We start from the raw sequence: 71,887 nt of genomic DNA on the forward strand, positions 1-71,887 counted from the left end.
TAGGAACTGATCCACCAGTGAATGCAATAGACACACAACTATTTCGTGCAAGCACTGTGGTAATCCTGGGCGATGGACAGAAGGCCAATTTCTGGCAATCCTCTTAGTTGCAAGGGTAGGCGCCAATGGATACTTTTCTTGATTTGTTCAAGTTGGCATGGAGGAAAAACAAAACAGTTAAAGAAGAACTGCACAATCAGAACTGGATCAGAGGTTTGTGGAGAATGCAAACGGTCACAGAAATGGCAAACTTTGGACAACTCTGGGATCTGGTGCAGGACAACCAGTTGATTGCTGAACCGGACATAATAACATGGAGGTGGATTCCTAATGGAAAATATACAACGATGTTGTCAGCCTACACTGCACAATTCTTGGGGTCTTACCGTCGGTTCAATGGCAAACACATTTGGCAAGCACAATATGACGGAAAAGCCAAGTTCTTTGCCTAGCTCCTGGTACAATCCAATATATTAACGTTGGATAATTTGATGGCAAGACAGTGGCGTGCAACCCAATTTGCTGCCTATGCAATTTGAAACGGGAGAAGGATGCACGTTTAGTACTGCACTGCAACTTTGCTAAGCTCGTGCATGAAAAAAAATGGAGGATTGGACCCAACAATTAGTTCATTGATTGAAAAATGGCTTGGAAATTGTTGATTGGTGGCAAAAGGAGCTTCTGCAATTGCCAAAGAAGACAAGAAAGTTAAAAGTCAGGATAATGATTTATTGTGCCCTGAACCTATGGAAGGAAAGGAACAGAAGACTGTTTGAGTAGAAGCAGAAGACTTCAGTTGAGGTGTTGCAAGAAATAAAATTAGAAGCTAGCGTTAGAAATTTGGTTTATGGAGGATTAGAGTTTTCTTAATCTCTTATTTATCATGCATTGTTTACTTTTATCATGATCAAGAGACTTTGTTATTTATGTAATATCAGATTTGTAAGACTTCGAACTTTTGCTTCCTCTTTCTTAAATGACAATCTTGCTAAAAAACAAACGGCCGCAGCGAGTTCTGGAACTGGAATCAGACCAAAACCGTTTGGGCTGTAGTAGCGGTCACAGCACCGCCTCAGAATCGTGTCGTTCAGCCATCAAACCTGGCGCCGTTCGGATGAGCTTAAATTGGCTGGACTGGCTGGGCTGATTCCCAGCTGGTACTGTTCCAGCTCAGCAGCAGCTGGGAACCACTGTAGCAGCTGAAAACAGCTAGTGGCCAAGGGCGACAATGGGGGTGCGGGAATGAGAGCCAGAGCAGGGTTTACAAATCCGACCGGTCCGGTCAAACCGCCGCCCTCCGGTAGCGGTTTACCGGACCCGTTTGACCGAAAACCGGTGAAAACCGGTTGAATTCAAATCCAAATTTAAAATCGCATGTGCAACCGGTTCCGACCGGTATACCGATTGGTTTGACCAGTTTACCGGCTGGTATGACCGGTTTGGGAATTTTTTATATTTTTGAATTTAAATTTTGAATTGGGGCCGGTAGACCGATTTGACTAGTTTACCGGCCGCTTTGACCAGTTTACCGGTCGGTATGACTGGTTTGGGAATTTTTAGTTTTTTGAATTCAAATTTGAATTGGGGCCGGTTTGATACCGGCCCAAATTTTTAGTTCCCACCGGTTTCGTTAACCCTGAGCCAGAGTGCAGAGAGGGGGGCGAAGGATGCCGGCGCTGCTAGTTGGACTGGAGCTGTCGAACGGCTAGGCTCCCATCCCATCCAGACCAGCCCAGCCAGGCGGGTTTTTTATTTTTTATTTTTTATTTTTTACAAAAATATATTTTCGTTTTCGAAATTTACAAGAATATACCCCGGCCGCCCAGCTGGCGGGCGGCCGACACCTGGTCGCCCCGCTGCCGGGCGACCGGTCCTTCAGGGACCGGAATGCAATTTTTTTACGAAAATTTTTACAGATAAGAGCTTTTGCCAGTGCGTGAGTGTGCATGCATGAGAGAGAAGAGAGAGAGAACTGTTGCTGCTAATTGATTGCTCTGCTGTGCTTGGCGTGGAAAAAGGAGAGCATGTGCTGATTTGCTCGGTGGAGAGAGAGCAGTGAGCCTGTCACAATCAGAGCAGCATGCAGATGAAACACAAGCTCTTCCCATCCTCTGAAAATATTGAAGAACCAGCTAGCCTGGACCGGCCACCCAGCTGCCGGGCGGCCTGGGGGGCCGGCCGCCCAGCTGCCTGGCGACCGGTCTTTCAGGGACCGGAACACAATCTTTTTACGAAAATTTTTACAGATAAGTCCCTGCCGCCCGGCAGCTGGGTGGCCGGGTATATTTCTGTAAATTTCGAAAATAAAAATATATTTTTGTAAAAAACGAAAATGAAAAATAAAAAAAATAAAAAACCGCGCCAGCCAGCGATCCGAACGGGCCCCTGCAACCGCCGGCCCGAGCGCGAATTTCGTGAAATAAAAAATACCAAAACTCAGTCCCTCCAAAGTCCCAAAACCCGCAATAAAAAAAAGTCCCAAAACCCCCGTTCCCACCCGCGAAACCCTAGGCGGTCCCGCAATGGCGATGGCGACCGGCGGGGACAAGCCCCCGTCCCTCGACGCCGACGTTGACATGGCTGACCTCACCTCCCTCGACGCCACGGCCGCCTCATCCGCCGCTGCGGCCGGCGCCCCCTCCACCCGCTTCCGCCCCAGGGCCAAGGGCAAGCCCAAGCCGAAGCCCGAGGCTCCCAAGCCCGAACCGCTGGCCGTGCCCAAATCAGAGCCGGAGCCGGATCCGGAACCAGAGCCGGTGTCGGTGCCAGAGCTGGTGTCGGTGCCGGAACCCGTGTCCGCCCCCGCGCCGCTGCCGGAGGATGATCGCGTGGACGCTATGGAGGTGGACGGGGAAGGGGACGCTGCTGGTCCTGGAGAGGGGGGGAGGAGGAGGCGAACGAGGAGGACTTCGTTGTGCGCGAGATCGATGTGTACTTCACCCCAAGCCCTTCGACGACGACACCAAGGTAATGTCCAGTCCAGCGGAACCCTGTACATGTCACTTGTTTCATTTTGTTATTGATGACCGCTAGGAGAATGTGATTGCTTCGACTATAATGACCTGTGTAACTGCAACATTCAGTCTTGTCTCTTAATCACAGGTTGTGCTTCTTCCTAAATTTGCTAAGCACTGGATTGGTTCCTGAGATTCTCTAAAACAAATTGTTACCTGTTCTCAAACTGCAATTTAGATTGGAGTTTGTTGAAATGATTGGCAGATTGAATTGGATCATGTTAGCAGCTCAATTTTTACTCTCATTGAGCTGAGAGGATGACACTCAAGTTGGGGAAGTTTTCTGGGTTTTTCTTCATTCACACTCACAATGCCATGCCTTCCAACGGGAGGGGTGGTCACATATATACAGCAGGCTGCTGGGCAGCAAACGAAGCCAATAATGCTAGTCTAACTGCTGTCCTAGAGAGGACACTAACTGCTGTCCTGCAGTCCAAGATGCTGCAGGGGTACAAGAGATGCCTGCAGTCCAAGATGCTAAGGACTACAAGATGCTGCAGGGGTACAAGGGACCACAAAGATCAACAGCAAAGACTTATCCATCATTCTCCCCCTAAGTCTTGTGCGTCGTCTTGTGGGAAGATTGGTCCATCCCAGTCCTGGAGAAAAGCTCAAGGAACTTGATCCTCCCAAGGGGCTTGGTGAGCAGATCCTCAAGCTGATCCTTGGTGTTGATGTAGCTCGCCTTGATGCTTCCTTCCTCCAAGCAGCCTCGGATGAAGTGATACCTCACCCGGATGTGCTTGCTCCGTTCGTGGAAAACGGGGTTCTTCGCCAAGGCCAGAGCGGACTTGCTGTCCACCCTGAGCTCCACTGCTCCAGTGTCTCTGCCGAGTAGATCACCAAGCAGTCGAGCGAGCCAGAGCGCCTGAGTCGACGCGGTGGAGGCCGCTATGTACTCGGCCTCGCAGCTGGACAAGGCCACCACCTGCTGCTTGACCGACTGCCAGTTAATGAGGCACTTGCCGAGGAAGAAGAGGATCCCACTCGTGCTCTTGCTGGTGTCGATGTCGCCGGCGTGGTCGCTGTCGCTGTACCCGACGAAGTGTGCCGCTCCAGGGCACCTCGGGTAGTGGAGACCGTGGTCGAGAGTCCCCGCAACATAGTGGATGATCCTCTTCACGACCTGCTGGTGCTCCGTCGTCGGTCGCTGCATGAACCGACTAACGTAGCCGACGGAGAACGCCAAGTCCGGCCGTGTGTGGGAGAGGTAGCGGAGGCTCCCCACAAGGCACCGGCACTGAGTAGCGTCCACCTCCTCTGCCGTGCTGTCACGGCTCAGCTTCAGCCTCTCCTCCATCGGAGTGAGAGCTGGGTTGCAGTCGGTGAGCCCAGCGAGCTCGACGATGCGCTTGGCGTAGGCGGTCTGTCGAAGTGTGATCCCGGAGTCGTCCTGGTGCACCTCGATCCCCAGGTAGAAGGAGAGAGGCCCCAGGTTGCTCATCTGGAAGGTGGCCTTCATCTCCTCCTTGAACGCCACCACCTCCGCATCCTTGGTGCCGATGATCACCAAGTCATTGACGTAGACACCCACCAGCAGGGCATTTCCGCCATTGCCCCGCCGGTAGATGGCCTCCTCGTGCGGGCTTTGCTCGAAGCCCATCCCCTTGAGCGTAGAGTCCAACTTGGCATTCCACGCCCTCGGGGCCTGCCGCAAGCCATAGAGGGCCTTGCGCAGGCGTAGCACCTTGCCCTCCTTGCCGGGGATCGCAAACCCCGGCGGCTGGTGCACGTCAACCTCCTCCCTCAAGTTGCCGTTGAGAAACGCCGAATTGATGTCCATGTGATGGATGCGCCAGCCCTCCTGGGCAGCCAGCGCAAGGAGAAGTCGCACGGACTCCATCCGTGCCACGGGAGCGAAGGCATCGTCGAAGTCGACCCCCTCCTGCTACACGAAACCTCGTGCCACCAGGCTAGCCTTGTGCTTGACGACGGTGCCGGCTTCATCCCTCTTCAGCTTGAACACCCACTTAAGGGTGATCGCGCGGTGACCACGAGGGAGGTCAGCAAGCTCCCAAGTGCGGTTCTTCTCAACCGCGTCCATCTCCGACTGCATCGCGGCACGCCATGCCGCGTGTCCCTCGGCCTCTGCGAAAGACCGAGGCTCGCCGTCGTCGCACGCGAGGTGCAACTGCGCCTCTAGGTCGTGAGGCACCAGTCTCGGCACCGGCTGATCCGAGAAGGTCCTCCATCGTACGGTACCGCAACGGCTCGCCGTCGTGATACACGTCGACGCGCTCCTCATCGTGAGAGAGCGGAGTAGCGAACTCCACCAGACTGTGCTCAGCACGAGCAGGTGTCAAAGTAGACGTGCCCGGAGGAGTGGCTATCGGTACTGGAGTGCGCGGCTTCGCCGGCTGTGGTGGTGCAGCCGAGGAACTCGGTGCAGCCGGAGTCGTAGCTGAAGGGCGTGGTGCCGCCGGTGTGGCGGGCGCCGGGGTTGGTGGAGGCTCGGGGACCGGGGTAGGCACGCTCGGCGAAGAAGAGCTGCCTACTCCCTCAGCTCCCTCGAAGTGGACGTACTCGACGGTGAAGTCGTCGTACGTCGGAGCCGAGCCATCGTCCACCGCCTTGTCCCACGCCCATCCTCGCCCTTCGTCGAACACAACGTCGCGCGCCGTGCACACACGCTGTGTCTCCGGGTCGAGAATGCGGTAGGCCTTCGAACCCTCCGCGTAGCCGATGAACACTCCCGGAGTGCTCCTGTCATCGAGCTTGCCGATGTGGCCAAGCTCCTTGGCGAACACAAGGCAGCCGAAGACCCACAGGTGGGAGACCGCCGGCTTACGCCCATGCGAAGTCTCATACGGCGTCATGCCGTCGAGTGCCTTGGTGGGCGAGCGGTTGAGGATGTAGACGGCCGTTACCACCGCCTCTCCCCAGAAAACAGCCGGCACCCCCCTCTGCTCAAGGAGGGCCCGGGCCATACCCACAACCATTTGGTTGCGCCACTCGATGACGCCGTTCTGCTGCGGGTTGTACGGCGCGGAGTAGTGGCGCTGGATGCCCTCATCCACGCATTACGCCGTGAACTCGGCCGCCGTGAACTCGGCCGCCGTGAACTCGCCGCCGTTGTCGGTGCGCAGCACGTGCAACTTGCGGCCGCTCTCCGCCTCCGCAGCAGCCTGAGCACGCCTGATGGCGTCCGCAGCCTCTCCCTTGCTGCCGAGGATCATCACTCACATGAAGCGGGAGAGGTCGTCGACGAGCAGCAGGAAGTAGCGCCGTCCTCCTGGTGTGACCGGTGTCACCGGGCCACACAAGCCCCCGTGTACGAGCTCGAGCCGCTCCTTGGCTCGGAAGCTCACCTACTGGGGGAAGGAGTGCCGCTTCTGCTTCGTCAGCACGCAGACGTCGCAGAGCTGCTCCACGTGGTCGAGGCATGGGAGGCATCGCACCATCTCCTTGGCGCCGAGCCGCTTCAGGGCCTCAAAGTGGAGGTGCCCAAAGCGCTCGTGCCACTGCCATGCCTCGTCGTCCTTGCGAGCTGAAAAACAAAGAGGCTGGGCCACCCCGACGTGGAGGATGTAGAGGCGGTTCTTCCTTCGAACCACCCTGGCGAGAAGCTGGCGACGGTAGTCCCAGATGCGGAGGACCCCGCTGTCGATCACCACGCGGGAGCCGCTCTCATCGAGCTGCCCAAGGCTGATGATGGAGTTCCGCAGCGCCGGGATGTCGGTGAGCATCCGGTGCTCTCCGGACTTGGCGGTGAAGATCACGGAGCCCACGCCCTTGATCTCCACAGCGGAGGAGTCCCCGAACCTGATGGAGCCACCTTCGTCGACGTCCAGGTCGGAGAAGAACTCCCGCCGCCCGGTCATGTTGTGCGTGGCGCCGGAGTCGAGGTACCAGCCATCGACCCTGTCGTCGTCGGAGCCGTTGCCGAGGAGGACTCGGGCACGCGGCTCGTCGAGGTGGAGTAGAGCGGTGGCAGGAGGTGCCGCCGAATGCGGCTCCATGTCCCCGTGGAGTAGGAACAGAGCCGGCTCATCATCCGGCAGGGCCTCCGTGACGTGGGCTTGGCCCCCACACCTCCGCTGCGGGCAGTCCCTGGCCCAGTGGCCGGGCTTGCTACAGTTGTGGCAGGCGTCGTCTCGTGCTGCCTTGGGCCTATCGGCGGCGCCGCCCTGAGCATCTCCGCGGGCGCCACCCTCGGCGCTCCCTCGTGCCCCAGCTTGGGCACCTCCGCGCCCCTTTCGCGGCTTGCCGCGCTTGCGGCCACCAGTCGAGGAAGAGGGCTCCCCCCTCCTCTTGTCACCGCACCGGGCCTCCCACTGCTCCTGAGTACGGTGGAGCTTCCCACCGATGGAGATGCCTCCCGAGGGAGGCTGTGGCTCGTCGCTGTCGACAACCTTGAGGCGACCTATCGCCTCCTCGATCGTCATGGTGGAGAGGTCCAGCAGAGACTCGATCGAGCGAGCGGTCTGCCTGTACCTCTCGGGGACGCAGCGGAAGAGCTTCTCGACGGTTCTCTCCTCGTAGGTGTCGTCGCCGAATTGCACCACCTTCTGCAGCAGAGTGTTGAGACGGAGGGCGAAGTCATCAACATCCTCACCTGGCTTGAAGGCCAGGTTCTCCCACTCCTTGCGAAGTGCCTGGAGAGTGGTCTTAAAGGCGCGGTCGCTGCCGATACGTGCCGCAGCGATGGAGTCCCAGGCCTACTTGGCAGTTCGCTTCTTGGAAAGCGTTCTGCATCTCGGGTGGGGCTGCTGCGATGAGAGCATCCAGCACCCATCGATCCTCATCGTAGTCGATGTCGCCGTACCGGACTGCCTCCCACATATGCCGCACCTGGAGCTTCACCTCCATGACTGCGGCCCACTCGACGTAGTTGGTCTTGGTGAGGGTGGGCCACCCACCGCCGGGACCGACGTCCCTGACCACCGCCTGGAGGCCGTGGTAGCCGGGGGCGCCGCCGCGCGCACCCCAGCCAGGAGCGGCGCCAACGCCCTGCGCGGCCGCCGCCAGGGGCGCCGCCTCCGCCCTGCGCGCCGCCGCCAGGTGCGCGGCCTCCGCCGCCGGGTGCGCGGCCCCCTGGTCCGTCACCGGGCGCGCCGCCCTCCAGGCCGCCGCCGCCAGGGTGGGCTGCTGCCCACCGCGCGGTCCGCTCCGGCGCTCTCTCCCTCTCCAACTCCTCAAGATCCCCGTCGGCGGTGGTGTCACCGGCGATGGAGCCGCTGAGGCTGCCGCGTAAGGTCTCAACCTCGACCTCCGCCGCACGCGTTGCATCCTCCACTGCCTCTGCTTCCACCTCCGCCCTGGCCGCCGCCAGCTCCGCTGCAGCCAGCCTGGCCGCCCTCGCCGCTGCTGCAGTGGCTTGTGCCGTCGCTCGCCTGCGCTCCTCTGCCGCGGCGAGCTCGGCATCTCGCTGACGCCGTGCGCTCGAGGCGACCGAGCGCTGAGACGGTGCGTCGGACATGGCGCGCCTCCAAGGGGCTGCTGCGTGGAGAAGACGCAGCCTCAGACGAGCTGCTGCTCGTCTGCTCGGGTGAGGAAGGTGGAAGAGCGGCTGCTGCAGGTGCTGCTGCGCTAACTGCTGCTGCTGTGCTAGCTACTACTGGTGCTGCAGCAGCAGCTACTGCTGCTTGGGAGGGAGAAGAACAGGAGATATCCAGTCTACAGGAAAGTACGGCCCTGATACCAGATGTTAGCAGCTCAATTTTCACTCTCATTGAGCTGAGAGGATGACACTGAAGTTTGGGAAGTTTTCTGAGTTTTTCTTCATTCACACTCACAATGCCATGCCTTCCAACGGGAGGGGTGGCCACATATATATATAGCAGGCTGCTGGGCAGCAAACGAAGCCAATAATGCTAGTCTAACACTAGTCTAATTGCTGTCCTAGAGAGGACACTAACTGCTGTCCTAGAGAGGACACTAACTGCTGTCCTGCAGTCCAAGATGCTACAGGGGCACAAGAGATGCCTACAGTCCAAGATGCTAAGGACTACAAGATGCTGTAGGGGTACAAGGGACCACAAAGACCAACAGCAAAGACTTATCCATTATTGCTATAAACTTCACTTAATAAGGTCGTATAACATTTCACGAGCACTGTTGCTGTTGTTACCATGCTAATATATCTGAAGTGGTACAGTAATGATCATGCTAATATCTCTGAAGTGTTACAGTAATGACCATGCAATTTTCTGTTTCAATTATTGGGATACATCTGTGCATTTTTTATTGTTGTATCTTTGTTTGGCTGAACAAGATCTTGGATTTAGGCACATTTTGTGTTTGTTTACTCCTTTGTTTTCCCTATAATTATTATGTCCAAAAACATTTTTTGTACTAATAACTGCGTAACAATTTAAATTTCGTAGTAAGCCATGGCAAAAAAAGTGGTCCACATGACTACACAGCATAATTGATAGTCTTTGTATGGTTGTATAGTTATTTATTATGAGATTCCCATGGAGAATTTCTAATTCTATCTAGATCGACTTCCCTGTTGGATAAAGCAGTTCTAATGTTTAAGAAATCGAAGAACAAATTTTATGCTTTTGCAGGAAGGTATATTTTGTTCTATGCTAGGCATTGAACATTCTTGTAATATGGTTCAATGGCTTCTTTGTTCCCTGTTGTTTATTCTAGAGTATTACATTTTCTTTAGCTTTTGAATTGTGGACTTATCAAGTAAAGCTATTCAGAATCAATGGCATTGTACAAACTTGTATAGGAAGGCTTATAAGTGTTGATTGTAAACTCTTCATATTCTAGATTGTGGTAGAATTAGAATGTACTCATACTAAACTTCTACTACATATAATCAAATTAGCTGGGCGATGAGGGCCCTCCAAAAGAGATAATAGCTGACTATGATAGGCTTTATTTATCTGCCCCAAACATCCAGCAGTAACATCTGTTTGCTTCTTCTTCGTGATGAATTGAACTATAAATTCTGTTCTATTCTACTAGTCGTGTTTCTGTCAATATTTATCTCTAAATAGTTGTTTTATTTATAATCTATACCACAGCTGTACATTATGCAATATCCCCTGAGGCCATGTTGGCGTCCTTATGAGTTAAATGAGATATGTGAATAGGTACATCCCCAATTAACTGCATATTTTCTTTTGCTATCTTGAAATTCTATTATTCAACGTATAATCTTGATTAGCTAAAGGATTATGAATATACTAGGTTCACGTGAAGACATCAACTTCAGAAGTTGAAGTTGATTTGAGTGTCAATAAAGAGAGTGAAAATTATGACGAAGAGACACCTTTGAGACTGACAAAACAGGTAAGTTACTATTTTAATGTACTTATTAGTTCTGTGATGCCCATAGGCAGATTTGAGTTTGTGTTCACATGTTGTTTTAATCTGATCAGTGTCAATTAAATATGATGTTTTTATGTTTAATGTTTGGGCTCTTGCATGATTGTCATTTTCTTGACAAACATTAGATTTGTTCTTAGTTGTGTGATGGTCTCTTTGCCTAGTGTGCATGCACACCATAATTTTATTCTTGATTGCTTTCGTGACTATGTGTTTACTGCTTCTTTTGTTCCCCTTCTCTTTGTGGTTCTTTTGATTATCCATGAGCTCATTGTTTACACAATGTAACATCTAACTGCTGGGTGTTTTTTTACTATTGCATAATCTCTGGTTGGCACAATGTGAAGTATGCCAAGTGGGTCCAGCTGTAGCTTAGAGTTAGATATAAAGACTAGCTATGTTCTGCAGCATCAAGTAATTTAGGATAAGAATCACTTGTTGAGAGTATGTTTTGTATGATCCCGTGGTTTAGTCAGACTATCAAAGAGAGGAGACAACATCGTTTCCACTAAGTAATCAATCATTTCCCATGGTGCAGCAGCTGGTTGTCAGCGCCAGCACATCACATGGGTTCAGGGGCATCTAAACTTAGTGCGCTACTGCAGGATGGCAATCATATTGCAGTGCCATCATTTTGTGCATTGATGATTTTTTTTGAGAGTACCTAGGAGCACTGGGGAATCATGTAAGTACTCGGTTGGGCATCCGCGCCAACCGCAATCTCAAACGCAGGTGGGTTGCCGAGAAGTCTGGGGACGCGCCTACCGGGGCACACACACCTACACCCCGGCACACCCCTCAGGGGAATAAATCCCCGGCGAGGCACGCAGGAATCGTCCTAGCCAGGGATCGATCCCGCAAGTGGTCGCTCCACAACTGGGAGACCGACCAACTGAGCTAGGAATTTTACTTGCTTTAACCATAAATTATAGGGAAATTGGTATTTTTACCCACACTTTCCGCAAGTTTATGATTTTACCCCCGTTTTATGAAGACGAAGCCTCCGTTTGCCCCTCATTTTAACTCTGTTGGTGGGATATCAAATAAACAAATTAAAAAAGAAAAAACCCATCATAATAGTGTGGAAAGACAACAATACCCCTTATCCCATGTAGCCCTCCAGAATTCTCTCCAAGTCCCAACCCTTAACTTTCTCTCCCCGTTTCTTCGTTGTTCACCATTCAACCGTCTAAGGCGGCGCTAGACAAGGGCGGCGGCTGCTCCACGCCAGTGACGCCGCGAGCGCGCGGGCCCAGTTTGGGGTGTCGGCTCCGGACGACCCGCGCGCACGGGCCTGCCCACGAGCACTTGGGGGAGCAAGCCCTCCTTGTGCGTGCACGTGGTGATATTCTCCAAAGCTCTGGCAGACCGACGAAGACGTGCACCTGGATGCCAATCCACTACACTGCTGACGCGCACTCCGGTGATGCGACGCTCTTGTCGGACCTGAGCTGCTCCATGGCGTTGCTGTAGGTGGCGGTGCCCTGGCCGTACTGCCGCTAGAGAGCCTCGTGCTGTCGCAGTTTGGAGATGAGGTACGGGGAGGGTCGTCGGCCAGGGTTCTGGTGTGCTGTGGCAGGATTCCTCGTTGAAGCCGTCAACCATTGGGCCGCCGTAGAGCTTGTTGTTGTTGCGCCACCCTCGAGTGCAAGAAGGGGAGATCATTTGGAACCTGCAAATAAGTGATTCCAGAAACGAGCGAAAAATGGTGGAATCTACTTATTATTTGTTGATCAGTAGAACATATGGATTTAACTTTTTTGTAGGAAAAAATGTCAGAATCTTTCACATGGTCCAGTTTGAAATAATATTTGATTTGATAATCTTTTGTAAATAATAATTTGAAATAATATTTTATTATTGCTCAGTTTTAATGTTGTTGATTTTAGTTGATAAAATTATTCTTATATGAGATAAAATGTTATCCTTGTGTTTAATGCTAAAATGGGGGTAAAACCACAAAGTATTTACATCCTTATGTTTAATGTCAAAATGGGGTAAAATCACAAATGTGTTTACAAAAACGGGGGCAAAAACGCAAGGGTAAACTCATCTTGTACCAGCCTATTTCACACCATCAAGTCCTGCTAATGGAGTAGGGGTAAACTCTCTCTTTGCTTTCATAAAACAGGGGTAAATCACAAAGGTTGGAAAATGAGGGAAAAATCACAATTCGTGATCAAAATAGGGGTAAGAATGCAATAGCCCCTAAATTATATTTTGCGACGCTCTGTAGAAATGTATGACCTGCATGTTTCACATTGTTTAGTGATATAGTAGTATGATTTTGTTACTGGAGGGCCAGTTTGGGATACTTGTGCTGTGCTGCATAATCTAGATACTTGTACCTTTTGTAGTAAAATGCTCCTATTTTTCTACTTAAATGTTTTTCTATACATAACTAGCGAAGGAGGATTGTTGTGATAGGTTTGCTGAGCCAACATAAAAATCGATAACTTGTATGAAGATGGAGCAAAAAAAGAACCATTAACTAAAGGTTCTTTAAAAAGGCCACTATTATAGTGAATGCGAAAGCAAATTAGATTAAGAGTTCTGCTTACTTAGATGGCTGTGGAGATATTCGGTAGCATATTTTCAATTACCTAGTGGCACATGAAGACAAACATTCTTATGTCGTTGCTAGTGCTGAAATAGAAGGTGGATGCTCTTTTGTTGTCCCACTTTTTGGTTCTATAAATCTCCGGTCACCAATACTTGACACGTACATGTATGCGGATAAATTTAGTTAGTTTTGACTATGAACATCTTTTAAGATATTTAGGTAAGACTAGTAAGCATGCCCGTGCTAATGCCACGGATAAATTTTACATACAAAAATAACACATGATCCATAATCCAAAAATGAGAAATATATATTTTCACAGAAAGAATATATAACATAGTTATAATGATCTGATTTTGAACCCGGAACTACAAAACCGGACATCCTACACTAGCGAACTATCGAAACCGTGAAGATTATACACCGATTATGTAATATACAGTTATTGTGTTGATTACATAACCACATCTATTAATCATTCATTGATGATGAGTATAAAATGCACTCATGCTCATGAAGGAATATTTCACATGTTGCTTTATGCATACGATTGATTATGGAAAGGATCACTTGCAGGATATCTGAAACACCAGACTCCAAACAGGCAAGCTAGTTTTGTAAGAAAAGACCATGCAACATTAAAAAGAAAAGTGAGAATCAAAGCAATGTAAACCTTATCTCTAACCAGCAGAGACTGTTTTTGGACGATCAACCTTGAAATAGTACTCTTTCATCAACATTTTCAACATGGATTGTTGCATCTCCAGGTGGATTCAGCAAAAACCACATGTTCATAGCTCCAATACAAGTTTTTCAGGCTCCTGCAAATTTATAGCAAAATCAGAATTGTTGTATTACTATATAATCGGGTCATTCAATAATGCACTTCAAAATTGAATATCAGATTGCACTAACCTTCACATTCATGATGGTTGAGTTGACCACAATTGATGCTGCCAAATTATTGTCTGAGAAAAGAGCATAATGATAAAAGTCGGGACTTTCCAAGTTCTCACTATTAGGGAACTTTCTCTTCTCTGGAGAGAGAAGGTTATAGTGTATTGTTAGGCTCATGGAAGGTGCTTTGCTTCTTTAAGCTCCGAATCTCCTCATCAGCTAACAGAAGCATCGCTCTTAAATGCTTGGTAATAGCCTTGCAATCATACAATAAATCCCTAGATAGAACTTGACCCATTGCTTTGATTCTCTCCAACCAATGTTTTACAGTCGTCTAGTCGGACCTAGTCGCCATGGCACTGATAAGGTGATTAGTCGAGATTAGTCGTCGATCAAGCCGATTAGTCGAGCCTAGTCGAGCCTAGTCGTCTGTATAGTCGTCCTATCATGCTAGGACTGATATGATATGTATACTATACATTACATAGTGTATATCAAATATGAACACCGCAATGATGGTCAGTTGGTCACTCGTGAGATTTGGGTGACAGCGGGTCTGAGGCACATGCATTTGTGCATATATACCTAAAACTAATGGGCCTAATGCCAGCCTAGCAGCCCAACCACACAGTTGACGCGGTCCATTACTGCAAATCTGATCGTTTTCCTACCTAGTCGAACGACTAATCGCGACTAATCGACGATTAATCGGACGACTAGAATTCTAGTCGCTCATACCCATATTATACAGTCGTCTAGTCGAACCTAGTCGCCATGGCATCGATAAGGCGACTAGTCGCGACTAGTCGTCGATTAGTCGACCCTAGTCGGTCCTAGTCGTCGCTATAGTCGTCATATATATCCCACGACATATATGTACATGTATATGTACTTATATACTATATAGCAAGCAGGAACACCACAATGATAGTCAGTTTGGTGACACTTGTGATATTTGATGTTTGAACTGTCCAGAACTCCATATTCTTGTCCCACACTCCATATCCTTGCTGTTCTGCTGCTGAAACTGTAATTACAAAGAGAAAAACTGAAGTCAGTAGCTGAAATTAAATGTGTAACAGCAAGTGAGCAATTAATTCAAAATGTAAAAAGAACACAACTAAACCAGGGCAGCAGGCAACTAGCAAAGCATACATATTACATAGATAATTAGACAGCTAAATAGGTTCAGTGTTCAAACATTCAGTACATAAATAGGTTCAAATGATAAGTTAATAATAAGCTGAACACTTCAGCTGAACAACACATCAGCACACAACAATTCAACAAAGCAGCAAACTTCAAAAGAAGACAGCCCAGCCATGCATCTAATCAAGCAATGCTTCATTCAATTGAAATTCTTGTTCTCCATCAGGTGGTCCTCCGGAATCTTCACCATCCTCCATTGTATATTCTGAATCTGATACACCATGCCGGTCACCTGGTGCATCTACCTCCATCATCTCCTGATCACTGTCATTCAGTTCAGCAATATCCTGAGTAGCATTTGCCCTCCTTGGACGCTTCTTCCTAGCATAAGTGTGGCTAACAGCAGTAGCAGAACGAGCAGCAGCTGCCCTTTTCAGGCCACGACCCTGGAGACCTTCAGTTGCACCAATAGCTTCATCCATCTGCCCCCAAGTCAGCACGTTGCCATCCCCATCTGCTGCTGCTCCTGTGTGAACTGGATCAGAATTTACATCAACCCATTCACTCTCCCAATTAAATTCTTCAAGAATTAGAGGGTTGTATTTCTTTGCTTTGGAGCCAAGTTCTCTAATTTTTTGAAATCTATTTGACATCTTCCGGTTGTAGCTAACATACACCAGCTTGCTCAACCTTTTGTGCTCTAATCTGTTCCTCTTTTTGGTATGGACCTGAACAAATAGACAATGCAAAATCAGATTAGTGTCCAAGGAATATAGCCACCAAACTCCAATTGGTTTGTACTAGTACAGTGGTACTTACATGAGAAAATGTGCTCCAATTACGTTCACATCCAGAAGTAGAACAACAAAGGCTCACAATTCTTTTTGCTAAACTTTGGAGCTCATATGCTAGGCCACCATATGATCCCCACCACAAAACTGCAAGGCAAATACAATTTAAGGTAAGGAGCTACAAAGCAGATCAAGAAGCAGGGATTGAAGGGAAGGAACTTACTAGGATTCTTGTTATCTCTCTCTCTTATTGCCATTGGCTTTGAGAAGCAATCACCTTCAGACCTCTCATAATCATCAGCTTGCTTACTAATCTTGCACTGTTCATCATCATCCGACACCATCATCCACAAAACATCATTGAACATGGACCTTAGCCTTGTAGCTTGCCTCCTGTCCTTCTCCCTTATGGCAAAGAACTTGCCTGGATTCAAGAATAGGGCTGCACCATACAACTTTTGCTCCATTTGGTTTTCCCACCTCCTGTCATAGCAGTCCATTACTTGTTTAAGTAAAGTGTTATTGGCTCTCAGGTCCTCCTTGATTGTGCTCTTTGCCACTTCCATTGCTGCCATAATCTCAGGGGCTGCTGGTGTCTCATCTCCATCTGCTATCCTTAGAGCAATGAGAAGGGGCTGTGAAGCTTTTAGGCAATTTTACACTTTTGTCCAAAATGGTGCTGAAAGGACAATTCTCTCACATTGCTGTCCTTCAGCAGATTTGGACCAGGCGCTGCTACTCCATTGGGGACTAACAAACAAAGCCTTCAAACCTTGTCTCTTTTGAAGCATACTTGCCAAAGTGAGATATGATGTAGCAAAGCGAGTCACAGCAGGTCTGACAAGATCTCCATCTATTTTCTTTCTCGTAAACTCAAGAAGCCTTCCATGCTTGTACAGAAATCTGGACAATTTCTTTGCCATATTGATAGTTGTGTTGAATTCCTTTATCTGCCCAATGTCCTGCATCATCAAATTCAAGCATTGTGCTACACAAGGTGTCCAAAACAAATGAGGGATCCTCTCCATTAGAATCCTTCCTGCTGCCTTGAAATTGGCTCCATTGTCTGTGACTATCTGCACAACATATTCCTTTCCAACCTTATCAATTTGCTTTTCCAATAAATCTGCTAACATTTGTGCATCGGCTACTTCACTTGAAGCGTCCACTGAGCCTAGGAAGAAGGTCCCTGCTGGGCTGTTGGCAAGAAAGTTGATGAGATGACGCCGGCTTGTGTCAGTCCAACCATCGGACATGATTGTGCAACCATATTCCTTCCAAGCCTCCTCATGCTTCTTCCTCAGTTCCGTTGTTCGCTGCACAGCCCTTTCAAGCAGCCCCTCCCTAATTTCACGAAATGTTGGTGAACGATACCCAGGACCATATTGCCCAATGGACTCAACCATAATCTCAAAGCTTCTTGAATTGATGACATTGAAAGCTATGGCATTCTCATAAAAGAAATCAGCGACATGATCATCAACAATTTCTTTGGCCTCCTTAGATTTCTTTGTGCAGTGCTCAAGAGTAGGTTGTGAAGTACCATATTTATGCCTTTTTGCTACTACTTCCTCTGGTGTATCGCAAAGCATTGAACTTATTGACTTGGAGTACTTTTGTGTTTGTGGTTTTACTGAACCAGAAACCATAAAAGAAGTGATTGCAGCTTGAGAAACTTTCAGCTTTGCTGCCTTTGCTTGCTTAAGCCTTGTCCCAGAACTTGGTACTGCTACTTGGTCAACAGCTTGACCCTCCTCTGCACCTTGCTCTTGTTCTTGTTCACCTTCACCTTCATCCACTTGCACAATCACACTTCTTGCATTCTTTTTCAGGTAAATGCTCATCTCTTTGGAGATCAACTCTGGTGCTTTTGGACATTTTACTGTATCACCATAGCCCCCAGCAAGGTGCTGCTTGAGCCTTTTGATTCCTGCAGGAACAACCTTCTTGCAGAATATGCATTGCACCATCTCCTTCTTCAGAGGATCTGGCCAGAACCCATATTTCCATCCAGGGTCTCTAGATTTTGCTTTCCTCTTAGGATCTTTAGCCATCTCCGCAAGATTTGGTGGCAGTTCAGCTATGGCCTTCTCTACTATGGATTGTCCATCTGGAGCAGCTGAGGAGGTAGTTTCAGCAGCGGAGGAACCTGTGGCACCTGCTTCATTGGCCACAGCTTCATTCTGTGGCGGCGGCGACGACATTATCACTTGCACCTGCCTTTGCCGTAGTGCATCGAAATCTGCAGAGCAATGAGCCAAGCAGAGCAAGAGCAATGAGCCAAGAGCATAGCACGAGCAACGAGCCAAGAGCAGAGCAAGAGCAGAGCAGAGCAAGAAGACTTACCATCGGAGGAGGAGCTCATCTTCAGACGCCGGCGGGCGGCGGCCAGGCGACGTGACGCAGGCGGTCAAGCGACAGCGTGATGCGAGCTGGCGGCTGCATGACCCGGGCGGCGTGACATAGGCGGTCGGGCGGCGGTGTGATGCGAGCGGCGGCGGCGGCACGACGCCGGCGACCGCGGCGGCGTGACGCAGGCGGCGGTGGCGGCTCGACTCGAGTGGAGGATTGTGCGGTGCCTGCGTGGTGCACGATTGAGCCAGCGGAGGATATAGTTAACCTTAATGGGCCTAATTGAGCCCAGTACAGGCAGCGGGCTGGAGTGCTGGTCTGCTGGACATCTTTTGGTTTTGGCCTGATCGACCAAGCAGCTAGTCGGACGACTAATCTCGATTAGACGACGATTAGTCGGACGATCAGACGTCTGATTGACAAAAGCTAGTCGTTCCACTTATCGAAGCCAGCGGAGCGATAAGGTCGACTAATCGCGACTAATCGCGATTAGTCGGACGACTGTATAACATGGGCTCATACCTAGTCGTTGCTCCTTATCGGTGCCAAGGGAATGATAAGCCTGACTAATCACGATTAGTCGGACGACTGTAAAACATTGTCTCCAACGCACTGCAAATTTTAGAGAAGAGATGAATTAGTAGATAAGAAAATTTGACCAAAGAACAGCTAGAGCAGGCACCACTTCTTTGGAAGTTCAACAACGGCAGTAGCTTCACCAAGGGAGCACTGGCTTTCCTTGAGCCTTGTGAGCAGTTCCTGACAAAGATCGAGCCTGTCCCTGGATTTGGCAGCTGGCCGCGCGGTGCACAGTAGCTCGGGCCCCCGCCACCGCCGTTCCTCTCGCTGAGGGTTGCGGGTGTGCGACCGCGGGCTGCAGCGGGGGTTGTCCAATGGCCGCCGGGGATTGCCGTGTGGGCCAGGGTGCTGGGGGAGACCGTGGCTGCGGCCGGGTTGCGGCGGGGTTCGGCGTACGGCCCTATGGTCCTGGGGGAGACGGCGGCGGCGGGGATGGCCGTCTGGCGATCGGCAGCGGGTGCTGGGAGACAGCGGCGGCGGCCGAGTCACGGCGGGGATCGGCGGCGGCCCAGTCGTGGTGGGCGAGCGGCAGGAAGATGGAGCGATCCGTGAAAAAAGAGAAGGTGCCGGTCAGAGAGAAGGCGGATGGTGCATAAAAAAAAAGTTGCGCACGATGGGTTTCGAACCCTGTCTGCTGCAGTTTGCGAGGTGGGGGCGCGGTGGAGTGCGTTGAGGCCGGGATGATCCGGCGATTCTGGAGCGTTGATTCGCGTTGAAGCCTTTGAGAAGCAATAGTAGCCCTAGATTTTGATGTTGTCTTTTTCTGGGTACATTAGAATGAGTGCACAAGTTTAGGCCATCTCTGTTGGAGGCAAAAGTTTTGGTGGACGCAGCAAAGATATTTCCGTGCTTTAGTAGAGGGAAAAATGTATATAATATCTTTTGTCTTTTATATGCATCCATGTTATACAGCCGTCCGACTAATGTCGATTAGTCGCGATTAGTCGACCTTATCGCTCCGCTGGCTTCGATAAGTGAAACGACTAGCTTTTGTCGATCAGATGTCTGATTGTCCGACTAATCGTCGCCTAATCGCGATTAGTCGTCCGACTAGCTACTTGCACGATCAGGCCAAAACCAAAAGATGTCCAGCAGACCAGCACTCCAGCCCGCCGCCTGTACTGGGCTCAATTAGGCCCATTAGCCATTAGGGTTAGGTTAACTATATAACTGAACCCATTTAGCTGTCTAATTGTCTATGTAATATGTATGCTTTGCTGGTTGCCTGCTGCCCTGGTTTAGTTGTGATCTTTTTAAATTTTGAATTACTTGCTCACTTGCTGTAATGCTGTTACACATTTAATTTCAGCTACTGACTTCAGTTTCTCTCTTTGTAATTACAGTTTCAGCAGCAGAACAGCAAGGATATGGAGTGTGGGACAAGAATATGGAGTTCTGGACAGTTCAAACATCAAATCTCACAAGTGTCACCAAACTGACTATCATTGTGGTGTTCCTGCTTGCTATATAGTATATAAGTACATATACATGTACATATATGTCGTGGGATATATAGGACGACTATAGCGACGACTAGGACCGACTAGGGTCGACTAATCGACCTGATCGACGACTAGTCGCGATTAGTCGCCTTATCGGTGCCATGGCGACTAGGTTCGACTAGACGACTGTATAACATTGATATGCATAGTACTTCCCTCCAGTAAAGAAAACAGTGGTGTTTTGAACAACGGCACAAAGTGTAACTTCGATTACCGTTTCCTATTTGAATATCTCTATGAAATACAACAAAGGTAGATATTATTAAACTACTTTCCAAGACAAGTCTATGCATCTGATTCGTTCAATCTATATATTTTTATGCTAAAAAATTTGCTGGAGTGACGACCAAAATTCCTAGTGTTTGGTTGGATATGGGTGTGTTTGGTCTTTTTATTTTCCTCTTATTTTTTCTTTTCTTTGGCTTCTTCCTTGCTAGCATGGTTATTAAGGCGGTAAGGTGAGGCGCGGTGACCCACCTGGGGGTGGTACGATCATGGCCCTAGTTGTTTCTTCACAACCTACTTGGCCCTTATATATTTTAAGCTCAAAATTGTGTAAGATAAGAGCCCGGCCTTAGATTATCTAGGCTAAATTTTGAGGCCCTTTACCACCACTAGACTGACCCCCTTCCAGACACCTAGGCAAGTAAGGCCCTGTTTGTTTGAGCTCTTGGACTGCTAGCTTTTGGAATGTCCAAAATCCAGATGCCCCCAAAAGACATAAGCTGGAAAACTCATAGCAGGATGCTTTTGGCTTCTTGCTTTTAAGAGAGCATTTGACTTTTGGAGATCCTAAAAGCCAATGGTCCAAAAGTGCCCAGACGCTGAAACAACCAGAACCTAAGGCGAGCGGCGAGGTGATGACATACTCATATCCTAACCTAGGATGAAGCAGCATATACATACTTTGTTGCTGTCACTTCTGAAGCTGAGAGTAGCTAGTAGCAAAACTAAGCAAAATAAAGTAAGGTACAAGCACAAGAATCAGCCATCAGGCATACATTCACACAAAGCTGCCTTGTTGTATATTATTTATGGAGCAGAGCAGCAAGTGCTGTTTGCATCCTACCGCAGGCAGCACAACAGAGCAGAAGAGGGGAGAGGAAGAGGTACATGTACTGATATCAGACCACATGAGGATGAGGAGGCGGAGTAGACGTTAGAGCAGAAGGGGCAGAAGCCTGACGAGCTAGACTGAGGCCCGCCGCTGCTGAAGATTCAGAGAGCCGCCACCCTCCTTCCATTTCTCCTTCCCTCTCTCTTAATCAGCACGCGGCACAGATGGGGTCACGCGGGGAGGTGTACGTGCATGATTCCTGCTCACGCATACGGCATGCTGCTACTGCTGTTTATCCCCCACGCACAGCTCTTTTGGCTCTTGGTCCCGGGCGCACAATTCGGTGCCATGCCTTTCTGCATGCCTGCAACTCCGCACCATGCCCATTTCCCCTCGCGCGCAGAATTGATTTGGCTCATTCAGTGTCTTCTGGTGGAAAAAACTACGCCACATCATGCCTAGGTGACCATGATGCCAGGATCGAAATTCCGCCCGGACGTTAAACGTCCGAGGACTTAAAAACCATGCTTGCTAGCTGTTGACTGTTGGGTGTTGGGCTTTGTCGTAGCCTGTTTCTTTCTTTTTATATGAATAACGAATGATCTCACTTGGGAATTTAACACCAAAGTTCCGGTTAAAAAATTTAGTTTGTGAGATTGTGTTTTTAAGGTGGTGCCTGTTTTGGAATTGCCAAGTATTTGTGACCAAGGGAGTATATTGAAACATAATAAACTAAACTTCTGCTAGTTAAGCTAATATAAGATTCTTCTCTAGCACTTGTGATGGTATCTTAATTGGGTAGTAGTTCTGCTGCCATTCAAATAATTTTCTCGCACATTTGTTCATATCTCATTGATATCGTGTTTCTGTCCTTTGTGTTGTTAACAGACACTTTCATCATCGAAGGCAGAAGATGTTTCTGATTATGCAGTTGGAGTTCTTAAAGGCAAGTTGGTAAGTACTATGACAGCTTCTGTGATTCTTTGGTTGGTGGACCCAAGTTGCTAATGAGTAGGTGGCTACAGCCTATGGAATTGTGGCATTCCACACTGGTTGGATATTTATGGCACCAGCAGTGAAGCAAATCCTAATCCTAAATGTTTGATACTGCTCATTTTGTCTGTATTAGTAGGGAGAGGTTAGTTTGACCAATTTTATAGGAAAAACGCCAACATTTACAACATCAATTAGTTTTGTTAAGTCCACCATGAAATATGTTTTGGTGTAGTGCCTTTGTTTGGTACTCCCTCCGTTCTAAATTGTTTGTCGTTTTGGAAAATCTAGATACATAGTTTTTGCTACATATCTAGACATATGTATATCTACATTCATAGCAAAAGCTAAACAACCTACAATTTGGAATGGAGGGAGTACTATAGACTTTAAATATTTTTCTAAAAAATATGGTTAAGTTAGAGCAGTTTGACTTAGGATAAAGCTAAAGTGAACTATAATTTGGAATGAAGGAATTATTAAGTTGCTGCCTTCCTATCTGAACTAGTAAGGTGCCCGGGCTAACGCCACGGAAAAATTTAAGACATACACTAAACAATACATGATTCATAATTCAAATTGAAAAATATTTAATTCACACAAAAGATAAAGTTATTTTGTTGATCACACAACCACATATATAGAGTAAAATCATAACTTTATGGGATCATACATTGAATTTTGATGGATCATCTTAAGAAATGCTAGACAAAGACCATAAACCATCTAAGAACGACAGGCTCAAGGCTGTCGTTTCCCATAATTTTTGCAAACTAATCGGAGCTTGAAATTGGCATTAGGAGTTCAGGACAGGATAGGCTAATATGCAATCCCATATCTTGTTCTCTCTCCCCACTCCCTCTCTCTCTCTCTCTGCCACCTAATCAAAAATCTTATGTGGACTTGCAAAGTTTTCTTGATGCTTTTAGAAACTAATGAATGAAACCCAATGAAAGCAACCTACAAAATTTACTCCCATTTTCAGCTTATGCCTTTCTCCCTCCACTTCGGCAAACTGCATGCTGAGTTCTGAGTACCTCCTACCCTGCATTTCCTTTAGCTCACTTTCTACTTCTACCTGCCTTCTTTTCAACTTAATCATGCCACTTCATCATTGTGCTGCTTTAAGAATGACCTAAGAAGAAAAATGAAGAAATTTAATTGACTTGATTTACTAAAACCTACATTTATTGTATTTGCTGAAAACTGCAGTCTGAATCTGCTGGATGTGGTTGTTTCACTGTTTTAACAGGTGAAATTGGTAGCTGCTAGCCGTCCCAGCTTCTATTCTGTTAATTTGGTGGGACTAACTTATTTTAATCTTCCCGTAAAAGCACAGCTGAAACCTATACTCCAAAAATGCTAAAAGCTGTGGACCATAATTCATCAGATAATCGATGCAGATGTCTAAAATTAATTCGTGTTCGTGTATAGAGATGCATCATATCAGTAAAAGCCATATAATGCTAAGAACTATGTGTAAATGAAGGAACTCAGAATGGTGAGAAGCATGTTACCAACAGATCAAATCAGCTTGTTTCCAGTGATCCAATAACAACATGACTTCATTCTTTGCCTCCAAAATTTTACACACAATTGATAGGAGTTAGTTTGATGTCAATCCTCAGAAATAAATGAATCTGATTTGACTGATTCGCACCTGTAGCTCATGGATTTTTTTTCTTCAAATGATCCTCTTCCCGTGTTAAGCACATCAAACTGTATAGAAGACAACAATTATTCTTATGAGAGAAAAGAATAAAGATGAAATCACCACAATTGGGCAATAAGTTTCATGAACTATTCATAGCCAGAGGAATAGAGTGATAATTAACAAGATGCAGATGCAGGGCTGAAGAAAAAGTGGAAATGTAAACAATTGCAGAGTAAATATAGGGCACCTAACAGCTCTCCCTGAGAATGCGAACACAACAATTGCAGCAGCTTTTACTTTAATAGCAGAACCAACCTAAGAAAAGTAAACAATGGTTGATCAGTAATATTCTGGATTAGAAAACCTCTATTGTACCCAATGATAGTATTTACCGCTGCTGAAGACACAGATTCCTCATGGGGCATCATCGGGTGACCAACGCACCACATTACTTTCTTGAATTTAAGTGGCTGGTTATACAGTCTAGCCTAGAAGATTTAGAACTGATTAGTCAAATAATTTGGATGGTTTACTGCAGGGGTGCTTGCGTTCATCGATAGACTTTCCTACGAGACTAAAGTTTATTCTTATAAATAGGTAGAGACATACTTCTGCACATATTCTGCCCACAGTACTCACTGCATCAACAGGATAGAGCCCTCGACGGGTTTCCTGCAGCCATCACAATGGAAAAGGTCAAGCAGAACATTAGGAAACTGTGGTTAGAAAAAAGGAAACTAAATTAGCCCGCGCTAACGCTACGGCGAAATCTTAGACGTGCAAAAGAAGAATTTACACATAGAAGAGCTAAATCCCAATTTCAGCAATCACTTAAAGACATTCTAAAATTGGAACACAAGCTACCACAGAAGCTTGACTGTTGCAACACATTTTTTTCCCCAAAATTGGAACACAAGCTACCACAGAAGCTTGACTGTTGCAAACACAAGAGAATATCATATGCAAATTACACAGATCGAAATGCATCAAGCACGCAATCAAAGGCTGGGAGCCAGTACCATGATTATGCACAGCTTGTTGAACACATCCTGAAGAATCTTGTAGTTCTGGATCATGTCATATTCGGTCTTTGCATCAAAGTTAACCTGCAAGCATGCACAAAATACAGTGGTTACAATCAACTGAACAACCAAACACCACGAGTGCGGACCCAAATACAGATCAATCAAGTCAGAAGCTGGTACGAAAAGGAAGGAAGCAGCATCAGTATCAAACCTTATGCATCCGCACCACTCCGGGATGAACCATATCCATCAGCTGGCACTGCACCGCCCCCGACGCAGCCTGCAGCAAAGGGATAACAAACAACCAATCCGCACAAAATTCCGCACCGCGCCACACATCAAACAATTCCCAGACCACATAATCCTCTTGCGCGTGAACAAGAGATCGCGATACTCTCGGACAGATCAAACCCTAACCCTTAACCTGGCAAATTGAACCAAGCAAGCGTGGCCCAATAAATTGGGGATGAGAAAGGGGCCTGACCTCCTCGACCTTGGCGAGGGAGAGCTGGAGGGTGGCATTGATCCAGTGCAGGATTTCGCCCCTCCCCACGAAGTAGGCGCCGTCCATGATCCCGATGCTCGAGTGCTCGACACCACCGCCATCGCCTCCTTGGGTCAGTCGCGAGCAGCAAAACAAACTTTTCGTTGCAACCGTTGAAATCGAACAACTCCACGAAGTCGTCCGGGACGCCGTCGGCGGGCGGTGGTCGAAGTCGGGCGCAGACTGCGGTGGCCGCGCACGCCGGCCGTGGAACCCCCCCTTTCACGAACCCTAACAGCGGGGAGGCCGCGGGTCACGCACGCGCAGGGCGCGATGCACGGCGGACGCCAGTCCCGAACTCCCGCTCCGCAGTGCGCCCGCCCGCGGAGGCCCTGGAGCCGCCCCAGCAGCGGCGGCGGAGGCCCCTTATCTCGCCCCTGCTGGCGGCGAGACCGGCCGGCGGATCCGCACCTGCCGGAGGCCGCAGCCGGCGCGCGTCCCGGCGGCGGCGCCCGAGCCCTACGTCGGCGCGCGTGACGGCGGCGGCGGCTGAGCCCGCAGCCCCCTGGCGCGTGTGACGGCGGCGGAGGCTGAGCCCGCAGCCCCCTGCGCGCGTCCCGACGGCTGCGGCCGGAGCCCGCAGCCCCCTGCGCGAGCGTCCAGGCGGCGGCCACCGGAGCACGCAGCCCCCTGCGCGCGCGTCCCGGCGGCGGCGGCCGGAGCCCGCAGGAGACCGCTGGGAGATTTGGAAGCGGGGTGGGATTCGATCCCTGGCCGCGAGGGGCGCTGAGGGAGCGGAGGCTCCCATGCCTGCAGAAGCTTCAACGCGTTGAAGCCTGGACATTCTGGCCGTTGGATTGAGTTGAGGACTGCTGAGAGCCGTTGATTTTGATGAAGTAGCATTTCTGGGTACAATTTTTAGTGTACACTATGGTCTGGCTTCTCAGCGGGGCGTTTCGCTAGGTGGCCCTAGCATAATTTAATCGTTCCTTTATAGGATGGATAAGCCCCCAGGTAATGTTACTCCTGACTGCTTCATTAATCTTGTATTACCATTTCATTTTGATATGTTCTGTCGCAGCTGATGTTATACATCAATTCGGGATAAAACTAGTACTAGTTAATTATAGTTATTTACAATATTGCTGATTCAATCTATACCCCTGAACACTCCTTGCCCAAGGTACCCCCGCAGTTCTACTGGTACACCTTCATCGCTTCTTGTCCTTTATATCTAGCAATTACTATTTGTAATTCAAAAATTAAACACATTTGTTTTTTGCATCCATAGAACTTGTTGGCTATTTGCTTACTAGGCAACATGGACTAATCAGTAACATTATATGTTTATTTAGTATGATGTTCTGTGGAGTCAATCTTGTGCTTTATTTTACAGGTTCATTTGAATCATATCGATGCAGTGGTGCAACTGCGACCATCAATGTCACATGTAATTTCTGGTCGAGCATATAATAGGAAGACTTTGCAGTCATGGGAAATGAATGGTGGTGCTAGCGGCTCAAGGGCTCCATCTCGTAAGGTGTTCCACAAGTTCTCTGATTTAGTACCATTTGTTGCTCTAAAGATTTGCTGGCCTTGAAATTATGAAATCAGTTAGTTTACTGTTTTATGCATGCAAGATCTTCTCGTCCAATATTTATAATGATTATGTATAGAACATCGGAATGAGTCTAATTGCCTGCAATTTTATTCAGATGTTTTGTTTGGATTGGTGTAGGAGTTACTCGTCATTCGCTTATTTTGATCCAAAATGCCAAGGAGAATAGATTAATAAGGGCTAGGAATATGTACAACATGTATTGCCCTTGTTTTTTCTGATAAACCTTCTAATATTAGTTTCCCTTACTATTGTCTGTCTTCATTTTTTTGGTTGATAAGCTTCCTACTTTCTGTTGTGAAGTTACATGTAAGAGGAGTGCCACTATTAATAAGAGTGGATTAAATGTGGCTTCTGGTGTTATGATGTATTCATGTTCATGAAAATATATTTTGTGCTTACAGGGTGATGAGCGCCCAGAAGATTCCAAGGACCACGCAGAAGATTCTGAGGTTAGATATAATTATACCATTTATAATATTTACTTTCTTAGAAATTTGTTTGCATTAGCTAGTCTTCTGGATCACCTTTGGTACTGTTATGTTCTGTTTTACCATTTACCATTTCTGCTGAGTGATGGGCCATGTAATGTTGTGATTTACATGTGTTACTCAAGTTTGCTTTTGGTAACTATTACAAAAGTTCAATCTTTGGACCTTGGAAGAAGATTTGGAAATCTTGGGCGCCCGGAAAATGCAAAACCTTTGTGTGGCTGGCAATTAGGAACCATTGTTGGACGGCGGATCGTTTGCAAAAAAGGGACCGCCTCACCCGGAGCGCTGCCCTCTTTGTGACCAAGAGGAAGAAACGGCCCAACACATTCTCACTTCTTGCGTCTTCGCAAGGCAGTTTTGGTGTGCTGTTTTACAACCTCTTAACTTGATAAAGCTAATTCCTATGAGATCTGTGACCTTTGCTGATTGGTGGATGTGATTAGAGAAGAAACTACTGAAGCAACATAGGAAGGGCTTCAATACCTACTGTATCTTGGGAGCCTGGACCCTTTGGAAACATAGGAATGTTTATGTGTTTTGAATGTGCACCTCCAGATCTACAGGCAGCAGCCCAAGCTTTCAAAGATGAAGCTAACCTATGGAAGTTTGCAAGGGCTAAAGGGCTCTCCTCCCTTTGCCTCGAGTTGGGAGGAAACCGAGTCTAGGTTCTTGGGTTCCCTTGGTCTGGTCCTTTGTTTTAGTTATCTTGTAATAGCTCTTTTAGATCTTTGCTCGGCTTTTCTCCTTTCTGGTTCAAGATGAGATTTGCTTCTTTTGTATTTGGACCACTCATTTTTCTCTCTTAATACAAAGATGCGCAGCTCTCCTGCGTGTTCGATAAAAAAAACAAAAGTTCAATCTTTTACATTCTTATTATGTAGTACCTATCTATTCTGTTATTGACATAGTACTTCTGTTGTTCCAGCCATGGATTTCTCTCACGTACCAACCAGCAGGGAGTAATATTGCAACCAAGTACCATGATAAGATGATATCAAATGATGGTGTTGCTATTGATTTCACAATGAGCAAGTGAGTGTCTTCATTCATTGGTTTTCATCTTGTCTTCTAAAAAGTGTTTCAATTGCTCCCTCCATTCACTTTTGATAGCTACATTTCGAAAACTCAAATGTTCATGATGGCTATATTTGCTATTGCCATGGGCTGTGGCAATAAATAGCACTAGTAACGAGGAGTTTCCAATTAAAGTATTGGATGACCAATAATAAAGTCCGTGTTGCATTTATTATATGATAAGGTTATTTTCCTTGGTCATTGTGTCAAGATGAAATATAGCTATCAAAAAATTAATGGAGGGAGTATACCACAACTCTGTTTGTAATCATTTCCTTTTAATGAATGGATGTATGTACACACTAGAACACATAGTACTGAAAATTAATATTAGATTGGAAGCCTCACTAAAGCTGCAGCAGTATGGAAGTACCTTTTGAATGTTCATCACATGTCCAGTTTAAATTTTCATAAATGTTCATAACGAAAGTACTAAGGTGCATGACATGATTTCATTTTGGGAGGGTTAATGGTAATTTTTAAAAAATAACAGATTTGCCAATATTGAACTTAACCAGATTAGATCAAAATTGGCATAAACTTGAAACTGGTATGGCCTTGAATTGTAGCAGGGAGTGCTGGATTATATTTGTTGTTTGCAACAAATTTGTCTAAATGGATCCAATACGATTAGTTTACTACATCGTAAAAACCATGCTACTTGTTTGCAGTTTTTTTTTGGGTTCCTGTTTGCTTGTCAGTTTATTTCTAGCAAGATACAATTGCTGTTGCTGTGTCATATTCTGTTGTAAAAGACAGGCTGAAAGATGGCATGACACCTAATAATGCCTAAATACCAGTAAGCTGGCATTAAGATGGGTTAGTTGGTTGATGCGCCAATCAATAGCTAGGCAGAAGGGTGGTGCCTTGTGCCGAGGCTGGTAGGTGACTGCCTTTTAGACCACCGGTCACATTGGCTGGTTTAGATACTGGCTTCCTTGGCTAGGACCACTTTGGAGCACTTGATTGTCAATGTATGAATAGGGAAGACATATGACTGTACTTTTGAATCCTATGAAGTTAATGAAGGAATTGTTGAGCTGAGTGTTTGATTTGGCACATAACGGCAAAAAATGAACATACATTTTTGAGATTTGTAGTTTCCGACTTTCCGTTGGTGTGGATCAAAATTGTTGATTCCAAAGCTTTCAATGTTCATAATATTGAGATAGTGAGACTGCAAATTGTGCATATGCATGCATGGTATAAAAATAACGATATTAGTTTGACCAAAACAGGTTTGGTTTAGGCTAGATATTGACCTCAACGAGAGCTAAAAGCAGATAATATCTGAGTAAAAAATAGCAATATAGTGAATATCGTAGCTCATGGTTTGAGCACATAGATTGCTTAGTTTCATGCACTCTGGATAATTAAATATTACAATCCTTCAAGTCTCTTGGCTGCATCCTCCCACTTCATATTGGTTGTACTGAAAAGAAATATCATGAAACAATTTACTAGAACTGCAATATCTACATGAGTATTTAAATTTATTTTGTTGGCTTCTTATGTTTCCTTATTTGCTTGTGTTATTGTTATTAGGGGTAATGTGAAGTTCTATCAAACAATCGTGTTTTTTACCTACCTTGCCAGCACAGCTGATCCTGTCTTATTTTTCAGCACTGATTATGTAATGTCCTTGTGTCCTGGAGCCTCAACTAGCAGCAAGCATATTAACAAATGGCAAGCAATAAGGTGCAGTGCACGTCATCTCCCTGTTCTCCTTGTGGTTATGAGAAATTGTTAGTGTTTGGTGGACCAGCTCATTTTATGATTATACTATGGTACTGGTAATATTTGACTTCTCTTAGTGTACCTCTTCTTTGATTTTATGATTTTATTATGGAAGCATTATATCAGCATTTTTTTAGTTGATTTCTCAAGTCTAAACTAATCGATTTGTCAGCTATAAAGTTGCATAACTTGAGGAAAACAAGAATTCTGCAGATTGTTTGTTGGAAAAAATAAGTAGGATAAAAGAGGATATATTAAGGGCCTGTTTGGCACAACTCCAGCTCCATGATTTTTTGGAGATGGTCATCCATAGCTCGTCTTGAAATAATGACAGGCAGCTCTCCTGCCTATTCGATAAAAAAAATACAAGACGTCCTTAGGTCTGTTAGCCTTTGGTGCTCAGCAGGGGCTTCCAAACTCCAGGAGTTGATGTCCAGGTTGTTGTTTTTCATGGCTTAAAGCTTGGGGTCGTTTGGTCGTCTATCTGGCGTAATTGTAAATGTAAATGTAAATGTCTGTGAATGTCTGAGCGGTGCTTTTCAGGCACCCAGTGTGGTCTTTCTAGACTAATGTACTCTTTCTACCTTAATGAAATGACGCACAGTTCTCCTGCGTTGTTCGAGAGAAAAAAATCCTAGCTCCAAGAGAACATTAAAGGTGTTTAGTTAAGCAACTCTACTATTATTTTGGGTAAAGTACATTTTTAAATCATTTTATTTTATCCTACAAACTCTTTTTAGGAGGGAATAATTAGATGTATTCCTCCAAACCCTAGAAGGGTGGGATATATAGTTCCTATACATGGGCCTCTATACATGGGCTCAATATACACCAACACTCTTAAATCCTGCATGGATCTCTGAGCTGGAGCTGTGCCAAACTGCCTCTTTGTGTATGATATGTATAATGCTGTCTGCAAACTGCTAATTGAAATTAGGTGACAACAGTTAGTACTTAGTAGGAGGGGTATTATGACACCCTGTCAGGGCACTGTTTCCTAGTTTTAAGAGGCAGGACGGAAACAGCTTGGAGTGAGGTGCATTGGAGAGTTGATAAATCTAGACTGGGCGACTTTGTTTGTCTTGCTCAATTCTGAATTGCGCACCACCTCCTTTTGTTATGTAGAGGAGCATCACAACTATCCAATCTGCTGTTCTGCCATTTGATCATTAATAAAGAAGTCACTTTGAATGTTATTAGAACTACCCCAACTTTCACTGCTGGGTCATGGCACCACATAATATTATGCTATATTCACATCTTCTATCTGATAATAGTAAACATTAAAACGTTCCTATTTCCTAATGTCACTATTTGTGCTTGTGGGATTAATCAGTTCATTAGTGATTAGACAACAGGCTAACTACTTGATATTAGACATACTAGAGTTACTGTTATTTAAATTTTGATTTCAGACACATTAGTTGAAGAATATTTGTGTTTCTCTGATTGCTTTTTGATGTTTATGAAGATTCACGCACTCTGAACTGTGTGGTGTTACATTTTCCCCTATGGTACGAAATTTCTGTTACTGAGTTCATAAGGCATGCTACAAAAGCGCAACTTAATTTGCTACATCCATATTTTGCAACAAAACTATCTTGCTTCGATTGTGTTATTTTGCATTTTGTGTTGCGTTTCTTCCACTTCTTTCTTTGATTGTTGTCACTGTGTCTAAACCTTACAATGCATTTGGATCTGCATTTCATAACAGGGAGATACTTTTGCTACCACTTGAAGAACGCCTGAAAAAATGGTTTACTGAGGTTAGATTGAGATACCTGTTTTAATGAATAATTGGGACTCTAATGAGTTGAATATTTGAACTTGTTTTCTACTTGTTTACCTGTTTCAAATAGGTTTCAGAAGTAAATCATTTTGATGCTCTGAAGCACCTTGCTCCTACCATTTCAGAGGAAGAAATCCTCAAAGTCCTTCCAGACTATGCATATTTGGTGCGTGGTTTATGGGTCTGCAAAAGTTCTTTGTTGTTTGATGATGGATATGCTTCCAAAAGAGACAGAATTCTTCTTGAGTTTACAAAAAGGGAGTCCATCCCTGAGAAAATTCTAGCAGTATGGATCAAACCGGATGACCTTAGGAGAAAGAGGATACTGCTTCCATTGTGTAGAAGACGTGGAGTTCTGAAGGATTATAAATTTAAAACCTCAGATTTGTCCTTTCTAAAACGCTACCCTGACATAGTTAATGAACTAGAGTGTGCTTGGTCCACTCACTAGTACATTGCGCCTTTGCGCGCGCGTTCATTTAAACTTTGGTTCTATTTAACTACATTTACAATTGTTCTTTTTAACTTTGTTTCTATTTAGCTATATATACCATTGTTTACAAATAGTAAAAAGCCAGGACCATAGGTTAACTGTTTTTTTAAATAAAACTAAACCTCCAAATGTAAGCAAATCATTACAATGGACTTAAAGAAACTTGAATCATTTCTCAAACATTTCTCTTAGTAAAAAAAACGAGGGGAAGGGCTGCAACAACGAAATCCATCCAGCACAGTTGAAATTAACACAAACCGTTTGCTCGCTAGCAGTAGTAAAAACAGGTAAAAGTGTTTGTTAATAAAGTAGTAGGAAGAATAAAGCAACGACTTGTTATCAGATTGGGAACTGCAGTTGTACTCCATCGCTTCCTCCAGCCGTGTCCCTCTGAATCCAAGCCACAACGCAAGCACAAGATCTTCTCAAATCCCGTCCCCTTATGCAGGTCAGTGGTGGATTTAGGAATAGACTAAGATCATCTCCAACAGCTTCCCAAATTTTGTTGTTGGCCAACTTCTTACAGGTATTGGAAGGGGGGAAAATTCCCTCAATGCCATTGAAAATTTAACTCATCCCCTCAATGCCATTGAACCCACATGTCATGGACACAAAAAATCATCCCCTCAATGCCTTCGGATGGCATTCAGATGAGTTAAATTTTCAGTGGCATTCAGGGAATTTATTAAAAAAAACTCTATCATATCACTCTAACTCCAAGAGTTTCCTATTTTTACTCCCAAAAATGAAAATTTGTGGCGCCACAAGATTAATTCCGCAGGAAACGTCCATGGCTGGCGGATAGGAGCTTTTTGCAAGTTAGATTACCGCCGATTTAGGGCACGAGAGGTCTTGAAATTTGAGGGAAATAAAGAGGACAACGATGGGTTCTATTTTAGCTCCTACTTGTGCCGGTGATACACCGTGTGGCCGGAATCGGTGCAGGAAGAAGTGGCGGCAGGCCGGTGACCTGGTTTGTGTCGAAGCAGGCGTGGTGAAGATGCAGGGGCTCGGGCCCGGGATGTGAAGGGGAGCATGATCTACGCCATCCTGTTTGTCACAGTGGTGTCGCGGATCCGCGGCATGAGCGTGACGGTGTTCCCGAACATGCCGGCCGGCAACGCCGCCTTGGCCTACTTCAAGAAGTGGTCGGCTTCCAAATGATCAGGAGCACGGCGGGGCAGCTGAGCTTCGCTAGCTTCCAAATGACGTCATCCCCCAGTTCTCTTGTGTGAGGTGAGTGTTGTGTGCAATCGTGTTGTGCATATGTTGCTATTACTGTCCGAGGGTGTTGACGTGGTTTGAGAGTTCTGAGATACTCTTTATGAATGGATCCTCATAGCCAAACTGTGTTGATGATGAAGGACCCACCTATGGACCATAAGAACTAGGCATACAATGGATCCTCATAGCCAAACTGTGCTGATGATGAAGGACCCACCTATGGACCATAAGAACTAGGCATACCTGGCGGGTAGTAGGGTCCTTGTCTGCCGCTATATCCTGCACTGCTGCCGACTTAGTATGAGTTTGGGTTGGCATGGGTATAGTACCCATATGCCTCCTCGAAGCTCATGTTATGCGTGGATGGCCCTGGCTGTGCCGTGGTGTCAGCTGGGGGTGCTTTGCTGAGATGGTCCTGCCTCGGTTTGCTGCTGATCGAGTCTAGTTCTGCTCGTCGTCTGTGGCCCTACAACGCTCTGTCGTGCAGGTTCTCTTTTTTCCATCTGCATGGTTAGTCTCTTCACCGAGTTGAGCGTGAGTCTCGGGCATGGCAGCTCGATCTCCTTATCATACTCGGGATAACACATAAAAAGAGAGTTTCTGGGCCCCTCACGCATCATGTGCCCATGCACAAAATGCTCGAGACCGACCTCGTATCTGTATGCCTCTGTCTAGAGCATGTAAATGACTTGGGCATTCTCCAACACATTGACATAATTCGCAGTGCGAGTGACCAGAGAGATCATCTCAATGGGGCCTTTACCTGAAATCAACTTCTACCAATGAAGAATCATGCTCCTGATGGGAGAAAAGCGAATTTTGTTCGCCATAGCGTACAGACACTGCAGCTTAGGCAAGCTGCAGAGGTGGAGGTCTGAACGAGGGTGGTGCATAACCATGGCAAGCCACTTGGCAAGAAATCTCAGAGTAGGATTATGAAAAGAAACTATGCTATCAGAGATTGAGCTCCACCAACAGTAACATTCGTAATGATACTTTGCAACAAGCGTGTTGGGGTCAAGAATGCATCTTTGATGAAAACCCAACGTGCTGCTAAACTATTTTAGGGTCATCTCAAATTCGTTGAAGAAACAAAAATAAATTTTAGTTTCTGATGAGGACATGACCAATACGCATATGACCAAGGCCCAAGCGAAGATAGAGTTCAAAGCCCAATCCACATTGAAGTCCGATTTATTCGCGAGTCCGGTTCGGACTGCAGGAGCAGGCCTCACGAAAACGGACGCCCAGGCCACATACGGGCTCCGTTTTGGGCGTTCTATATATCGTTGGAAAGCTAAGGAGATAAGATTTCCAACCCAACTGATCCCATATCAAAATAAGCTCGGAAATCTATGGGAATCATCGAAACAACATGACGACCAGAATCTGCCTGGATGCAGCGATGCCAGTTTTTGGGACCCGAAGGCCTTGTACTCCCTAGGGTTGCCCGGCCACCCCCTTGGCCGCCCCCGTAGCCTCTCTCTTCTATATACACAGCAGCCGCCATTAGGTTACTTGGGTTTTGCTTAGATTATTCTGTCGAGAACAGTTTCGCCGCCGTGTCGGTTTGTGAGACCCCAACTTTGAGATTAATCTTTCATCTGCAGAGTCACTTCAATTGAGCTGCGTTCTTTCGAGTTCTTGCTTGTGTTCTTCGTTGCGCTAGCAGGGATTAGCCTTCTTGGCGAGGTCAACTGGGTTGTGACACGGTTGATAACCAGAGGAGTTGTGGTGCTAAGATTGCTGGATTCGGGTCTTAGGATCTGAAGCCGGATCGGTGTGTCTCGATCCGCCTACAACGAGAGTTATCTAGAACCTGACGGAAGATCGGGAACCCACGTCCCCATTATTTGGTATTCAGAGACTCAGGTTTACTGTCAGGTTTCACATCTATCTTTAGTTTCATCAATTTCGCCATTGTCCCACAGTCCACCAAAAGGCCCTAGAAAATTTTGTGTTCGTGCTGTTTTTCCATCCCATTAGCCCTTTTAAGCCATTGCATATTTTGATATCGGAGTCCACATCATTGAGTTTGTGTCCATAGTCGTGGTCTTATTGCTGGTTTAGATCGAGTTCTTAGATTGGTTTGAGTTTTGCATCGTGTCACCGTGTCCTTTTCCATCCCGTCATCACGTTCCGGTTCAGACTTGTCTCTGTCCAGTTCGGTATTTTGTTGATATCTCTCGTATATGAACTCGGATTTTTGTGTTCTAGTACTTTCTGGAAAGCTTGTGAAATTATCTACAACTTTATCAGTTGTGAGAATTCCATAAAATGTAGTTATCTGCGCCTAATCTGTATTGGAAGTCAATCTGTTGGTGACCCAGAAATTTCTGAGTAGTCTGTATTTCGGGGTCAATATCTTCTACTTCCTTTATCCAAAAGAGACTTTCCATATATTGCAAAAAAAGAGAAAAGGAGGATCTACAACTTTCATGTTGTAAGTTTTCATGTTTGAGGTCTCTAAATTTGTCAAACAACCTGTATAAGTTTGTGTAGCAAATCTATAATTTACAGACAACAATTTTGTGATAGTGTGGAGTTGTCTCTTGCTCTTGTGGCACTTTTGAATAGAAAAAGAAAGAAAGAAAGAAAAAGGCAAGTGCATAAAAAAGAGCCGCACAAAAAAAAGAAAAAAAATCAGAAGTGCTTGCATCCTTTTGTGTCCTTTGTGCTTGGTATATGTCGCTTGCTTGCTTGAACTAGTTCTAGGAACACGTTTAGGCCAGCAACATTGATAAGTACTTTGGATATTTATTAAATTTTTGCTATCTGATTTTCAATTGTGCTAATCCTTGCTACTAAATAAAGCCCCCAGAAGCTCCACATATTACTTCAGATCAGTACACCCAGATGATCTTGCAATCTTGGCACCACTTCCTCATAGGTATCACGAACCAGCCACCGGTTGTACCATCCTCTACTTTGCATTGGTAAGAACACTTGTAAGAGCTTGGTAAGATGTGCGAGATTGTGTTTCCACCATCCACATCCACATATAGTAGTTGATAGGGATAACCTTTTGTGTTTTCTCTTGTCTACTTACTAACAATGTCATGAAACACTGAGATTGCTCAACGAGTGTTGAGTTCTCAAATGGAGAAAGTGGAGCAAAATCAATTCAACAATTTGTTCCAGACTTTCTTTGTCCGTGATGGAATGATGTTGCCGAGTCATCATTGATGGTGAGACTTGCAACAACCTTGCAAGTTTAGAGCTGGTCGAGAAGCTTAGTCTGACCACAAAGCCACATCCACATCCACATCCATACTACATGCAATGGGTAAATTCTTACGATAAGATTAAGGTAACTGAATTTGCACATATTGAATTTAGTATTGGTTTTTACAAGAGTAGTGCTGATTTTGATATAGTACCCATGCAAGCATGTCATTTATTGCTAGGAACGCCATGGATTAATATAAATGATGTGGTACATAAAAATATTGCAAATAGATATTCTTTCAACTACAATGGAAGAAAAATTACACTTAAATCTATGACCGCAACTGAAATTTTAGAAGCCGATCTTGAAAGAGCAGAGAGAAGAAAGAATGAGCCTTTTAGAAAAGAATGGATTATTTCAGATGTTACAGTGCCTTCCTCTAAATCTGATTTTGTACAAATTAAAGATATCGCTTTGTCTTCTGTTGGACCTAATATTTTGCAGCATGTATCTAAAATAGAAGACAAGGTGATAGAGAAGAAACATGAAATTGTCTCAGGCAAGAGCTCTCTTGATGTGCTGAAATTGTCCACCACTCATTCTATAATAGAGCAACATTTAGTGGACACCAAATCTGAATTGACTTTGTCACATGATAAATATTCTACTGAATTTTGTGATAAAGAAGAGTTGTGTGATAGTTCTATGTTTATCCCTGTGCCACAACTTGTGAAGGAAACTGATCCTTTTTGTTTTGGAACCAAAGACTTATGCTAAAAATAAACATTTGATTCCAATTGCTACAGAAAAGGATGAAAGGACATTGTTGTCTTCTTTAAATACTTTGGGTTATATAGAGTTTGATACTTTGTGTGCACTTAGTAGTTTGGAGGAGAAATTTAAATGTGTTGGATTGCCATGGTTATCTCGATGTACATATCACTTTATTGGCAATTATAATTGTAAAGGAGAGTACATGGTGCATCGTGTTTATATATGTTCAAATCTGAAATCTCCTTTTGCTGTGCAATAATTTGATGAAAAAGAGGGCTATTTTAAGACTAATCCTATCACGCAGAGTTCCTCTTGTTCTTCTTTATTTGTTTTGTCACAACAGGTTCAATTTCAAGAAGGGGAGCAACACAGGATCATGTCAAGAATGGGAACAACTACTTCCGCAAGCATCAACGACTTTGAGTCGAGGACGACTCAAAACCAAGAAGGGGAGAATGATGAGGACATGACCAATACGCATATGACCAAGGCCCAAGCGAAGATAGAGTTCAAAGCCCAATCCACATTGAAGTCCGATTTATTCGTGAGTCTGGTTCGGACTGCAGGAGCAGGCCTCACGAAAACGGACGCCCAGGTCACATATGGGCTCCGTTTTGGGCGTTCTATATATCGTTGGAAAGATAAGGAGATAATCTTTCCAACCCAACTGATACCATATCAAAATAAGCTCGGAGTCGATGGGAATCATCGAAACAACATGATGACCAGAATCTACCTGGATGCAGCGACGCCAGTTTTTGGGCCCGAAGGCCTTGTACTCCCTAGGGTTGCCCGGCCACCCCCTTGGCCGCCCCCTGGCCTCTCTCTTCTATATACACAGCAGCCGCCATTAGGTTACTTGGGTTTTGCTTAGATTATTCTGTCGAGAACAGTTTCGCCGCCGTGTCGGTTTGTGAGACCCCAACTTTGAGATTAATTTTTCATCTGCAGAGTCATTTCAATTGAGCTGCGTTCTTTCGAGTTCTTGCTTGTGTTCTTTGTTGCACTTGCAGGGATTAGCCTTCTTGGTGAGGTCAACTGGGTTGTGACACGGTTGATAACCAGAGGAGTTGTGGTGCTAAGATTGCTGGATTCGGGTCTTAGGATCTGAAGCCAGATCGGTGTGTCTCGCTCCGCCTACAACGAGAGTTATCCAAAACCTGACGAAAGATCGGGAACCCACGTCCCCATTAGTTTCAGAACCGGTTTCTTCAACGTTCAATGAGATAAGGAACTCCATGGTCAAGTGGTGCGAACCTGGTTCGGTGACGTCGGTGTAATCATCCCAACCGGTGGCGGTGAACGCTCGGTTCATATCCTTCTTCAGTCCCATCTTCATGAGGAAGCGGGTTTCGAACCTCTTGGCATGAGCATAGCCCATCCCTTTTAGCAGCTCGAGAGCCTCCCATTCGTAGTCATTCCTGAAGACGATCTGCTCGGTCATCGTCATGATCCCGATGCAAAGTCGGCTTCTCGGGATACCGGGAACTTCCTCCTTCTCTTGGGATACATTAGTACGGCAACCAGAGTCGACCGACATATTATCCCGAGAGGATGACGAACTCCATGAATTCTTTGAGCAGGATGAGAGCGCCCTCTTGATCTTGTCCTTGGCTCTATTCAGCATGGTTCCTGCAAAGATTAGCACACACAATACTTGAAGGAATAAAATTAAAGGAGGGGGTTAGTGTTAATCGTCCTTGTGGGGCGTTAAACCACCACTAACGTTCGTCATTTCATCGTGCCAGAATTTATTCAAGTTAAATATTTTAGGTGTTTTTGGTTTAATGGGGTGATTAGGGAAACTAACAATTTTATTTGAGTTTGGGTTTGAGATATCACTTAAGTTATTCACTTAATTAGCTCAAAGATCTTGATTAAGCAAAGGAAACTTAGAAAGAGAGAGAGGAGATTCTCGAGCTCGGGCTAAGGCAAGCAAACCTGAGCTTCTGGTGCGACGAGAGATGCTGCCGGCCCTAGCTTTTATAGCCGCGTGAAGATGCCAGGCCGGCCGGCTCCCTACGGCGGCTGTGGAGCCATGTCAACGATGTACGCTCCTAGGCCTGCAGGTTAACATGCTCCGGTTGGTGGCGATGGGACGCGAGCGGCAAGAAGAGGCTAGCCGGCCTGCATGAGGCTGAGCGGCCTGCACCCTGCATGTGCTACACCCAATCTTTTTCCTTTGCTCCATGTGCACGTCAAGAATCCTATTCTCTGTTGCTCCTGGTCAAAATGCAAAGAGGTGGGGCCAGCCGGCCTACAATTTGGCCGAAATTTGCTCAAACTTTTTTTGTAAAGTTTTAAAATGTGGTGCATTGAAAATTAAACATGCAATGCCTTGAAATTTAAACATGCTATGCAAGAGGCAAAACAAAATTTATGCAAGGAAAATAAACTATCCTACATGAAAATGCAAGAATGGATACATACCATGTAGCTCATGGTGAGGGCTCGGGTTTTGAGTCTGGAGCGGGACTCTCCATACCTTGGGTTCGTTTGTCATCGCTGGGTGGAGACCCTGATGATGACACCTTCTTTCAGCACACTTTCTTGGTAGTGGGCGTTGCTTTGATCTCTTTCTTTTCTGATTCTAGGAATTTCTTACATTGGATTCTCCGCTTCACATTCCTGTGGTTGTGAAGCTTGATCTCCTCTCGAATTCGGATGCTCTTCACTAATTTGATAAGGGCTTCCATGGAAGGGAGAGATCGTTTCTCCGGCTCTTTCTCGGATTTCTTCTTCCGGTTGAATGATTTGACCGGGGAGCATTGCTCAACCTTCGGTCTGAAGGTGAATTTCTCTATTTGCCATTGAATTTGAGCTGGATCTTCGTGCGACCATGGCACTACTGACAATGGTTACTACCAGCTTTTATGCATGCACATATGCTCTTCAAGTACATCAGCATTTCTGCTTCTTGCCTACCAGGTAGTATGTAAGACAACAACTTAAAATAAAAATAAGAAAAAGGGCTGCAATTTCAATATTTGCCAGTATACATGACACCCCTGACCTGCATAAGATGAGGCAATTGAAGGAATCCTCTCCTTGAGATTCAATCAGTTCTTCCACTACTCCTACGAAAGAAATTGCAGTTGTAGAAGAAAACATCCTCTCCTTGAGATTCAATCAGTTCTTCCACTACTCCTATGAAAGAAATTGCAGTTGTAGAAGAAAACGAGAAAATCTGGGCAAAGGGGAAAAGAAATCCAACTTGCTCCTTCAATGGCGAGGTTAGACCCACCGATAGAGATGATTACAGGACCTGGCAGTAAAGCAATTGCTAATTTGATCAAGCACCTGGCATGCATCAGTGAGAGGCGAGTTTATTATGTAGCAGGAAGGACTAAGAAGACCTTGGACGGCAAGGCAATGAAGGATACACATGTCGATCTGCACTAGGCGGCGGGCGTTGATATCCCTGTCACCGCAATCACAGCCGCCAAGTCCTTTCTACTCATCCTCCTCGCAACTTTGCCAGCTGCAGGGGAAGAAGCGCACAGGCGCGCAACCAACTTACCCCGGTCCGGCTTGCAGCAGGCAGGTGTGCGAGAAGGCGAGCAGTGAAGCAGTCGGCACCATAAGGGACGATGCGAGTGGCGGGCTTCGCGATGCCGCTGGGCAATGCGGACAAACCCGCATGGGTCGCTCCAGAGATGCGGGCTTGCAACGCAGGTTACGTGGGTTTGTGGCATGGGCTTACCCAGTGGGTTTGCGGCACGGCCTGCCCCACTTGCAACCTGAGTATGAAGGGAAAGCTTTAAAATAATTCTATGCATACTTGAACTAATGACCCTGGACTTTGCTTGATTCTCAGGATCTATGTCGACTCCTTTTGCTCATGACGAGCAAAGTCTAGGTGTGGGGGCATGTTGGCGGCGGATTTTGATGATTTTTACCACAAGCATTCCTTCGGATTTCATGTATCTAAGGCCATAATCATGCAAAATTCTTTAACACTGACAAGTTCCACAAGGTTTGGTGATTTTTTGAATGCAGGAACAACATGCCCAAAATTTGGCCAAAATGGAAGAAATTCCACGCTGGCTGGTCTATCACATGTGGAATTTTGTCACGGAACTTTACAAGAATGGACCTTATTAAGCACAAGTCCAAGCCAACCCAAGGGTGTTTCACGCAAGAGTTACAATAGTTTAAGACCGGAAGGCTTGAGCCATGAAAAACTATGGGAGTTTGGGTCCACATGTAGACCCTAACCTCAAAATCAAGACCCAAACCGACTTAAGCTACAATGTACAACCATCCATCAACATGTTGGTGCAACGGAGGGCAGAGAGGAGCCAGAGTCAAGACTGTCAACATTAAAATGAAGCAACCATTTACTGGCCTCAGTAGGTAATCAGGAGCGTCCATGAGAAGGCAGTGGAAAATCTGTGGCATCCCCAGGCCAGCCGACCTAAGGGAGGCCGGCCGGCCCCACATTTCAGACATTGATTCTCTCCTTTCGCTTGGAAGCCAAGCAGAGTGTGTATTTCACGTACAAGACAAGCTCCAGTCAAGTACCAATGTCAAGACACTATAAGTAGAGCTCCACCCCTTTACTCTCAACACACCATCATTGAGAAGAAGAAGAGTTCCATAGTTCACTTCCTTAGTGTAGAATAGGGAGAGTGTGAGGTGTGTGCTTTGGTGAAAACCAAGCTAAAGGAGCGGAGCCGAGTTTCTCGGCCTTACTCCATACTTTATATCCACCTCAGAGGATTATATCTTTTGAGTAAGTTTCTCATCTTAACTTCATTGTCTTGCTAGTTTTACTTTTTTACTTTAGTTACTTGTTTAGTTACTTACTTTTATCTGCGTGATCTGGAGTCTGCTTAAGTAGCAAGTTCTACTTATTTGAGGTTGTTTTCTGCCTAAGTACACGGTAGAAGTAAGTAGCTTGATAGCTATAGGCGTGGTGCCTAGGCTTGGTTAGCTATCTCAGGTTGTTTTCCACCCCATGGTACCATTGTGGTAGGCGGCCGGTCGTGACAGCCCTGTCCATCCTCTGTAGTCCACCACGTTCGGGTGTTTTCATAGCAGTTGTAGCCGACTGCCGTTTGACTCCCTTCTCACCCTAGTCTGAGTCCTTCCCTATGGCCGCCGAAGTAGATCGAGTTAGTAAGTAGCAAGTTATCTGGGTAAATTATTAGGCCATCTGAAGTTAGACCCTCTTCCCTCTTACCTCTTCTTTCCTGGTGGATCTGGTTGAGTAGTTTTAGGCCTAGTCTCCATGCTCTTGCAGAGTAATTCATTTAGGCTCATGTTGGGGCAAGCGATCACGTTCCTGCTCCACCTAGTCCTCCCATCGCTGCATCATGTTGTGTAGGGCGACAGCTGATCGTGGATGGTTGCGGCCGAAGTCGCGGTGTAGTTGTTGAGTGGCGAAGCCGTTCTGAAAGCAGTCGATGACATCATCATAGGAGATGATTGTGACGATAGCGCGGATGTCGAAGAATTGCTCAGATAGGACCTCAAGGCTTCACCACTCTCTTGTTTGCACTGCAACAAGTCATGTCGAGTGGTTGGGCGGTGCATTGGGCCTCAAAAATTGTCGATGAAGACTGCCTTTAGGTCTTTCCAGGCATGGTGAGGACATATACGCATTAAGTAATCGGAGAGAATCAAATGAGGAGCTAAGCAAGGTTTGTTTTGAAAACTTACTAAAAAAATCCATAACATACCTCAACTACCCAAAATAGTATGATAGACACTTCATAGTTCACAAGTACAAGGTATGGCTTGGAATATCTCTTATGCTCGCTTCATACCTTTGAAAGTCATGTTCCACCTAAGTCCTATCTTCTTCACTCCACGACGAGCAAAGGCTAAGTGTGGGGGAGTTGTTGATGGTGTTTAAGTACCAAATTTAGGTCATCAATTCCGGCATAAATACACAAAAGATGAACAACAACCTCATGGTAGGGGTTTATTACTAACCATTTCCACAAGTATTGGTGAATATTTGTATGCAAGTATATTAAAGTATAAAACACACCTAGAGGACCAAAGAAGCATACTCTCAATCCATGGAAAAACCTCTCCGACCAATCAGTTTGCACCATAGCGTCACATGGATCAAAGGGCCCACAAACTAGGCCAAATTGACATGAAAACTTGCCAAGCAAGCAGGTAGGGGTAAGTGTTAGACCTGGGGTAGCATGACTGCTCACGGGTGTGGAATATTCTAGAGCAGGGAGTACTGCATGGGTACATCCTATCTCTACCGTAACTACTCGTACAGCGGTAGAACTAGCCTAAGTACAAGGAAACTACCCGACCCAGTTGGAGTAGGACTCTAAACGTACTCGGCTAAGACTTTCCATGTAACCCTGCCCCCCGAGATCATATAAGGGCGAGCAGGGACCCCTCCAAAACATCGAACAATACCAAAGGAAATACAAACCACCAAACAAGACTTATGGTATTAGGCTCCGACGGCCTGAACCTGTCTAAATCCTTGTGTTCCTTGCACCATCGCATTCTGATCTCGGATAGTCCCTACTCATAACCACTCTCCTCGGGATACCCCTCGGAGAACTCGACGGTAAAACACCGACAGCTGGTGCCCACCGTGGGGCCTCTCTCCAAAGATCATCGGAAGAATTCGAAGGCATCCTTCAACTTCGGCTTTCCGGCGATCGACGCCGGAACCACCTTCATCTTCGGGTCGTGGGTCTGCATCACCAACGGATCAGGAGGTTTCTCTAGCCATCTGATCAACCCCACGAGTTCGAAGGCTCCCCGGCAAGAACAACTCGGCGAAATCACTTTCGTTGAAATCGTTCTTCCTGGGATCGTCAAGGAAATCGAGAACTTGTCCTTGTCGGACCCGACACCTACTCGTTTTCCTTTCGGACTGAAAAATTCAGCCATGTCATATTCAGCACCTTTCCGCCAATGGGACCGGACTGGGACCCAAACTCCCCCCTGTTCGACTCCCACCCGGACTCAGACGACGACTTCGATCTCGACTCGGATTCACTCGATTGCCAGAGTCTGACCATCCTGGCTACACCACAGAGCCGAGTCATCTTCTGGAAGGACTCGGAATCCGCCAAGGACGTCAACAATGCCCGGCTGGTGGCTTGCCTAGGGGATTTGCCTTATCAGCCAGGCATACCTCTTTCTCCTGTCAGAGGAGAGGAAATTGGCAACGCTACTCTGGTCGATTACATCACGACTCACTCGACCCCGGACAAACAGGTGTATGTCTCACTTCACGGAGAAGAAAGCGCACTTGGCTCTCAGGCTGATCGGTACACCAACGAGATTCTGGACCAAATTTCAAACGACGAGTGTCAGTGAACGCTCCACAAGACGAGTCCCAACAAGATAAAGAAAGCCAGCGACAATGCAACCGCCGCCGCACCACTCGCAGAAAGAACACAACTGCTCGAGCTCAGTGCGCTCCAGCTCCACACGGATCGCGAAACCTGCAGCAAGACCTGGACGAAGCAGCCGACAATGCTTTTGACAGTCCTCTGATCAACCTGGCTGAGGCAGCTATATTGATGCAAGCCCTACCGGACACTCCTCAAATTCGTGAAATTCAGCGCTTGACTAGAGATGCCTTGCGACAGATTGGGAGACAGAACCCGGCTCCATCTGTTTCCCACAACAGCCGGACCCCTGCTAAATAGAAGGGCCACCAGGAAGTGAATCAAAGCAACCAACCGCGTGGCCAGCCCCGGCCTAGGTATCAAGATGAAAGCTACCATGCTGGTCCTTCGAGGAGTCATGACCGCTATCCTAATGACACACAGGGACTTCATCAACGCCAAACGTCATGGACCACTTGCGGATGAAACTGACTGATTCCCGGCCTTCAGCCAGAACATAAATTACGCCAAGTACCCGACCGGTTTCAACCCGGTGAACATACAAAACCTAAAGAAGTACGATGGCAAGCAGGATCCCAGGCAATGGCCATGGATCTACTCGACCGCTATCGAAGTAGCAGGAGGCACAAACTCTACTAAAGTCATATTTTTCCCGATGGCTCTGGAATCCGCCCCCTTAACATGGCTCGAGAGCTTAAGACATGACTCCATCCACTCGTGGGAGGACTTGAAAAAAATCTTCATCGATAACTTCCAAGGCTCCATTCATCGCCCAGCCACTCGCCATGACTTATGGTTGTGCAAACAGGAGCGAGGCGAAGCCCTGAGATCATACATAAAGAGGTTTTTTGATACTCGAGCTACCATTGCCAACATAGCAGATGACGATGTGATCGACTGCTTTCACAATGGCCTCGCCGCACAACAACTGTACCGAGAATTCGGAAGAAACATACCTCGCTCGGTTGTAGCACTGCGGGATATGATGCTCGCATGGGCCGACCAGGAAGAACAAGAACGTGATCGCTTCCCCCGCGCGCGAAGATAACAATCAGAAACGTAACAGGGACCCGCGACTGGATAAAAGCCAACGCAACTTCGACAAGAAGCGAAAGTCGGAGGATACAGTGGCCACAATGGAACGGGGACAAAAAGGCAAGAAGGGAAATCAACAAGATGATTTCCAAAAACTACTCGAAAGACCTTGCCCTTTGCATCCTAAAGGAAAGCACACGATCCTCGAGTGCGTTAACCTTCGCAAGTCTCTCCAACAACATCAATTGGAAGAAGACAAAAAGAAGAAAGATAAACAAGATGATGAAGATGGCAACAAAGATGGAACCATGGGATTCCAGCAAACCGCCAATAGGGTCAACATGATCTACGGAGGAGATTCTTCTTTCAACAAGAGAAACCAAAAACTAGTCTGGCGTGAAATACTGAAGATGGAACCAGCCGTCCAGAAGCCACTAAGGCACAGTGAAACGCCCATAACCTTCTCAAGGGAAGATCAATGGACCAGCTTTTCTGACGGGTACTAATCAACGGAGGCAGTAGTAGCCGGTTCCATCCTCACTCGGGTACTAATCGACGGAGGCAGTGGCCTAAACCTCATTTTCATGAGTACAATCACCAAGATGGGACTCGGCATATCCGAGAAATTGAAACCAAGCAAAGCACCCTTCTACGACATCGTCCCAGGGAACGCTTCTTTTCCAGTTGGAACCGTGGTGCTCCCAGTCACCTTCGGTACACCAGACAACTACCGAACGTAACTCATCAAGTTCGAAGTAGCAGACTTCGAGTCCTCATATCATGCCATACTCGGACAGCCAGCCTTGGCCAAATTCATGGCAGTCCCCCACTACGTCTACCTTCTGCTGAAGATGCCAGGAAAAACAGGAGTCCTCACCTTCCGCGGAGATCTTCAAAGATCCTTTGAATGTGCAAAGGAAGTCATAACTTATGCTTCCACAAATCGACTCCCGGATACCACAGGAGAAGTACTAGCAGCAGCCCAGCAGTACTCGACATCGGGATCAGAGATCCCTACAAAGAAGATAAACCGCTCTGCTCCAAAGCCACCTGACAACATCGGAGTCAAGGCAATTCAGCTGCAAGAAGATGACCCATCAAAGACAACCTTGATCGGGACAGGGCTTACTGACAAATAGGAAAGCACGCTCGTCAACTTCCTTAGGGCCAACCGCGACGTATTTGCATTGAAACCAGCCGATATGCCCGGTGTCCCAAAGGAGTTGATCGAGCACTCCCTGAATGTCAACCCCACTGCCACTCCAAAGAAGCGAAGACTACGAAGATTCTCAGCAGAGAAAAGAGAAGCCATCAAAAAAGAACTCGCCAAACTACTCGTAGCTGGCTTCATCAAAGAAGTTTACCACCCCGAGTGGCTGGCGAACCCAGTACTCGTTCTCGAAAAGAACAACAACGAGTGGAGGATGTGCGTCGACTACACAGACCTAAACAAGCACTGCCCGAAGGATCCCTTTGGACTTCCTCGCATTGACCAAGTCATCGACTCGATGGCTGGATGCGCACTACTATCCTTCCTAGACTGCTACTCGGGGTATCATCAAATAGCTCTCAAGGAAGAGGACCAGATCAAAATGGTGTTCATCACTCCGTTTGGCGCATACGCTTACAAGACCATGTCCTTTGGACTAAAGAACGCTGGAGCAACTTATCAGCGCGCCATATAGTTATGCTTCACCAACCAGCTCCATCGCAACGTGGAAGCCTATGTCGACGACGTGGTCGAAAAAACAAAGGAGTTCGATTCCTTTATCCCCGACCTAGAAGAAACCTTCAATAGCTTGCGAAGCTTCAGGTGGAAGTTGAACCCAACTAAATGTGTTTTCAGCGTACCGTCCGGAAAACTACTCGGCTTCATTGTCAACCACAGAGAAATTGAAGCAAATCCAGAAAGGATCAATGCCATCATGAACATGGAAGCTCCGACCTCTATCAAAGATGTTCAGAAGCTCACCGGATGCATGGCTGCCTTGAACAGATTTCTATCGAGACTCGGCAAAAGAGGACTCCCTTTCTTCAAACAACTAAAGAAATAAGACAAATTCAAATGGTCCCAAGAAGCAGCCGATGCACTCGAAGACCTGAAAGAGCACCTCCAATCACCTCCTATCTTAACGGCTCCAATGCCGGGAGAAGAGATGCTCCTTTACATCGCAGCTACCGCACACGTTTTCAGCACAGCAATCGTGGTAGAACGAAAAGAAGAAGGCCATGCCTACGGCATCCAAAGACCAGTTTACTTCATAAGCGAAGTACTTTCTGAATCAAAGATGAGATACCCACCAATTCAGAAACTACTCTATGCAATACTGATCACATCAAGGAAGCTGCGACATTACTTCGACGAGTACAAGATATCAGTCGTCACGGACTTCCCACTGGGAGATATCTTACACAACCGAGACGCGACTGGTCACATCTCAAAGTGTGCAGTTGAACTAGGGGCACTCGAGCTAAAATTCATGCCAAGAACAGCAATCAAGTCCCAGGCTCTAGTCGACTTCTTGGCTGAATGGAAAGAAAACCAAGTACCTACCCCGCCATTCATTTCAGATCACTGGACCATGTACTTCGACGGCTCACTGAAATTGGGTGGAGGAGGAGCAGGTGTACTTTTCATCTCTCCAAAAGGCGACCAACTCAAGTATGTCTTTCAAATCCTCTTCGAAGTATCCAACAATGAAGCAGAATATGAAGCTCTCCTACACGGCCTCCGACTGGCCATCTCACTTGGCATCAGGCGACTACTCGTCTACGGAGATTCCCTCCTTGTGGTCCAACAAGTAAACAAGGAGTGGGACATCAACAAAGAAACCATGGATGCCTACGTTGCAGAAATCAGGAAACTGGAAAACAAGTTTTCAGGATTGGAAATCCACCACATCGTCCGCGACAAAAAATGTGGCAGCAGATATTCTTTCAAAACTCGGCTCCGACCGAGAAGAAGTTCCTCCATGAATTTTTGTCCATGAGTTGCATCACCCCTCAATCAATATTTCCAACCCAATGGAAGTCGACTCAGTTCCTCAAGAAACCAGTCGAGAGGTAATAATGATTGAAATCAATTAGCGCACTATGTTTATCGACCACATCAAGGACAAAGTACTCCCACCGGGAATTAAAAAAGATGACGCAGAAGCAGTACGCATCATGCGTCGCAGCAAGAACTATGTCCTCATCGACAACAAACTCTACAAACGAGATGCAGGATCTGGAATCCTCATGAAATGCATCACAGCAGAAGAAGGAAAAGATATCCTACAAGAAGCTCATGAGGGCACATGCGGAAACCACGCAACTTCACGCACCCTAGTTGGCAAAGTCTTCAGATCAGGATTCTGCTGGCCAACAGCATTATCAGACGCAGAACTACTCGTCAAAAGATGTCCAGGATGCTAGTACTTCGCCAAACAAAGTCACTTGCCTGCTCACAACTTAATCACCATACCTTCGTCCTGGCCGTTCGCCTGCTGGAGCCTTGACATGATAGGACCACTCCCAACAGCACCCGGAGGTTTCACACATGTATTGGTAGCAGTCGACAAGTTTACCAAATTGATCGAAGTCAAGCCAATCAAGAAATTATCATCAGATCGGGCAGTCGAGTTCATAAGTGAAATACTCCACATATTCAGTTTTCCAAATTCGATCATAACTGATCTTGGATCAAACTTCACTTCGCAAGAATTCTGGGATTACTGCGAGAACTCTAGCATTGAGATCAAGTATGTATCTGTTGCACACCCAAGAGCCAACGGCCAAGTGGAACGCATCAATGGACTGATAATCGATGGCTTAAAGAAAAGAATCTTCGATTCTACAAGCAAAAAGGGAGGTAAATGGCTTGCAGAACTACCAATGGTAATCTGGGGGCTACGCACCCAACCTAGCAAGGCCACAGGTCAAACACCTTTCTTCCTGGTATACGGCTCCGAAGCAATACTGCTGGCTGACGTCATGTGGAAGTCACCTCAACTATAGATGTATGACTCAGCAGAAGCCGATGGAAGCCGACAGTTAGAACTGGACTCACTCGATGAGATGAGATGCAACGCACTACTACGATCAACCCGATATCTCCAAAACATGTGAGGATATCTCGATCGCAACATCCAGACAAGATCTTTCAACATCAGAGACATGGTCCTCCGCAGAATCCAAGATGAGACGGGCCTCCACAAACTCAATTCAAGATGGGAAGGACCTTTCATCGTCACCAAAGTCACAGGACCAGGATCCTATCGACTGATCTACGCGGACGGACTGGAAGTCCCCAACTCTTGGAACATCGAGCATCTTCGGAAGTTCTACCCATAAGCTGTCAGAGGCCACCTCCCGGATCTCAAATTTCAATAAAGAAACACGGTCCTTAGGAGTTCAATTCAAGCACCCAAGACAGCTTCAAGAGTCGTAACTCCATCGGCTACCTCAAATACCAATTTTTCTTTGTTCACTCAAAGTCAAAAGCACGGCGAATCGAGTAGTCGGGGCTAAGGGCCATGAGCCTTACGGCCCTAGAGACAAGTTCTCTACCCTCTTCAGGAGTCGTAACTCCATCGGCTACCTCGAATACCAACCTTTCTTTGTTCACTCAAAGTCAAAGGCACGGCGAATCGAGTAGTCAGGGCTAAGGGCCATGAGCCTTGCGGCCCTAGAGACAAGTTCTCTACCCTCTTCAGGAGTCGAAACTCCATCGGCTACCTCGAATACCAACCTTTCTTTGTTCACTCGAAGTCAAAGGCACGACGAATCGAGTAGTCGGGGCTAAGGGCCATGAGCCTTGCGGCCCTAGAGACAAGTTCTCTACCCTCTTCAGGAGTCGTAACTCCATCGGCAACCTCGAATACCAACCTTTCTTTGTTCACTCAAAGTCAAAGGCACAGCGAATCGAGTAGTCGGGGCTAAGGGCCATGAGCCTTGCGGCCCTAGAGACAAGTTCTCTACCCTCTTCAGGAGTTGTAACTCCATCGGCTACCTCGAGTACTAACCTTTCTTTGTTCACTCAAAGTCAAAGGCACGGCAAATCGAGTAGTCGGGGCTAAGGGCCATAAGCCTTGCAGCCCTAAAGACAAGTTTTCTACTTTCTTTATGAAGATCGTATCTACATCAACTTGTCGACTACTCCGGTATTCGACTTTTGGACAGGACAAGTTCCCTATATCCCAAGAGAATTACATTGTCCATGAGACAACATTAATCGACTACTCTAGTATTTGACTTTTGGATGGAACAAGTTCCCTATCTCCCAAGAGAATTACATTGTCCATGAGACAACAATAATCGACTACTCCGGTACTCGAAATGTGGACGGAACAAGTTTCCTATCTCTCAAGAAGAAATTTTCGCGTCCATGAGGCAACACAAGATCGACTACTCCAGTACTCGACCTTCGGATGGGACAAGATCCCTATATCTCAAAGAAAATTCTTCGCATACATAAGGCGACAAATTATCAACCACTACGGTACTTCATCTTCGGACGGGAAAAGATCCCTATCTCCCAAGAGGAATCTCTTCGTCCATGAGACGACGAATTATCGACTACTCCGGTACTCGATCTCTAGACGGGACAAGTTTCCTATCTCCAAAAAGGATCTCTTCATCCATGAGACGACAATTGATCGACTACTTAGGTACTCGATCCTCGGATGGGACAACCACCCTATATCTCAAAAAGGTAAATTATCATCCATGATACAACACCTCGTCGACCATTATGGTACTCGACACCCGGAGGATAATTTCCCCATCTACAAGACCTACTCGTCCATGAGATGTCAATCGACTACTACTATACCCGATCTGAAAAGAGACAACGTCTCAAGATGAGCTACCTCACAAGATGGTCAATCAAGAAAAATTCTTACAAAAAGAACTTGCCAACTCATTGACCAAAAAGTCATATCCACATGGCAAAAAGAAGATACAATACATCCTACTGGTCTATCAACTTTACAATTTGGTCGGCCACAGGTTCTACCTCCTCTACAAACTTTACAAATTGGTCATGGTCACAAGTCGAACACATGCCATCACCAAGGACACCTATCTTCGCCCAAGGCCAGTATGATTTGACAAGACCAATAGCCTGCGCTACACAATTCATAGAAGCTTCAGCCAAGTACTCGGCAAACTTCTGAGGAACCTTATGCAGCTGATCAGCCAAATTGCCATCAGACTCCTCGGCGGAACCTACGAACTCGACCACAGTCCGAGCTGCCACCTGAAGTTCCTGCAACTCCTTCTGGTGCTCCTCGGTACTGTCTGCAGCCACAACAAAAGGGACGTAAGCACCCGTACGACCAAAAAGGAAAACCTCAGAACACATATCAAGAGGCTATCTCGGTTCTTCTGGATCACCTCCTTCAGCATCTTGACCCTCTGCTCGAGCGTGGCTTTATCCTTCTTCAAAGCAGCATTTTCCGCCTCTAGCAGAGCGATCTTCTGGCGATCCGCCTCAGTCGCTTTCAGCTTCTGAGACTTCAGATACGACCGATTGGCCATTTGCTGCAATAACACAGTCAGCCTAAAGAAAAGTTCCCACAAATGGAAAAAAAGTACTCGACAATAGTACTCACCACAGAAAAACTTGGTAAATTCCCGGACAACAGCCTGGAATTTCTTCATGTTCCCAGCCGTTAGCTGCGGATCATCCTCAAGCTGCTCAACATGAAAATACTCAAAAGGAGGAGGGGACGCCGTAATCTCCTCCAGAAGGCTATCACTCGACTCCCCGTCAACTCCTGGCGAAGCACCTGCTGTCCTATCCTCGTGAAGCAGTCAAGCAAATGGAAGAGCCTTTGAACCTGTGTAAGGAGGAATGATGGGCTCACCAACAGGAATCCCCTCCGAAGGGTGCGACCCCGCCCCATCAGCCCTCCTCGAAGATTCCGCCACATCAGAAGGAGTAGCAGCAGCAGGAGCCCTCTCCTCAACCACCCGCCTCTGCTTAGGCGCAGGACCAGGACTACAATCAAAGGCAAAGATGTCAGACAACAAAACTTAGAACGAGACAGAAACCACTCGACGGGTTACCTGACTTCACTGCTGATCCTCCTCTTCCGCACAGTTGTCCTCGGCTTCTTAGGGCAACTAGTCTCGGCTTCGGGCCCCAGACTCCCCTCACGGGAAAGAGACCCGACTCCTCCCGACTTCCCCTTCACCAGCTCTGCAAAGGGAACCCGATCATTGGAGTCAGAACTCGATAGAGCCTCCGAAATAGTTGGATCCAAGTCTGGCCGATAATCATGAGGCTGCAAATGAGCGCTAGGCATCATGTGGCTCGGCCGATGAACCTCTGGTAATGGAGGATCACTCCGATAAGATCAACAAATCATCCTACAAAAAAAACCCAGAGTCAGCCAAAACACAAAAGGACAGTTCAAAAGCACCCGATGCTACAGAACTTTACCTGTTTTGGCGGATTATTCACATGGAACAGATCTGGAAGCACAGGAATGGAACTAACACCTTCAAAAAGGTTATAAAGAAGCACCATAGCTTCATCTCGACTGGTCTTCTCCGACGAAAATCTAGAGGGATCATATAGCCCCGTATACTCGAACCCAAGATGACTGCGTCACTGCAAAGGCTGAACCTGCCTCCTAAGCCAGGACGAGACAACTGTAGCCCCAGTCACCCCCTCCCTTCGCCGCTTAGCAATCCACTTGAGAAGTTCTCCCACTTGATCAGCATTACCAGCAGGCACACACCACTCGTGACGCTGTTTCGGAGGTCCAGGAGTCCTCTCCGGAAGGGCAGGAGCATGGTTATCGATATAAAACCACTCGGTTTTCCAATCCCCAATCTGACAGCGCAAAGTATATGGGATATACTTCTCCACCATACTAGGGCGAAACTGAAGATCAGCACCCCCCACCCTAGCTATATTCCTAAGATTGGGACACGGATTCAAGGAAAAGAGACTCTTGAAAAGATCAAAATGGGGATAAATCCCAAGAAATGCCTCACACAGCTGGACAAAAATAGCTATATGTAAGATCGAGTCAGGGGTCAAATGATGAAGCTGAATCCCCCAGAAGAAAAGAAGACCCCGCAAGAAATCGCAAATAGGAATGGCAAGGCCCCGCTCAACAAAAGCTTTGAAAAGAACAATTTCAGAAATCTTTTCAAACGGCCTCCCGTGACCCTCGGCCGACTGCCACTGAATCAAAGTCCTGGATTGCAAAAGATGGTGGCTAACAAGGGACGAGATCGCGGCTTCTAACAACTTACTCTTCTTCCACCCATCAGCCATCGTCGCCTCCTTCTCGGACATTTGGCGCTTAGACTTCTTCGGCGCCATCCGGAAGGTCACGAACCTCTTCTCACGCATATGCTCGGGGGTTGAGAAATCAAGGGAAGATAGAAGATGACGAGATGGCTAGAGGCAAGAACAGGTGAAAACACAGATCGGTTCACCATAGTTAAATAATAAGGTCAGCGACATTTCCAAAAATATCAGGAAGATCAAAGGTCGAAGAGACAACCTTGGTTTGGGAACCTTAACCCTAAATCAAGGGATTTCAAGTCAAGGCTCGGGGGCTGCGTGACATGCATCATAAATGGCAGCTTTTTCAAAAATAGACCTGAAGATAGAAATGACCCTCAGCCTAATCCATCGGTTCAACCTAAGGCTCGGGGGCTACTCCATATGGAGTGTGAGTACATCACGCACCATATCAGAAGGAGAAATTCGGGGCTAGAGCACCGCATAGCCTCGATGCAGCCAGGGAAGTACTCGAAATACTTCTCGAGGCACTCAAAGGACTCAAAGCCTGAGCAATGGACTCCAGAAACACTCAAAAGCACTCGATAGACATCTTCAGAAGTACTCAACACCTGCATGACTCGACTACGAAGAGCTCGGGAGCTTGTCAGACCCGGGGTAGCAGGACTGCTCACGGGTGTGGAATATTCTAGAGCAGGGAGTACTGCATGGGTACATCCTATCTCTACCGTAACTACTCGTACAACGGTAGAATTAGCCTAAGTACAAGGAAACTATCCGACCCACTCGGAGTAGGACTCTAAACGTACTCGGCTAGGACTTTCCATGTAACCCTGCCCCCCGAGATCATATAAGGGTGAGCAGGGACCCCTCCAAAACATCGAACAATACTAGAGGGAATACAAACCACCACACAGGACGTAGGGTATTACGCTCCGGCGGCCTGAACATGTCTAAATCCTTGTGTTCCTTGCACCATCGCGTTCTGATCTCGACGAGTCCCTACTCATAACCACTCTCCTCGGGATACCCCTCGGAGAACCCGACGGTAAAACACCGACAGTAAGGGGCTCACCTATCAGCCTCCTGGCCAAAGGAAAGGTCAGTTGGAGTCTTGACTAGGTCGGTCGAACCAGGCTGAGCTCCACCGACTTACCTTCACCTCGTGTAGCTCCCTCATTGCTTCTCAAGGTAGGTTCCAAGTGCTTCCACCCCAAATGCCGTCAGAAGACATCATGGTACACATCTATAAATATGAGAGCGGGGCTCAAATGAGGAAACACAACCAAAAATGATCAACACCTCGCAAGAGAAATTTAGAGCCTCATTGCAAAGTCATGGTGCTGCCAAGCTAGTGCCTTAGAGTAGGGAGAGAGTGAGGGGATAGTTCAAGAGAAGTGCCAGAGTGTCGGCACTCTTTTCGGCTTGTACCTCTATGGATGCTACTACATTTTTCAGAGTTAAGTAAGCCTTCATGGTTCCTATTTATAGTGTTATACTTGGTACAATATATGCTAGTAATACTTATATTTGAGTGAGATCAGTTCTCTTACTTGTGGGTTTGTCGCTCTGTATTAATACAGAGTGTCATAGTTTGCTACATGATACCAAACGTAGTTAGACTGCAGTAGTAATCAGTAGCATAGATGTGATGTCTAGGCTAAGGGTTATCCTTCTTTTGCCTTATATCCCACAGATTGTTAGAGGTAGGCCATAGGTTGTGTCAATCCTATCGGTCCTTTGTAATCCTCCACATTCTGGTATACTGTAGAGAGACCAAGTGTAAACCGATGCTCGAAGCAAGTATTTTGTAATCCTCCACATTCCTTTAACTCACCTATAGTGCTACCTTAGGAATTCTCTCTGCCCTCACCACCTATCTTGGAGTGTCTTTGGACTGACTAGACTAGAAGTTAGTGCATACATGTTTCCTTGGATTTGATAATCTTCGAATACTCTAAGGTAAAAACTACAATAGTATCCGTGCGCTTGCGAATTTATTCTCTATCACTAAAATACCCTAACAGTCTCTTCATTTGAGCCCCAATTGTATTTATTGCATTGTCACAATAGCTCTTAGCCGTCAAATCAGGTGAAGGTCGGTTACATGGGAAGGAGCGGATGAGCTGCCATGTGGAAGGGGAAGGTCGGCGGCGCCGACCATGGGTTGGCCAACTTGGCCAGGCCACCAACCGACTTCAAATTGATGATCAGAGTGACTTATAGGTGGGCCCTTAAAGCGGTTATGTATGTATTGGCGCTATACTAAGGCAGTTGCATGCTTTGGTTGGCCCTTTGATTCACGAGGGCTGAATGACATGCTCTAATTATTGGTCGTCATTTTACGCTTTGGATTCTGTGGTATATTTTACCTACATTTCTGCTTATTTCCCAATATTGCAATATTTTTCAGGAGACATGTGATTTTGGCATTATTTTTGGATAAATATGCGTGCAATGCTAACTCTCTTGATTTTCTTATCAAATTGATGATCAAAATTGGTCCATAACGAGCGAGAAATGTTGCTATTGTATTAATAATACAACTAAACAACATCTCTTTTTTTAGTGTTATATGGCTAGGTCTTACCTGTGGCTTACAAAAACCTAACAATGTCATTTATATGTTTGGGACTTGGTTATAAGGGATCAAGGTGGAAGGAAAACAATTTAATACTTATAGGTGTAAGTGCTGTTTGTTGGGCCATGTGGCTGAGCCGATATCTTTGATAAAGTAAACCCACAACCTTGTTTGCATATTCTTTTTAGGGCAACACACTTGATAAGATTTGGAGCTTTGCTTCTGAAGGAGGAGGACAAGAATATTATATCAGAGGCTTGTCGAGCTTTGGAGTCCACGGTCATGGAGATCTTCACAAAATATGGGTGGCAGTTTAGTAATAGGTTTTGTTTATAAGCAGTTACTGAATTCATCGCTTTTTCAACCATACATGGTTCTTTTTTGTAATAATGGCTGAATATTTTATAGTATGATGTAGAGGCTGGAGTATTTGAAATATTTTTTTATCCAAAACAAGAGAAAATTAAATTGGCTTCCGTTGGGTGCAAAATGTGGGATTTACTCATTAGGATATCTCTTTCCATAATCTATGAACTAGATGACGAAGCCCAGCACAGCACTGGAAGCACATCTTTGTGTTTGGTGAGATAGAGTGAAACTTCAAGTATCAACTGCATTACCGTTGCACATCAACTTTTATTGCTAATAGAAAGCCAACTATACATTACAAATAGATACATTACAAAGGTAGCCAAAGTTTGCCATATCTGCATTATTAATACTATGCCAAAACCCCTGAGAGGGCCACAGGAAGTTGAAACTCCCAGTCCAGCGGTTCCACTGTCATGTGGCACATGTTCTCTGTAAAACGCCCGCATGCCGCCTTATTTCCATTCCCAAACTCTCTCCACTTAGTGCTGCCTTGCCTCATCAAAGCTTTTTTTTGAAACAATGCCTCGTCAAAGCCTTGCATGAAGCAAAACTAGACCAGCTAGAAGATTACACAGGATTCCTTCTTGGTGCTAGCTGGGGCTGAGAATGCAGGCGGAGGAATGGAGAAAGAGACCAAAAAAGGCAGGAGTCCATGTGGGAAACATCGACGACAACGAGGAGGTGGTCGAAGTTTCATGGTTACCGAACATGCTCCAGCCTGGATCGCTAAACCTGCAGGTACGGTCTTGTCCCTATCTGAAACTGAACTTTAGTGTTGCGTTTTCCTTCACCCTTTTCTGTTTCCTCTTTTCTGGTGGTCATCAGTAGTGTGAATATTTTCATGTTGTTTTGAATTTATGGATGGAGAGTGTTCATTTTGGATATTTGGGGCGTTGAATATGACACTAGAATGGTGTAGCAGGAAACTATTGTAGCAAGAATTATTTTTTGATTTCCTAGTTTTATTGAGATCGAGGTTTCTTTTTAATTTGAAAGTTCGAGCTTGTACATGTTACCTATGTATCATTTACTTTCTATCATGACCTGTATCAAGCAACTTTCTAACCTTTGCATTTCACGTTTTTCCATGGTATTTCCTTTTGCAATTAGTCCCTATTTTATTGCATGAATAGAAAACGTGATGTATAAAATTGTTACCTGTAACTTTTGCAGCTATACCATGTACTTTCACACTGTTCTAAAAGTTTACGAAGCAAAATTAAGCAATGCAATTAGTACAGCCCCCTTTTTGGTAAATAATTTAGAATCCATTTATATGCGTAGCCACTATGCCTAAATGAAACATGTTTTTCAAACTTGTTAGTGAACAAGTCCCATAGTTGCATTTTGGAAACTAAATCCATGCATGATACTTGTGAAGTCATAAATACATGCCATCCAAATAGTTAATGTGATAATTAAGAAGTAGCAAAAAACATCAACTAGTAACTGCCACCTTATTTTTAGAGGAAAATTGACTACTCTTAAAAATGATCATATTCAGTTACAATGATGGTATTCGGTTACAAATCACCTATCTTTATCTCTATATATACTATTTCTAAAGCAAGAAATGACTCCCGGTCCGTCAATCGCAATCCTAATCGAAACCTGAACAATTAATCCGAATCCCAATCGGAACCTAAACAATCAATACTTTACTGTCACAGTACGACTTGTACACAGAGTGAAAGAGCATAAAATTGGTGATCTCATATAAATCTGGGTAAAATTTTTATACTTGTAGCAATGCACAGGCACTATGCTTGTTAATAGATATTATAAAGCATCCATTATTCCCTCTTCTATCATTTACATGATTGTGGGCCCAGAACTCATTCCAATACACAAAACCTATTGATAAAATAACCTCGACTGGATTTGACTTTCTGGTCATGCATCGTTGCGTCCCAGCAATACTCATTCACTAGAAGCACTACATCGCACACCTGATACCACCTACCTTCTTTCATCACCAACATATATAGACACAACTTGCTGGTTTATTGTTATACACTGTTTTGGACTTTTGTCGAAACCGGGCAAATTTGGCCATTGGGGTGGTTTTCATTTTTTTTAAAAAAATAAAAAAAATCTAATTTGATCTAAAAATCCAAACCAATTCATTTTAAATCAGAAAAATATAAAACTTGTACCAAAATTTTTCTAAAAATGTAACCTATCTATTATTGCTCCATTTGAATCTTAGTCATTCAAAAATAATAGGTACAACTATAAGCAACCAAATAATATAAACATAAAAAAATTTAGATCTAAATAACCGACAAATATTGTGCCTATAGATAGGTTATATTTTTAGAAAAGTTTTGATACTCATTTTGTAATTTTTTTGACTTAAAATGAATTACTTATGAATTTTTTACTTTAAAATTGAATATTTTAATTCTCACAAAATAAAAAACCACCTTCAAACCATCTAAGGGGCCAAATTTGTCTGATTTCAACAGTTGGATTGCTTCTGTTATCCGGTTTCGTAGTTGAAGGTTGAAAATCAAATTTTTGTGATAGTTCGAGAGTGTAAACCGAACTTTTCCCTTATCTAAAAGATATGAAATACAAATAGACAACCATGCCTATCTCACACAAATGTTTTCGCACAATGAGGTTTGTATCTCTTTGTGACATCAGTTTTCTTATTATGCTTGCCTTCACCCCAGGAACACAATAAAAGTACAGATATGGCCACCGAGCTTTTGGGGTCTGAACGCAGCCCATTGGGCTTAACATTGAATAAAGATAATTTGCTTAAGATGATCCAGAAAGAGTTTGCCAAAGATGCAAGAGGGAAAGGAAGAGAAACAACAGCTGATGCTTCTATCGGTTCTAGCGGTGTTTCAAGCATATGGTCTTCTGTTACAACAACATCGCTAAAGCCCTCCAAATTCCATGCCTACACTCTAAGAATTGGGACTTGGCAGGTTAGTTTTCTCCACCTTTCTACTTGTTGGATATATAGTACTCCTATTTTCTTAGCACATTATTCAGTACATATGTTCTGTCATTATATTTAGTTCAGAATAGTTCTTAGAAAAAAGCCAAAGTAGGCATTTTGGTCTCTCAACTTTGCCCATGGGTCAAGTTCGTCCCTGAACAATCAGATTTGCCAATTTAGTCCCATAGCTTTTGTTTCTGGGTCAAATTTGTCCTTGTTCTGATGTAGCTGTCCATATTAGCATGAAACTAATACTAGAAGCCCGTTTTGCCTTTGGCTCCTCCTTCCCCTCAACTATTTCCTCAATTTCAAGGAATGTAGTTGGACATTGATATTCTTGTCGCCTATTTTTTATAGTAACATCGATCAGGGTTCATACCTTTACATTGATGTTCTTGTCATCTTGTTCAAGGTATAAGAATCTGACCTACTATTCTCGCTGCAGTTTAGAAAATTTTCTTAGAAACTATAATCCAGACTACCCTACTCAAAGTGCTACAATTTAAAATCAGATTGTCTAATTTAAATACTAGAATTCAAGTTCTAAAAACCGGTGCCCTAAATTACTCCATTGATAGGGGAATTACAGATCCAAGTAAATTATGCAGTGAAACGTAGGTGGAAATTGAGGAGGGTAGGTAGACGTCAAGGGACAAAAGGACATTTCACATTATTCATATGCTAATAATATAGAGAGCCATATTAGGGCAAGGAGTTTGACCGAAAACTGAAACTTAAGGGACTAGATTGGCTTATTTAAAAGTTGATAGACGAATTGAATTTGACACACGGAGCAAAATTGAGGGACGCACAATTTAGATATTCATGTAGTAGGGATTGCCATAGGACATGTATATCTAAATTTCAAAAATAGTTGTGAAGCAAGGGAACCTACTACATGAATTGTTAATGAAACGAGAGTGAGCCATATATACCTAGTTTCCTACTATAAAGGTTATCCTATTCTATATTTTACATCTAAATCATTTGTATTGGCAGTGGATATCGAGATATGATGGGGATCTTGTAGCAAAGTTTTATTATGGAAACTGCAAACTGAACAGCAAACTAGTCTGGGAGATTCAAGATGAAGGCCTAAAGAGGAAGATTGAGATAGATTCTACGAATATATCGGCCTTGAAGTTAACGTGTCCAGAAGGTCTACTAGGGACCCTTGAGATTACGGTATGAGTATGAGTGAACAGTAGTTTTATCCAAAACCCTTTTGATGAATAATATAATATTTTGCTTTATTTAGTTCTAACTATATGCTTGAATCTTGATCTTATTAGTTGTCTCGGAGGCCAAGGTTTTCTAGAGAAGCTAACCAACAGCCGAGAAAGAGTACAACATGGCTAGAAACAACAGACTTTACCGGTGGGCAAGCAAGCATACACAGGTAGCTATGAGATAGACACAATGTTATGTAGAAATTAGGTAAACAAGATATCATTGTACACGAAGAGTGCATTTTGTTAGACAAATTCCCAGTACCAGACCTAACATTTTGAAGGCTGTCCGGCGAACTGGTCGCGACGGCCCCTCTAGAGTCTAGATCTTATATAAAATCTTATAATATATATATAATACGGTATTTTTTCTTGCAAAGCGAAAATAAATATATTGATATCTTTTTAATTTAACATGTTTGATAATTATCGGAGAACAATGTAGACTAAAATAATTGTATATTTGTACTTTTAGAATTATTGATTATCCTCTAGAATTATCGGCCGCCGACGCAATGCGAATGCCGAATGCGATCTACCAGGCACCGGCCAGTGACCGCGAGCGCTCTGATCCTCCGCACACGGCAGACCCTGATGGTTCGGTTGCTTGGGCCCTCAGCCATCACAAATGGTGGCCTATCCCTAGGGCCGGCACTCCAAATTCCTTATTGAGTTATCTGGAACTAAAGGATCTTTGTTCTTAGTGAGAAAACATTATATTATTGCACACTAGTACAGAAACTACCTTTGGTGGCCTATCCCTAGGGCCGGCACTCCAAATTCCTTATTGAGTTATCTGGAACTAAAGGATCTTTGTTCTTAGTGAGAAAACATTATATTATTGCACACTAGTACAGAAACTACCTTTGATTCCAGTTGGGAAATCCCTTTACTCCTGGCATTTAGTCCTGGTCAGTTAGCAGAATCAACTTCTGCGGTCCGCGGGACTTGAACACAAGATCTCTTGTGTCGCATGTAGCTTTCTTATCATTCCACCTACACAGCAAATGTGATTAGAAATGGGATATATTTCTTTTAAACTAACTGGTGAAGGGCCTTTCAATCCCGGTTAGTCCCAGTTAGAGGGCTCCAACTGGACTTTTAGTCCCTGTTGGTAACACCAATTGGGACTCAATGGTGATTTTATAGCCCTATTGGTGGCTCCAACCGGGAGTAATGGTCCACTACGCTCCCTATGGCTAGATTATATTAGTCCTGGGTCTAAATGTGGCTGAGACAAATGTTAAAGATTGTGCTGCTCTGTACTAGTGGGCAGCTATTAGTTCTCCTTTCATCGATGATGCATAATGTTTTATAGGTTATTGTTTTAGAGATGTATATTACACGGTGTAATTTTAATTATAGGTGCTAACCAAAAAGGAAAAAGAAGAACCGAACAATAAATAAAATAATACATAACACTAATAGCCATTAGTTATATTTATACTTCATGAAAAAGTGAATTAAAAACCGCTAGAATATTGAGATTTAACCACTAAAGTATTTTGTAAGTGTGACGATGAGGTAACATGTGCCATGAATAGTGTAAGCAAGAAAAGTTTCTTAGGACCGGTTGTAGACACAAAGGGAAAAGGTCTTATAGATAGGGGAGTTTGCAAACTAAGTTGCTGTACATTTTAATTATCTATTTTAATTATATTTTCTTGATTCAAATTGCTGTATTTTAATTATATTGTTATCTATTTCTGCACATTTTAATTATCAATACTAACTAAGTTGCTGTATTTTAATTATATTGTTATCTATTTCTGTACATTTTTCTTGATTTAAAAAATGATTTTATTTTCTTTCAGAAGTCATGTTCTGCGGTGTGCTCCAGGGATATTGAACAAGCACATTACGAAACTCCTCTCCAGTAACAATCGTCTATATTCACTGAGCCAGGAAAATACTATTGCTCGGTGTAATCCTTATTTTGAGCAGTGGCATTCAGAGTCTCAAGCTTCAGACAATTCCAATACCCAAGAGTTATACCACCCTTATGGTTATGAACGATTTGGGGAGCCTAAATTTGGGGAGCAGGTTCCCATGCCAGTTGGAACGAACGTTGTTGGAAGAAATCATAATAGATTCCAGGATGTCATGTCTACACTCAATTCAAGCTCAGGTGAACTTTAGATGTTTTTTTTTGCACTGCTTGTGATTCCCGGAAGGTTAATTCAGAGTTCATACCATAATTTGTAATCTCTGCCAATGTCCCAAGTGCATACATAGTGTACCAAAATCATCACCAGCCATTTTCTGAGTCATTCTCAATATGCACAAATACTATTCAAAACATAGTAAACTCGCTTTATCACTTAAAATTCCATCTAATTGAGGTTTTCTGAATCCGCAGATATTGTATATCTTGTATATGCATCACTGAGAAGTTAAAAGAGCATGGACTCCACCAAATTCTCAAGTGAACTAGTTCACATTAATTGTTAAATGATCCTTATATTTGTAACCATATTACTCTCTGTTCTCTGAAACTTTCCAGTTCTATATCCAGTCAGTCCATTCAAATTCTACAAGCAACTATTGATGCCATTAATACAAACTTCAAACCCAATTTATAAGGTTTGGGATTTGCCCTGAACAAACTGTAACCTTACCACCAAATTAAGCACCAGAGCTAAGCAACACTTAATTTCTGTACGATAGAATTGAAAAATTATGATTTTACAGTTTTTCTTTCTTCCAATAATTTCTAGAGTTGATCATTCTTCCAGCTCCATGAGTAAATAACACAGTAAGAAACAAAACCAAATTATACTGTAAAGCAACCTAATGGCTTTTTAATTTCTATTTCCAGCAGGTGGTCAATTCTCTATGGTCACAGGAGCCCCTTCAGGTGGCCTCCAACAACACAGCAACATGTTCAACAGGTGCAACTCAATCTTGCCAATGCGTCATACAGAATCCTTATTTTGAACAATAATGTTCAGAGATTGAGATACCAGAGGGGTTCTACTAATACACATGATTTATATCGCAGTTACGATTTTCAACAGTTTGGGGGACAAGAGTCCTGGGAGCTTGTTTCCATGTCAACTGGAACAAATGTTGTAGGGGAAAACCAGAATCGATGCCAAGATGGCATGCCTATACTCACCTCATGCTCAGGTAAACATGAGAACTTCAGCATTTACTTATCAATAACAAAAGTTTAAATTTTAATAACCATACTTAATTTGTGCTCCCTTCTAAAGTGAGAATTGTTTATTGTTTCCTAGAGCACAAATATTAGTCAAAATGTCGGTTAAACTCTATCAGTTTGACGGTTTTTTGAAACATGTGAATGTTATAAATCTTGAACACTGCAAAGGAAAGGATTGTATAGGAGAGCAACTATCTGCCATTTTTAGGCCCCTAAACGTATGGATGCACGAATAACCTCTACGACTATTTCCCCCACCAGCTAAAATGAACTTATTCAAATCTTAAACATTATAGTTGGGCATTTATTTTTAACTTGTTTCATCAAAAAACATTTATTTTTAACCCCGATGTTATTAGATCCAACTTGCTTTCCGAGTGACTTAATTGGAATTTTAAACTCTGAAGGACATCTAGGCCGATAGATGCACATGGTAAGTTTCGGTGATTAATGACAACCGTATGTGACTAACATGTGTTTTGAAGGAAATATCGATTATTGATTGTCTCATATGAAATGTGAAAGAAGACCCCTCAATTTACATGATCCTACGTGCCAAGGACATAAATGCGTGAAGATTAAGGATCTTTCCAGCATCATGTGTCACAAGGAGATGATGACACTTGATTTAGTTCAGATTTTATAGTTTTTAGTCTTTGACCGTACTATTAAGGGGAGTTCTTGAGTTAGTAGCCTGACCTAGTATAAAGTTGGCCTTGAAAACATGCACACTTGCTCAAGATCATTTCCATACAAATCAAATAAGTCAGAAGAACACTTGGAAGAAGAAGAAACTCAAAGAAAAAAAAAACAAGTCCAAGTCATTAACACAAGAAATAGCTGAAAACTGGACACCGATTAAACTGATGCCCTCATCCCTTAATAGGTCAATGCATTTACCAGTGCAACTGGAGATCAAACGTAGTGAGTTCAGTAGCATTAGTTAAACTGACGACTTAATTTTAAGCATCGGTGCATCAGTGTAGCAATTGTATAGAGAGAATGTTGGTTGAAGGAACTTATCTCAGAAAAATCTACTACACCAATTTAATCGACACATCATTTATAGGTGTCGGTGCATTGGTACTTCTATTGTCCAGAGAGCATGTTTTACAGCTGAGCAGAAACTCTACAACCGGTTAAACCGACGACTCAGCGGTTCAACTAACGGTTGAATGACACCAACATTTTCTCCCTGTCAAAAGTCCAACAAAAACATTTTGAGCTTATTGTGACTGATTAAACTGATGCCATGTATCGATTTAACTGACGCTGAGCACTTTCTGTAGTGTGGCTGGTAACGGCTATGATGGACTTCCTAGCCTATATAAGGAGACCCCCGAGTCATTTATTATGCCTTTGACACCTTGAATATACGAGGCCACCTAAGAGATGATGAGAGAGGGCTTGAGCCATGAGAAGATTTAGAGCTTGAAGATTGATCTAATCAAGAAGAAATCACCCATTTGAGTGTAGCAAGTGTGCTTGAGCTTAGGGCTAGCTGAGTGTAAATCAATTGAAAGCTTAAGAGCTTGTTACTCTTGGTGTTTGATGGCGCTAGGCAGTCTTGGTGACCCGGAGGCTCGGTAAGCTCTTGGAGTTTGTGGGAGCACCAAGGAGAAGTTTGTATGCGGTATGAAGCTTGCCGCTCCGGAGATATTTCTTAGTGAGGCAAGGGGGCTAAACCCTTGGTTGGTGCTCCAACGTGGATTAGGGAGGTAGCGTCAACTCCTCGATACCATGGGAAAAATTCTGCATGTCTCATGTTCCGTCTCATTTCATTCAAGCATTGCTTTTAAGTTCTCTTTGTTCTTACTTTGCTTGCTTGATTGTTGACTAGATCTTAAACTTGTTGGTGTGACTCCCACTACGCAAAATAAGCATGTTAGTATGTTTACCCACCTAAGGTCCTTTTGTTAGTATGCTCTAGTTAATAGGTTTCGAATTCATAGATTGCGCAACACTAATGCTAGGTTAAGAACTTGATAGAATTTGAAAAAGTCTCAATTCAACCCCAGCCTCTCTTGGGCCACGATCCTTACAAACTCAACTTTAAATGCTCTCACCAGCATTGAACCCAAGTTATTTGTGTTAAGATTTGTCGGCCTAGTTGAATTGCAATCTGATCACCAAACACCCTGATGTTATTACAAAATAAATTTGTCTTTTGTTTGTTTACTTCCATAGTCGATAATACTTCCTATCATTAAACCCGTGACTAAGTATAGTAAAATTATGTTGGATTACTCTGTAAAGCCACCTGATGACCCTATAATTATTGCCACTTCAAGCGTGTTCCTCCATGGTCACAGGTTTTCCGTCAGGTGGCGTTGAACAGCAAAGGAACATGATCAATTGGAGCGACATATCTTTGCAAACGCTTCGCCAGCCACAACAAAATTTTTACAGTGGTAGGATCATGAACGACGCCACGGTTATCTTATTCTACTATTCTTCCGATTACTAAAATCCATGTCAAATGCTGACTCTGTGCTCACAGGAACTATTTCTGCTGGCCTTCAACAGAATAGGAACATTTTCAATAGTAGCAGCTCATCCTTGCAAACGCCAGCTCGCGAGGCACAACTCAACATCGTCCCTCTCTCCAACCTTCTTACTAGCATGGGTCAGTCGGACACTACAACCCAGACCTTCGGGCAGCAGGTCAGTCCACCAACAAGTGACGCAACGGTGTTTGAGAGGATATCCCATGATCTGCTCGACGACATCGACATTGAACCCACAGGCGCAGCCGAAGAAGCAATGGTCATGTCAACAGTCATCTCCCTCTCCGTCCTGCTCCAGCAAGCCACAGCCCCAACAACAGCTGCTCCTGTTAACGTTCCAGATGTGGGAAGCAGCGGTGCTGGAGGCGGTAGTTGACCGCAGCCTGCTGTAGTTGACTCATGGCGGGCGTGCCTTTGGAGCAAAGTCAGTCGTGGTGGTGGTGCTTGTGAGAACTACTGTAACAAGCAGTTTTGAGACTCTGATTTAAGGTACCTGTGCGTGAGCTTCTATGTGGTAGGGTGGAAACACCAAACTGGTCTGAGAGTGCTTATTGTGCTGCTGTGTTTCGTACTTGGTTGGTTAATGTACTTAAATTGTGAACTTTGTTACATGCCATAATCTTGCCCATTTTCCTGGGACCCTAGTTTATTTGGAATATCTAGCAAAATTTCCCAGCTAAATGCTGACATTTATAGAAATTGTTTTGGCTTCATGAATTCCTTCTAATCCAACTGGAGGTAGGGGTCCTATTAGCATTATAGTGTACGAGCCCTAGTAGAATTACAAAGAATCCTAGTAGGAGTCCATCTTCTTCCTTTCTTGCAGGTACACCGCGAGTCTGCACATGCGACGAACTATCGAGACAATCACACTTCCACGTACCGATAAAACAGCCCACGCAATCACGCCGTGTAGACATGAAGTCACAAACTGAGTGAACTGCAGTTCGGCGTTCTACAACTCCCTCAGGAATCGAAAGAATAAGTCTGCAAGACTCATGTTCAAAGCAGAACTCAAAGAGTTTGTATTTCTGAATTGGCTGCCAAAAAGTTGTTTATGCTGAATATTACATGGATATATATAACACATAAATACTAGTGCAGATTTCAGTTCAGATTATGACTTAATTGAGAACTTGTAGTTGGAAGTTACAGCAGTCCTTGCATTGATATCCTAGTGGAGCACTTTGCATGGTTGGTCATCATCTTCTATTTTAATGCGTGTGTGAAGCAACAGCTTGGTGGCTGATTGCCTTCCTAACTCACGAATTTATTTGTTTTGCACATCCACAACTGAATGGCCCATCCTCTCTATGCACGTCCAGGCTCCTTAGTTCTGCGATTAATATGTGGAGCATGGTAGAAATACTTCAAACATAAATATTAAATGAAGTTTAAGCTTAGCTTGCACCTGTCATGCTCCATTTATATTTAAACAAGTTTTAGCCCACTAAAAAGCAAGCTGATCACTATAGTTTTTGAGGGCAGAAATCATCATCATCCCATGCACGCTCGTGCACTCCATCATTCCTAAGAACATTTAAACAAGTACTCAAAACCATAGGATGATCTGAAATAACCTGATTGGTTAAGATAAGGTTAGAGTTCACCAAACAATGCATTTTCTGCCCAAGTTGTTTAGCTCTGCTCCTTTTAATTGGACCCACTATATCAGATGCACTTTTATTAGGAGGTGGAGAAGAGTGGATACTAGGGATGTCCTCATCAGCCTCCCCCTCTTAAGAAGGAGTCGTCCTCGACTCAGGCTCACCAACAAATGGAAGCAAATCTTTGACATTGAATGTTACACTCACATTGGAATATTCAGGGGGCAGCTCTATTTTGTAAACATTATCATTTATCTTTTCAAGAACTTTGAATGGGCCGTCACCCCGAGGGGTTAACTTACTATTGCGCTGTTGGGGAAATCGATCCTTGCCTGGCATTAACCGAGGCAGTTATTTTTCCTGTCCGCCTCCGAGCCATTTTCAAAGCGCCTCGGTTAATCCAATTTTGTAGTAGTGGATGCAACCACACTAGGTCACTGGGCAAGAATATAACTTTTTTCTTACCCTTGTTCGTTGCTTTGCATATTGTGCAGATTTTTTCTCAATATTCCTCCTTGTGTCATCATGTAGCTTCTTAATAAATTTTGCTCTCTTTGCAGCATCGAAGTTAACTTCTTCATGTAATGGTAAAGGCAAAAGATCCATGGGAGTATGTGGTTTAAAACCATAAACAATTTCAAATGGACAAAAATTTGTTGTTGAGTGGACAACGTGTTATAAGCAAATTCAACATGTAGAAGGCAGTCTTCCCATATCTTCAAATTCTTTTTCAGCACAGCACACAGCATTGTAGAGAGGGCACGGTTGACAACTTCAGTTTGCCCATCAGTTTGTGGGTGACAAGTGGTTGAAAATAGCAACTTTGTGCCAAGTTTACCCCATAATGTCTTCCAAAAATACCTCAGAAATTTTGTATCCCGGTCTGAAACAATAGTCTTCGGCACTCCATGTAAACGAACTATCTTCCTGAAAAACAAGGCAGCAAAGTGTGAAGCATCGTCGCTCTTATGACATGGAATAAAATGTGCCATCTTAGAGAAGCGATCAACAACAACAAAAATAGAATCCCTCCCCTCTGAGACCGAGGTAACCCAAGAATAAAATCCATGTATATATCTTCCCAAGGTATATTTGGAATTGGTAATGGAGTATATAGACCATGGGGATTAAGGCGGGACTTAGCTTTCAAGCAGATTATGCAACGCTCAACATGTCGTTGGACATCACGTCTCATATGTGGACAAAAGAAATGATATGAAAGCATGTCCAATGTCTTTTTTTACACCAAAATGACCAGCTAACCCACCAGCATGTGCTTCCTACAAAAGAATAGTACAAATCGAGCAAGCTGGAATGCATAATTTGTTAGTCCGAAATAAGAATCCATCATGCATGTAGAATTTATCCCATCCTTTTCCAGCAATGCGATTAGAGAAAGGTTCTTTAAAATAAGAGTCATCAGCATAAAGTGTTTTAATCGATTCCAAACCAATCACTTTTGTATCTAGCTGTGTAACGAAAGCACATCTTCTTGACAAAGCATCGGCAACAATGTTATCCTTACCACGCTTATGTTTTACAACATAGTGGAATGTTTCAATGAACTCAATTCATTTCGCATGTCCACGGTTCAGTTTGCCTTGGCTTTTGAGATATTTCAAAGCTTCATGATCAGAATGGATTACAAATTCTTTAGGTAATAAATAATGTTGCCAAACTTCCAAAACTCGGACTAAGACATAAAGCTCTTTGTCATATACAAAGTAGTTCAGATGTGGACCATTTAACTTTTTAGAAAAGTAGGCAACAGGTTTACCTTCTTGAAGTAGCACACCTCCTATGCCAATACCACTTGCATCACACTCGATCTCAAAGGTCTTACCAAAATCTGGTAGTTGTAGCAGTGGTGCTTCACAAAGCATTCTTTTCAACTCGTTGAAAGCTTGGTCTTGTTCATCTCCCCACTTGAATGGAACATCCTTCTATGTCAGATTGTTAAGGGGTGCAGTGATGGTGCTGAAATCTTTAACAAATCGCTGGTAAAAATCAGCAAGACCATGGAAACTTTGAACTTGGCTCACATTTTCTGGTATAGGCCAATACTTTATTGCTTTAATCTTCTCGTCATCAACCTGAATGCCATGTACAGTCACAACTCACAACAAAACCAAGAAAAACAACACGATCTGTGCAAAAGGTGCACTTAGCAATATTTCCATACAATTTCTCTACTCTAAAAAACGCAAGGACTTCACGAATATGATCAAGATGTTCATCAAATGATTTACTATGATCAGGATATCATCAAAATAAACAACCACAAATTTTCCAATGAAAGCTCTTAAAATATGTTTCATTAAACACATAAAAGTTGAAGGAGCATTTGTCAAACCAAAGGGCATCATAAGTCATTCATATAAACCAAATTTAGTCTTGAATGTTGTCTTCTATTCATCACCAATTTTCATACGAATTTGGTGATATCCGCTACGTAAATCAATCTTACTGAAAATAGCTGAGCCACTCAATTCATCTAACATGTCATCAAGCCTTGGAATGGGATGGTGATATCTAACAGTTATAGCATTGATAGCATCACAATCAACACACATGCGCCAAGACCCATCTTTCTTTGGGACCAAAAGAACTGGAACAACACATGGTGCTAGGGATTCATGAACATACCCTTTGTACAAAAGCTCTTTTACTTGTCGCTGAATTTATTTTGTTTCTTTGGGATTGGTGCGGTAGGCTGGATGATTTGGAAGAGAAGCACCAGGTACAATTTGGTGCTCAATGCCACGTAGCGGAGGAAGTCGAGCCGGCACCTCATCGGGAAAAACGTCCTCAAAATCCTGCAATAGATCAAGAACGACACTAGGTAGCGAGGAAGGTAAGTCGTTAGTCGAAAGGTTGACCTCCTTGTGCAGGAGCACAAAGAATGGGGTTGTTGTGTTCCTCACTTCTATCAAATCTCTCTTGCTCACAAATAAACACTCATTTTGTTGTGGCAATTTTGTATTTGCAAGAGGCTTTATGTGGCTGGATGGTTTAGAAGTCTCTCCCTTACTATTTTTGTGGGTCTCACATAATTTTCTTTTCTCACTCTCCTCTCTTTTCATGCGAGCAACATCTGAAGAATATATTCCTTCTGGAGATAATGGAACAAGAA

At 44.8% G+C, this 71,887-nt stretch overlaps 2 protein-coding genes, 1 long non-coding RNA gene and 1 pseudogene across 10 annotated transcripts in view; 1 reads left to right on the forward strand and 3 right to left on the reverse strand.

Moving 5' to 3' along the window:
- The first annotated feature begins 2,453 nt into the window (after positions 1 to 2,453).
- Positions 2,454 to 32,581, forward strand: LOC120711979 (annotated as a pseudogene).
- LOC120711978 lies at positions 14,262 to 26,092 on the reverse strand. 7 transcript variants are annotated; one of them, XR_005690570.1, is made up of 9 exons: positions 25,345 to 26,089; positions 25,072 to 25,140; positions 24,855 to 24,941; positions 24,445 to 24,507; positions 24,228 to 24,323; positions 24,083 to 24,150; positions 23,842 to 23,900; positions 23,699 to 23,751; positions 14,262 to 14,785 (listed from the first exon to the last, which is right to left on the reverse strand). XR_005690570.1 is itself a non-coding variant. In XM_039997662.1 (8 exons), the coding sequence occupies exons 1-7, from the start codon at positions 25,429 to 25,431 to the stop codon at positions 23,849 to 23,851; spliced, it is 522 nt and encodes a 173-aa protein (XP_039853596.1). In that variant the 5' UTR covers positions 25,432 to 26,089; the 3' UTR covers positions 22,755 to 23,300; positions 23,842 to 23,848. The 7 variants fall into 7 exon arrangements, 3 of the variants coding, with proteins under 3 accessions (XP_039853596.1, XP_039853595.1, XP_039853594.1); XR_005690569.1 differs by having other exon boundaries at positions 23,699 to 23,757; positions 25,345 to 26,088; XR_005690568.1 differs by lacking the exon at positions 14,262 to 14,785 and adding an exon at positions 22,755 to 23,316 and having other exon boundaries at positions 25,345 to 26,088.
- LOC120711977 lies at positions 14,901 to 18,291 on the reverse strand. 2 transcript variants are annotated; one of them, XM_039997659.1, is made up of 4 exons: positions 18,045 to 18,290; positions 15,922 to 17,940; positions 15,727 to 15,845; positions 14,901 to 15,635 (listed from the first exon to the last, which is right to left on the reverse strand). In XM_039997659.1, the coding sequence occupies exons 2-4, from the start codon at positions 16,271 to 16,273 to the stop codon at positions 15,087 to 15,089; spliced, it is 1,020 nt and encodes a 339-aa protein (XP_039853593.1). In that variant the 5' UTR covers positions 16,274 to 17,940; positions 18,045 to 18,290; the 3' UTR covers positions 14,901 to 15,086. The 2 variants fall into 2 exon arrangements, with proteins under 2 accessions (XP_039853593.1, XP_039853592.1); XM_039997658.1 differs by lacking the exons at positions 14,901 to 15,635; positions 15,727 to 15,845 and having other exon boundaries at positions 16,084 to 17,940; positions 18,045 to 18,291.
- Positions 32,582 to 69,467: 36,886 nt separating the features above from the next.
- Positions 69,468 to 71,887, reverse strand: part of LOC120711981 — a 3,420-nt gene continuing 1,000 nt past the window's right edge. Inside the window, exons 1-2 of the long non-coding RNA XR_005690571.1 lie at positions 71,401 to 71,887; positions 69,468 to 70,847 (exon numbers count right to left, since the gene is read on the reverse strand). The exon at positions 71,401 to 71,887 is cut by the window's right edge and continues 1,000 nt beyond it. This is a non-coding gene — a long non-coding RNA (uncharacterized LOC120711981). The remainder of the gene's footprint in view (positions 70,848 to 71,400) is intronic.

This window comes from Panicum virgatum, chromosome 6K, assembly GCF_016808335.1.
Source record: "Panicum virgatum strain AP13 chromosome 6K, P.virgatum_v5, whole genome shotgun sequence".
In the NCBI taxonomy this organism is placed as follows: Eukaryota; Viridiplantae; Streptophyta; class Magnoliopsida; order Poales; family Poaceae; genus Panicum; species Panicum virgatum.

Excerpts from the sequence above, each read along its gene's own strand:
- LOC120711978 (XM_039997660.1), bottom strand. The coding sequence starts at position 25,431 with ATGGACGGCGCCTACTTCGTGGGGAGGGGCGAAATCCTGCACTGGATC. Across the intron at positions 25,141-25,344 it reads CCCTCGCCAAGGTCGAGGAG|GCTGCGTCGGGGGCGGTGCA; the intron begins GTCAGGCCCCTT and ends CCTTTGCTGCAG. Across the intron at positions 24,151-24,227 it reads AATCTGTGTCTTCAGCAGCG|GTTGGTTCTGCTATTAAAGT; the intron begins GTAAATACTATC and ends TACTTTTCTTAG.